Source organism: Panthera uncia, chromosome C2 (assembly GCF_023721935.1).
Source record: "Panthera uncia isolate 11264 chromosome C2, Puncia_PCG_1.0, whole genome shotgun sequence".
Classification (NCBI taxonomy): domain Eukaryota; kingdom Metazoa; phylum Chordata; class Mammalia; order Carnivora; family Felidae; genus Panthera; species Panthera uncia.
The window spans coordinates 154,992,822-155,064,910 of NC_064810.1; the positions used below are offsets into that span (position 1 = coordinate 154,992,822).

Below are 72,089 nucleotides of genomic sequence, written 5' to 3' on the forward strand. Positions count from 1 at the left end.
TCTACCCCGACTTGAGCTTTCTGATGACTGCAGTCCTGGCCAACCAGTTGCCTGCAATTTCATGATACTAAACCAGAACCATCCAGCTAAGTCACTCCAAGATTTCTGCTCCTTAGAAAGTCTGTGAGATGATAAGTATTTGGTGGAGTGTTGGAGTAATCTATGACACGGCAATAGATAAGTAATTCAGTTACAAACCATGTCCTTTCCCAGATTATACCTATCTGCCCTGTATTTTCTCTCAATATTTTAACTTTTTAAAAACTTATTTATTTATTTATTTATTTATTTATTTATGACAGACAGAATGAGATAGAGTGCAAATGGGAGAAGGGCAGGGAGAGGGGGAAACACAGAATCTGAAGCAGGCTCCAGGCTCTGAGCTGTCAGCACAGAGCCTGATGTGGAGCTTAAACCCATGAACTGTGAGATCATGACCTGAACCAAAGTTAGCCACTTAACTGACTGAGCCACCCAGGCACCCCAAGATTTCAACTTTTAAAAAATATATATTTTAGGTCTTGAATCTATTAGATTTGATTTTTCTGTGGCATTAAAAAAGTTCATATACTTTTTCTGGTATGAGTATCATGTATTATATAATCTATCATGAATCTCTTAATTCCTTAAAATTATATTTTTATAAAAACCAGGATTTCTTTCTAAATTCTCTTCTAGAACAGAGATGTAACTTATGTATTCACCAATCCCTAAGCCAGTAGAAATGATTGTATTACAGAGGCCACTGGATGAGTCTAGAGGCTCAGTGGGGGCAGCCTGGAGGGAACTGGACCATAGAGGAAAGGGGTATATTATATGGAGGGAGATGTGGACATGGAAGAAACACAGGTAGGTGTTGCTGGATGCTCCATAGGAAGCAGAAAGAGGAGGAAAGGACCCTGTTTTTTCCCTTCCTTCCTTCCATTCCCAATCTTCGGCCAATGACTCACTTTGGCCGAACCCCCCAGAACGACAGAAGGAGGAGAGGAGAGTAAGGTGGGAAAAGTCCAAGATTGCAGTATAGTTCCAAAAAAGTTTTAACCTAGCCAATGGGGAGTCTTCAAGCAAAAGCTATTAGTTATAGGGATTCAATATTTCACTAGGATGCCCACCGTACTTGGTCATTGGTTGGTAATAGCCCAGGTAAACCATAATTTCAATGCAAACATGGTGGGGAATCCAGAAGAGCAGCAGCCAGAGCTGTCAGTCACCTACATTGCCCTTGGCTGGAGATCTGATCAGGGCATTTCAACAGTCACCATCTTTGGCTTTAAAATTCAGTATATATTTGAATCACTGAAACAGAACCACCAGTGGTCTCTAACTGCAAGGCTAGAGTTATATACTCTCTGGTCTATAACTGCAAAGTTAGAGTTATATCCTCTCTGACTATATAAATACTTGGCATTTGTGCATTTTGTCAAAATACCATGTTAGGAGAAAATACTCCATTTTCATCATCACCAAATAACTACCTTTTATACCTGAGGTAAAATCAAAATATATTTGGTGTATTCAAATTGAATGGCTATCATGTTCCAAGCAATGTCCCGAGGTGGGGGTGGGGTGAGGTGTGGTACACTGGTTTAAAAAAAGACGGCAAAGAGACTGCCCATGTGGAGCTTACATTCTAGGGAACATGGCAGGATTTAAAAAAAAGAATAATACAATGAAAAACCCTGATTTAGGGTGTAAGGTACCAAGGGAAGAGCCAGGAGAAGACATTAGATAGAGTAGTTCAGGTGACAACTGAGCTAACAGAGCTGGTAGTTGACTGAAATCACTTTCGCTGTACCAAAATGTTTCATAAATTATGTTCAATGCTTTAAGTGCTTTTGGATAGTCTTGATTAGTGACAGATATATTATATATTAATAAATTAGATGTTTAAAATTCTTGTATTTTGAGATAAAATCAAATGGCTTCTTTTTATAATCTTTATGATTTTCTGTTAAATGACAAATTTAGAAACTTTTAGGCTATTTGCAAGCATTTCTCTACAAAGAACACATTACAGATGTGGATGGTATTTATTCACAATAAATAGAAAGCCAAATTGAGGTACTTTTCACTACATTTTCTCTTAGCACTGGTTGCTTAAGGAAGAGACATGTTGATCTGTATAAAGATCTCGATCAGATAAATGCAACTTACAGATCTAAGAAGAACATCTTGAGGCAAATTTGAAGAATTATCATTTATCTTCTGAAACATATATTACAAAATCAATGTTCCTCATGTTTCCTACCTTCCATCAAGTGTTCATATAGGGGTAACTGTGTGGCTCAATCAAGCGTCCAACTCTTAATTGCAGCTCAGGTCATGATCTCACAGTTTTTGAGATGAAGTCCCAGGTTGGGCTCTGTGCTAACAGCACAGAACCTGCTTGGGATTCTCTCTCTCCCCCTTTCTCTCTCTTATAGCTGTGATTTAAATCTATGACTGAGAGAATAAAACAATTTAAAATATATAGTGCTTAAGGTAATTGCAATGTCTACCCTGCTCTACTTTTCACAGTAAACTTGGTTCAGTTAGACAGTCAGACTCTTGAAACTCAATAGGCTCCTCCTAGCACCAAATTTATTTAGTTTTACTAATGGATAGAGGACACATAATATCCTGGCACGCATCACTCTTAGGCACAAACATTCTGAATGTGAGACATGTGTATTAACAAGAGACAAAACTGAGTGGAGATGACCCCAGATCAGGGAACCATCAGCTCTGAGCCCTCCTCAGCTTTATGCCAGCTGGTCATGGGCCCCCTTAGGCAGATGACTACCCCTTCATTCTTCAGGGCAGCCTCATCTCATCAGTGTCAATTACTCATTGCTAAAGAATGAATTTTGACAGTGTTCATGCACAGACTAAGCACCTGTACATAATCTTCAACCAGATTCTATTTAATCAGTAGCATATCATCCCAACAATTCCTTGAGTTTAATATTGCAAACAGAAAAGACCAGGATTCAAATCCTCAGATATCCCTAAGCCTAGAGGAAAAACTACAGAAACAGCTGTTAACCCTTTCCTTCAGTTCACTTCCTGATCCCCATTAAAACCTCTTTGATACACATTTTAGGCATCTTCTTTTTTAAATTTTTTTTAATGTTTATTTATTTTTGAGAGAGAGAAAGAGACAGAGTGCAAGCAGGGGAGGAGCAGAGAGAGGGAAACACAGAATCCAAAGCAGGCTCCAGGCTCCAAGCCATCAGCACAGAGCCTGATATGGGGCTCAAACCCAGGGACTGCGAGATCATGATCTGAGCTAAAGTCGGACACCCAACTGACTGAGCCACCCAGGCGTCTCAGGCATTTTCTTATTCTTAGTACAGCAACTTCTATAATATTTGTACAAAAAAATATACGACAATATAGGCAATCACCAAGACTCCTATCCTCCAACGAGGAGTTGCAATTTTTGGCATTCTCTTTGCAAAACAAGTTAACAAGACTCTGCTCCATTCACAAGTTTTCTGATGTATATTCCTTTACCTCCCTCTTCCATTTTCCTTCCTTCCCTGCATTGTTTGCCCCTTTTCTATCGGTGTTGATAAAAGCATTCAACTCCATTGTGTCCTCTGGCATGTTTCCATGGAAATTACATAAATTGGGGATGTTAAGTCAACTCCCCAAAGCATCTATCTATTCATCCTAGATATCATCTTCTACATTGCCTTGATTTTTATTTAGCTCTATATGTGAAGCTAAAAATATTTGATTATACTCTGTAATTATAATAGAGATTAAAATAATGCTTAATACATCATATATAAGTTAATATTATGGTGTCAATTTTCCAACTTTCCAAGCAAAAACACATTTTTCTCAGAGACCACTTATTTCCTTTAACCAAGGTGGTCACTATAGGCCATTGTTCAGTAAATTCTGGGTTCCATCTTGTCTGAGGCATGACCATATTCCAGCTACCAGAAAACAAGTTTTCACTAAGCCAGGCATCCAAGTTCCACTCTGCAGCACCAGCCTTTGCCTTTTCAAATTCCAAGGGAATCAATGGCACATGGCCACCACATCACACAGATAGTCACCCTCTTGAACACCACTCTGATTCCATGAATGCTTGCTTGTATAACTTTCAGTCACATTCACATCTGGCATAGTCAAAAGGCAAAGCATATTCTGAGATACTGTGTAAGCAGCAAGATGCAGCTCTTTTTATGCCCTTAAAGAGATGCCACCCTGACTCACAACAATACTACCAGCTTCCAGGCAAAATAAGATAATGTGTCCACCTCAGTTCAGAGATAGGATTTCTGGGAGTACTTGGGTGGTCCAAATCTTGACTTCAGCTCAGGTCATGATCTCACAGTTCTTGAGTTTGAGCCCCACCTAGGGCTCTGTACTGACAGTGTGGAGCCTGCTTGGGATTCTGTCTCCCTTTCTCTCTGCCTCTCTCCCTCCTGCTCTCTATCTCTCTCAAAAATAAAAATAAAAATAAACTTAAAAAAAAGTCAAAGATAGGATTTCTCTCAAGGCTAAAAAAGAACCAATATTATAAATATAACCAAAACAAACAAAATTAAATAAAAACCACCCAAATCAAGCCTGCTATTATTCAGGTTGATCATTAGGGGGTCCTGAGTGATGTCATCTTTCTAAACAAACCAAGTAGAATCCTAAAGCTTATATTCTGGCTTCAGTGCAAATCTCATTCTGAAGAGAAAGCAAATCCAGAAGTTTGTTCCACATCTACCATGGTTTGGCACAACAAACATTTAAGAGAAATTTTCTCTTGCTCCAAGATGCAGTCTTGGGAAAATATGACATTATCATTTACAGCATCATTATCCATTTGTGTGCTCCATTTCCATCTACCACAATTTCCCCCTAGTCCATTCATTATCTGTCTCAAGCCAGATAATGAACCTGAATCTCTGGATTCAGCCATATAGCTCACTCACAGGGTAGATAGCAGGATTAGCCTTGCCATAATTTCCCCTTTTGTCCATTTTTAGAAGGGAGAAGAAATCAAATTAGGAAAGCAAAGAATAAGGGAACTATACCAACAGGCAGCTGGGTAGTATTTAGAGGCAGTCCTGGTCTAGACATGAGGTGAAGCCATTAGCTTGGCCTTGTTGCCTTTGGAAAAATCACAGTTAAGTTCCAAGATAATGAAATAGTATCCTGGGCAACAAAGTCTTTTGTCTCTATGATCTTGGCCCAAGTTATTCACAAGAATTGAACTGATTGGACCATGCATTTTAGCCAGTGAATTAAATGGGCCATACATCTTTAGCCATGCTGTATGTGCTGCTGGAGTTCCCCAATTTTCCCTGGTTGCTTCTTCTGAAAAGGAGACCACATAATATCATCAGTGTGAAAAAACATAGTTTTGATGGTTGTGTGCATATACTGGAGTCTTCAGTTACTCTTGCAGAAAGAGTGAATGCATATTGCATTCCTTCCGTAAGAAAACAAATTTTGCCTGGCCTCCTTCCAAAATTCACATAGAAAGGTAAACATTAATTAAATCTGCAAAATGCTTAACGTGTTGGACTTCCTAAACACCTTTTACTATGTCTCTAGCTTGCTGAAAAGCCATGATAGCCAACATGTACTCTTCAGGAACCACCTGCTTTACTCATAGACCAAATAGGACTACTAAGATGAGAGTGGAGAGATTATCAGCCCTGCTTCTTCCATTTAGCCTTCCCATGATGCAGTACTGTTTAATATTCAGTTGAAAGTGTGTATGATGGGGAAAGGGGTGGACTATGTATATGGGAACTGAATTGCCATGTCTACCCAATAGCAGTATATTCATTAAACAGCCAAGCACATTTGCTCTCCCCTGAGGTGGGTTTTCTTCTCAAGCACACTGGAATAGTGTCAATAACTATAAGGATCTGAGATTTTGCCCTACTTGCAAGCTAAAAAATTTACCCTGCTGTGTTGTTATGGTAGGAGATATGAAATTCCTGGATCAAAAGGCTTTATTATTCATGAAACAAGAAGCATAAAGTGCATGTGTGCATGGTTCCCCTGGCACCAGGTAGATACTGCACTTCAAGTATCAAAGTCCTAAGATGGAAAAAGCATCAACCTGATTAATAATAGGAAAGGTGCAGTGTGGCTGAAGTCTAGTCATCAAAGGGAGAAGTAGAATGCAGAGATTAGCAAGGTAAGGAGGAACCTTAGTCCAAGTGAGAGGTAAGGATGGCTTGATCAGAAGGTGATAGGAATATGGAAAGACATAGATAGATTTAATACCATATGGAGCTCAGGGGCACCTGGGTGGCTCAGTCAGTTAAGCAGCCAACTTTGGCTCAGGTCATGATCCCACTGATCGTGAGTTTGGGCCATATGTTGGGCTCTGTGCTGACAGCTCAGAACCTGGAGCCTGCTTTGGATTCTGTCTGTCTGTCTCTCTCTCTCTGTCTCTCTCTCTCTTTCAAAAAATAAATAAACATTAAAAAAGTTTTTAAGAAGACCCTATGGAGTTCAACATGTCTTACCAATGGATTGGTGGGGAGAGGTTCTGTGGTGGAAGGAAAGGAAGAACTGAGGCTGAGGTCTAGGTTTTTTGGCTTGAAGAAAAACTAAACATACAAGAAGTAGGAAGCTAGGCAACAGGATTTGGGCAATCAGAGGGGCATTGTAAGAGCTCCTTTTGAGGGGCCCCTGGGTGGCTCAGTCAGTTAAGCATCCAACTTGGGCTCAGGTCATAATCTCTCAGTTCATGGGTTCGAGCCCAGTGTCAGGCTCTGTGCTGACAGCTTGGAGCCGGGAGTCTGCTTCAGATTCTGTCTCCCTCTCTCTCTGCTCCCCACCCCCCACTCATGCTCTGTCTCTCTCTCTCTCTCTCTCTCTCTCTCTCCCTCCCAAAAATACACATTAAAAAAATAATAAAAAAATAAAAAGAGCTCTTTTTGAGCAAGAGTGCCTTGAAATACATATGAACTTTGGAGCATTAGTACTTTTGTGTGTAAGTAGAGGCATGGAACTAGACAATATGACCCAGTGAATGAGCATAGAGAAAAGTCCAGACCAATACTACAGCGGTGGGCAAAGATTTAGCTATAAGAGTGGACAATCGTGTTCATCATAACAGAAAAAACAGTAGCCCCAAATCAACAGGAAAGTAGTGAAACAATGCTATGTCTTCAATTAAAATTGTTTTCTATAGTATATTTGCCCACATGGGAGAGGTTTGTGATATTAAGAGAGCTATGCAGCCACATATCCCATTTTTATTCAAGAACTCTCTGTATATGTGCATAAAAATAAGGGTAAAAGAAATAAATGTACACTAAAATATACATAAAAATATCAATGGTGGTCTGTGTGGCTAGATTATAGTTTTTTTTTTTCATTTCTGAATTTTCTACATCTTCCTCAATGAACATGTATCATTTGTATAATAAGAAAAGCACTATGAAAAAATAAATTGACTCCTCACAGATCACCTTTCTAGACACTTGTGTATAGGCATTAAGCTAACCTCAGCAAATCAGAACAGTCAAATCTGTCTTATTTCTTAGCATCATTGGTCTAGCCAGTGGTTCTGAACTTTGGCACACATTAGAATCAGCCGGGAAACCTGCATTCCAAGCCAAGGCCCTCCCCCTAGAGATTCTGACAAGTGCTCTGGACAGTGGCCCAGCCATAACTACTTGGGAGCCCAGGTGATTCTGATGGGCAGGTAGGGCTGGGAACCACCAGTAAGCCTTTGGTCCCCAAAGCACAGGCTGTGAAAACTGGGAGAGGCGAGTAGGGTAGAAAAGAAGCTAGAGAAGGAAGAATTGTGTAAGGGTTGGAAGTGAAGCAATAAAGAGAAATTAATCAGGACACAAAATGCAAAGACAAAAAGGTTGAGAACTCCTCCCACCTCAAAATAGCTTTTATTTCACACCAGGAACTATTTAGTTGCAAAAATCTGATCCCTGCACAGAAGTTGATAATAAGAGGCCGTTCCCAAAGCTGCTGGAGCAGGTGTTTCCTCCTGAAAGAGGGCGGGCCAGAACTGTAAATCTCATTTTGGAAGTTTCGAGCCCTGGGGATACTATTCTGTGTTGCTGCTACTCTTTCTGCCATCTGTACTGAATCTCGGCTCCCGTTTCTGGGGCAGCCCTCCATCCAACTGGCAGCCCCATGGTTTGCATTCTTGCACAGTGTGTGAATGGAGGGGGAGAGCCTTTGGCAAAGCAGCCCTGGGGTCTCCTTCCCTCAAAAGATTCTCCAGTGATCCCTGCCCTGCTGGCGTCCTCTTTAATTGCTCCGCTGTGGGGAGCAATTGAGATTAAATGGCTGCTTGCTGGGTGGCTGTGCAATGCTAGGCATGCGTGGCCCTATTTGGAGCATTTGTTGTCTCCCAGGATTGAATGAAGCAACTGCTGCTGCTGAAGCTCCTGGGGTGTTCCTTGAAGCCATGTCAAAGCAGGCTCTTAATTTTGCAAAACAGCCTCCAAAGTCAAACTGGCTCTGTACTGGAGCCCTTCTAGATATGTTAATGTCACAAGCAGAAGCCAGAAGGCATGGAAAGAACTGGGCAGAAGGAAATTTAAGGGCTTGAGTCAAGACAATGGGTTGTCATAGAAGTGCCAGGTTGCTATGAATAGCCAGCAAGAGAGGGAAAGGCCTCCCAACTCCCAGAGGTCCCAGACTTCTATGGCAAAGCTGCGCAGCCTCTGGGGCAAAGGTCATCTCAAAAGAGTCCTCAAGTTCTGAGTTTTGGATGCTAAGGCCCAGACCAAGGCATTGCTGACTCTGACCTAGGGCTAGTTGCCTAGCTTCTTGAGGCCTCAGGTCACTAAACCTGCAAGAGGGTGACAGGAAGTATAGAAAATGAAAGGTGTATTTACACTTGCTCCTGGGAGTATTCTCAAAGGTGGGCTTTGAGCCCTGTTCAGCCCCGTTGTACAGAATGGATTGGGGACCTCATTTAGATTGAACCAATGCAAATGCCAGATCCCATGGCAACCCCAGAATCTGACCACTTCCTATCACCTGCGGTCATACTCAGCCTCCTATGCTCTCTGACCTCATTGATTCCTACTTTCCCCTTCACTTACTTTACCCCAGCCACTCCCCCTTACACATACTTCTGCCTCAGTGTCTTAGCACTCAATTCTCCAAGCCAGACTCAGAGAGTAAATTAAACTTCTATTAGAAAGATCAAGCATTTCCATTATTACACTCTTCTTCAGCCCCTACTGCAAATAAATTACTAAATGTATATATCAAGACAGACTAACCAGGGAAATTGATGCTTGGAATTATTAGCTATAAACTAATAATAAATTGGGAGTTTCTGTCTACCACACAGAAAGCTTTGCTTACTTGGGCCTTGGATTCTAGGCAAAATCAGTTGCCAGGACCTGTTGTTTACTAAGGACCTTCATAACTTCTAATATGTAGATAGCGTGGTTCTAACTTGCACCTAGTTCAGCCCAATGTGCTGGGCAATTAAATGGAAAAGAAAAACATCTCAAACACTCAGCGTATATGAGATGTTAGGTAACTACACAAGAGACCAGAGCATGAGTCAGACGCAGGCCTAGCAGGTGATAAGAGGGGGTAAAGGGGGCAGGTGTAGACTGGAGAAAGCAGATCTCATCTAAAGGGGGCAGCTGCTGCTCAGCATCAGCCAATTATCATTCCATGGGAATGTGAGTTTGGTGCTACCAGATAGGATTTTTCAGTGCAAGCCAGAAACCCAAATTTAAGAGAAATGCCTGTTTTTAAATATTGACAACCAATTCAAATTGAAAACAAAAAGTGGCATGAGTCAAACCACATGTTTTGGACAGATGCAGCAAACAGACTATTTGTCAGATCTGAATGGACACAGAGAAGGTTGCAGCGAATTAGGAATGAGACCAACAGAGCCCTATAAAATGCAGAATAAAGAGCGGTGACCCCTGGACTTGAGGTCAGGAAAGGTATCAGACAGGAGACAAGTCTTAAGACAGTGCCTGAAGAACTGACTTAGAGTTGCAGACAGGGGTGTGTGTATGCCTACAAAACTTCAGGACCACCAGCAACCAGCAAAAGAATGGAGATGAGACGGACAATGCAGAGCCTAGTGAACTGAAGTATAGTGAACATGCCTAGTGCAGCAGAATATTTAGCCTTTCCTTTTACTTCCCATGTTTTTATCTTTCAAAAGCATAGGCAGTCCTGGGCTCACTGCCTCAGGGCAGAAGTCACAAGTAGCCTGTACTGCAGAGCTTGTTTCCAGAACCCCCTGAGTCTACAGTATGATTCTCAAGAAAGGTAGTCATGAAAGGAAGTGAATAGCCTAGAAAGAGCGTTCCCTTGGCTGTGGAAGTGAAAGCAAGCAGAGAGGCTGAGGAATCCAAATGGCAGAAGCAACCTGGTCCCCAATCACGAAGAAGAACCATCTGGGAAGCAGCCAGACCGAAGAAAGATAAGGGATGTGGTACAACCAGGCAGATAAGTTTATACATGGCTGCCCAGATCAATTCCCAGCTACAGTCTGGAAGTTGTAGAGAGTCCCCAGGAAAATGGGTACCCACTTTACCACATATGACCATCTGTTTACAAACACTTCAAAACCAGGGAGGTCCCTCCCCATACATTGGCTCCCCTGAAAAAGTGTGAAGTTAAAGTTTCTGAGGATTCAGTGAAATGGAAGCTCAAAATAAAAGTTGCTTTATTTTTCATACATCTGAGTTTGTAGACTGAGATTCAAACTGGCTCCCTTACAGAGGGGTTGAGGTGAAGGTGGATAGGTCAGGAGCAGGGTCTGAACTTGAGTCTTAGCTCTTCTGCCAATGGTCAGAGGCAATCTTCAAGATGGCCACTAATGATCTCCACACCCTGGTATTCACACTCTTGTGTAGTCCCCTTCCACGTTGTACCAAGTTTGGTCTATATCTAGCCAACAGCAGACAGTAGAAGTGATGGCATGCCACTTCCAGGGCTAGGTTATAAAAAGACTGCAACTTCTAGTTCACTCTTGTATAATCTCTCTCTCTCTCTCTCTCTCTCTCTCTCTCTCTCTCTTTCTCACATCACTCTCTGGGAGAAGCAAGTTGCCATATTGTAAACAGCTTAGGAGAAGCTCACATGGTAAAGAACTGAAGCCTCTGGAGAAGAGCCAGTGAGGTGCTGAGACCAACCACTACTTATATGAGTGAACTTGGAAGCAGAATCTCCATCCTTAATCAAGCCTTGAGATGACTGCAACCCCACGAGAGACCCTGAACCAGAACCCCCTAGCTAAGTTGCTCCCGAATTCCTGACCCTTAAAAACGCTGAGATAATAAATGTTTGGTGTTTTTCCCTGTTAATTTTGGGGGTAATTTGTTACACAGCAATAGCCAACTAATACATTCTCACCTCAAAAGATATATTAGATGTTGAACTAAGAAATGGGAATTAGATGATTAGCCAGCAGCAAAATGCAGAAGTGTTGTCCTTTCTCTGCTAATATGGTGCCACCAAACTTCTGCTCGAGGAATGGATCCAGGAGAAAGAAATGCACGAGCTGGATGGTCATGGATGGATCATGACCTTGAGCTTATTCAAGAGAGAGGATTCAGGTAGACAGTCAGGTATGGATGCTAAGCCATGCTAAGCAGTAGGCACTTCTGGATGTTACAGGACAAATCTTTTACAGAAGTTACATGTCAGCAGAAGGAAGTTTGCCATCATGTTTTTACAGCGGTTGAGAAACTAAAGAGTTAGTTGCTATGTGTCCTGAAAGCTTCAAGCCAAAGCCCCACAGGCTGGGCAGTATAGTCACTTGCATTGGGTGATTTAAGGTAAAGACTAATTTTCAAGAGCAGAAAATCTTTGCAAGTCACTTCTTTCCTCCCACTCATTTTTTTTTACACAGAAGGGGAACATTTGCTGTTTTTTTAGTGCCTAGAGCCTTAGCATCTGCCCCCTTGTCATTTGGGAATTGAGTATTTCAGCACTTGCTGATTTTCAAAGTAGCCATTAATCACCCATGACAAGCCAGAAGTGGTTATAAACTGGAACATGGAAGGGTTAACCAGGTGCTTCATCTCTGATGTGCCTGACATTTTTTCTCCATGGTCTATGAAGCTGATTGGTGTAAACTGGATACCCCAGAACCCAGGAGACAGCCTGGGCTGGAAAGGCCTGGAATCTAGCCCTCTCTAGGGAGGTTCCTGAAGTCTTTCTTCCAGTACCAAGTCTTTGCCCATGGACACCCACAGGAGGTTGCTTTCAGAATGATGCCAGTGACTTCCCTGCAGAATTGGTTATAGGAAGCTCCACTGCTAACTATTCCCACCAAAACATTTACAATCCTAAATTAACTCACTTCAGATCCTCTAAATTATTACAGGGCTCTTTCTCAAGAAGGGTCATTCATATCCCCTCACCCTTGTGATTCTTCCTTTAACCTGTGACAAGGTATCCATTCACAAAGGACTGAGTTTGATTTTAAACTCTTTTACCTAGAATCTAGAAAGCAGAGAAGAACTGAATGTGAGCTTGTAGTATCAGGGGAAGGTCAACTCATGATGAGCAGCCTCCATCAAATGTTAAGAAAATGTTGAAGTGAATGACCAGTGGTCTTTATCACTGGGTATCCGGGTGGGTGAGCTGGACTGGTGGCCAGAGGCTAAGCATCTCTTACCTTCAATCTCTCTTAGCATGTAGGACTCTTTCTTCCTAACTGTAGGAAGGGGGAGATTTGGACAGGCAAAGGAGGAGTGGAAAGAAAGCTGAGCAGGGCAGGAACTAGGGGTAGTATGAAGACAGCTCTTCTCTTGGCCCCTTGGATGGACGTGAACACCTGTAGGTAGGGGCATAAGGAACAATGAGAGTAGCTCATGAGAAGCTTGAGGACACTCTGGGAACAGGCAAAGCTGCTTCAGGGCCCAGGGATGGAGCTGGACACAGCTTTTGGAGAAGGTCAATCCCAGCAGAGCTAAACATGACTCTGATCTCTCAAGGAAGGGGAATTCCCGAAACCATTTGCATTCCTAACTCCATCTGCTTCCCATGGAATCCAATCTGTGATTTGTACACGTTGGCCATGCCAGAACCTTGTTCCACCCAGGATTAGAATCATTGTAAAAGATTTGAGAAAAATTAATGTCGGTCTTGTGCTTGAAGACAGAAAGTTTTCATATCACTAGTGTAAGCATAGGGTCTTGAGGCTTTGGAAGTTTGATTCTCTAAAACAGCTAGTACATTTCCTTCAGCCTCCAGTGTGGTGTCTGCACATGTTTCTTTAAAGTTGCCACAGGCACTTTAAAGGGTGGAAGATGGAATTTGGTTAGCAGGCAGCTTAGCCACACTGTCAACAAAGACCATGGGCCATCTCACATCCTACTTTCAGTTATAACCGAAAGGGGGTTTCCAGAAGTGCCTCCATGGCCAGACAACACATCTGGAACGTGTTTTCAGAAGCCTCCTCTAGCCTCCTAATCCCAGGCCTCTTGCCACTTAAAGATGTTTATGTCTACAGGATAGTAGGCTTATTCTAAAGACAAGAACCCCAATGTAGAGGTTAAAATGGAACTATTGATTAAATGAGGGAACATGGCATCTGCAGGCTCACGAAACCTAGTTAGAAACCATGTGGTAACATTAAATAGCATGTTTAGATGTGGCTACGTGGATCCCTTTCATTTCGCTGCCCTCACTGATGTCTCTTTTGTTTTTGTAAAACAATAGCCAATTATCTGGGACTCCATAGCTCTGCCAGGGCAAGCAGTGCCTATGGGCCCAGCTAAAGCACCATGGGGAAATGCCAGCCGGGAAGCAGCAGGAAATATTCTGGTGCTGGTGATGGCAGCATGGCAGTAGTTTAAGTAGCTGCAAAATGTACGGTCTGGTGCAGTGGCTGTAAATTTTATCACTTGTATGTCCTTCATGGTTATAGAGGCTCCAAATCTGGGTTTTCATCTTTCCTGCAAATCGCTTTCTCTTCTGACTAAGTCGCAACCAAATCCTGACTTTCAACAGCCTCCAAGAAGTAGACAAAGGAAGAAAAGTTACTTCTATGGAGAAAGACTCAAATGTCTCCCAAAAGAGAACCACGCACCTGTCTGATGCACTCTTTCCCCCTGTCGGATATACTCCATTTCTGGTGGCTTAGGGTGCACATTTAGTGTGTTGTTCTTTCAGTCTCAGCCATGAAAACTGTCCCCAGGATAGAGCACAGGCCTGAATCTGGTGCTCTGGCAGAGACGGAAGAGCCATGGTTCTAAGGGACTAGCTGAAAGGTGAGCCCCTACTGCTGATTAATGAAACTTAGAGAATGGTACAAAATCACTATTTTCCCTCCACATAAACTTTTGCATAAAGTGACTCAGATGGTCCCCTGCCTCAGTGCTGCTCCTTGAGTAACAGAGCCAAGACAAAACTTGCTTGCAGGTGGTTCATTTGTCAAAGCCTCCCAGGTATCAGCAGCGAGGAGAAAGGGAGCATGAGACGAAGAGGAGTGAAAGCCATCATCAGTCAGTCACTGCTGTAGACCAATGGGGATTAGCCTTCTGAGTAGACCAGGAAAATATACCCCAGAATTGTCTACCTTGGGGACAAAAAGGAAAAGCATTAACAATGGGCTATTGTCCACTGGGCAAGGGTTGCCCCATAGGGCCCTAACCCCACACATCCAGATTGCACATGCAACTGTGTGGGATAGTCTCTTACAACTCCCACCTCCCCCACTACTCCAGAATATGAGAGCAGCTCCAGGGCAAGTGTGGCCCTGCCAGGAGAAGGTGCTGACACCTGGGAACTGTGCATTCTAGCTGTGTCTGGAATCAAATGCTGGGCCACAGGGGTGGGAGGTGCAAAGCATCCCATCCCCCTCCAGTGGTACTCTCTCATGGCCTGTCATGCTTTTCAGACGGTTAGTACCATGGTGCATGTCTGCTAAGAAAGATCGTTGCCCAAGTTCTGTCATTTTCAATGCTGTTTCTGGAACAAGCCCCGCATCACTCATGGAAGCAAAACAGATTCTGCCAGGGCTTGGCCACTTTTCCTCATATACACTCTTTAGCCTATGTATCATTGCTTTGGGTTTGTTACCATCATCTGAGCACAGGGAATAGGGTCCCAAGATTTGGGTTTTGGGCTTAGGATAAGAAATCCTATTTAGGCCTCAAGTACGAGCCTCAGTCTCCAGCCCAGCTTTTTCAGAATCTGTATGGAGGCCTGGGAAGGATAAGTCACAGACTCCACTAAGGTGCCCACTGCTCTCCCATGACCTATTGTTCCTTGTGTGTGGAACTTCCTTGAGGAAAGGTGTCACCGAACTAAGACATGACACAGGGTCTCTCGCCAGTTTGAAGGGAACAGAGCACCTGTGTTTATCAATGACATTTACCTGGGCAGAGATGTGAATGGTGCATTCCACTGATAACCTAAAGCTCATCTTTATAGGTTTCAGTTTTAGTTACCAGAGCTGCTTACCTTATTATTTCCAAATAGATTGGAAAACATTTCCTCATTGTCCTCTGGGGAATACCCTTTATCAAAATTGTCAGTGTGTGAAACAGTAGCAAATGAAGGTTGGGTTGGAATGCTGGCTGTGATTATGTAACAATATCTCTAAATACATTATCATTGAGAAAGTATCAAAGTAAGTTATAAATCAAGTAAGGAGTTGAGAGTTCATTAGTTTCTTCTAAGCCTAAGTTCATATTCATTTTATTCTTCATTCCTAGTGACACTATCACACTGACATTTGAAGTCACTAAACACCTTTTTCAGCAAAGAATTTCTCTGTAAGTCTAAAACAAACTTTTCTCAGTTAAACAATTTTTTTCAAGTCCACTAAGTGATAGCGAGCTGTTGCAAATACTTTTATGTACAAGGACAAGAATAGTGATCTTAGCAGCATTAACGGATGTGAAGACATTAAAGATGGTAGCTATTAAACTGTAACATCTGGGGCACCTGCATGGCTCAGTTGCTTGGGCATCTGACTTCAGCTGAGGTCATGATCTCACAGTTCATGAGTTCAAGCTCAGAGCCTGGAGCCTGCTTCAGACTCTGGGTGTGTGTGTGTGTCTCCCTCTCACTGCCCCTCCCCTGCTCACACTCTGTCTCTCTCTCAAAAATTAATAAAACATTAAACAAAGTGTAACATCTGTGTCATATCCCAGTATATATGCAAAAGCTAGAAGGTGGTCTCAACATAGGCTGAACTGTCATTGACAAAAGGTGTTAACTCCAGGAAAAAGCTGCCTAGTCCAGTATTAGAGTGAGAAAGTGCCAATCATGCTTGCCCTGACCTTTAGTCCAAACACTCTCTTCCCTTCTGATCGCTCTTTTGCCCAGAGGGAGCTCTTCAGGCAGCCAGACCACAACACATTAAAACATCTTGCATCTGACTTTAGCTTTGATATAAGTGCTAGCAAACCTCCATATTCATATCTGTGCCAGGATTTGTGGTGTTTAACACTTATAACCTTGTTTGCTCAGAGATTAAAGTTTAGAGAAAATAAGATGATCTCATACCATACTTTAAAAAACAGCCCAACATATGATGTGTAACAGCCCAACATATGATGTAAAAGAGTACTATGGGAAGCATAGATAGGACAGTGGTCATCGCAGTTGCCAAGGAAGAAACAGTGTATGTATGTTGATATTCTGTCAAAGGTAGGCACCTCTCTCCTCTCCTTCTGAGGAATTGCTCTCCACCCCCCACCCCCCACCCTTATCCCCATTGTCCTTCCAGGCATATAGGTGTGATCAGTTTGCCAATCACAGGCTGAGCTGATTGGTGATTTGCTACATGTCCTTGCCCCAGCTAAATTCAGGCCAATCTGAATCCTCCTTGGAATTCTTCTTACTGAACTTGACGTGGGAATGCTTTTTTCTCTCTGATAATGCGGCTATAAATAAAATTGGTCTGAAGATTTTATTTCTTCTGCATAGGGAGCCTGGGAAAACAAAATTAGCATGCAAAAAGAGGTAGGTACAAATGCTGGGAAGTACCAATGACATCCAACTCCCTCAGTCTAGTTATCCCTGAGATCAGCTCCACCTGTACCCCTTCTTAGACAAAGCCTGGAACCTGTAACTGCCAGAGTTCTAGTACAGAATTCTTCATAAACACAGAGCCAGTTGGGTCTTGAAGGCAGGTTAAGGCCTTGGATGAATGTTAAGGAAAAGGAGCACAGGTTAGGCAGGGGGCAGTACAATGATTGGACCAAAGGAGCATATGTGCCATCCAGGAATGGGAGAGACAATAGATCAGAAATGGCAACAGGATTGTATACTTTTGGATACTGTCATTGTTGGAATAAGTAACTTCCAAACTGGTTCAAATTTCTAAAGTAAATGTTGAAATGTTTCCCTCCCATGCTTGTTTACCACTCAGTTCGTATCCCTAGAGAAAATGAATGTTTGCAGTTTCTTTTATATTCATGCAGCAGTTTTTTGCATATACAAACAATGCATATAACTATTTTAGAAATCTTTGAGGGCAAAGATAAGTCACTTGGCCTGAATTTTGTAGGCAGTGGGGAGCCACTGTAGTATTTCTTTCCTGAGGTATAATTTATAACTAATAAAATGTATACTGTAGATTCTTAAAAGATCTACACAGAGAGAATAGTGTTTTAGGAGGATTTGGCTATCAAAAGAGTTCTGAATTTCACTAGGTGGGCTTAATAGCATATGTGATTTGACAGAGAAAAATAAAATTAACTGTGGTAAAATATTGAAAGTTTTAACACAGGTATAATTGGAGTCCCAGAACGAAAGAAGACAGAGAAAGGGCAAAAACATTTGAAGAATTAGTCCAAATTTCCAAATTTGGTGAGAAACGTGAATTTAGAAAATGAAGAATCTTAGTGAGTCTAAGCAGATTCACTGCATACAAATAAATCACATGTAGGCACATTATAGTTAATTGTTGAAAACTAAAGATAGAAGAAATCTTGAAAGAAGCCTGACAAAAAGGATACTTTACACACAAGGGAGCAAAATTAAGAACTATGATTGTTTTTTCATCAAAATCAATGAAGGCAAAAAGTCAGTGTAATGACATCTTTAACCTCATACCTGTTAGAATGGATATTATCAACAATGTAAGAAATCACAAGTGTTGGTGAGGATGTGAAGGAAAGGGAACCCTTGTGCACTGTTAGTGAGAATGTAAATTGGTGCAACCATTATGGAAAAGAGTATGGAGTTTTCTCAAAAAATTAAAAATAAAACTACTATATGATCCAGCAATTACACTTTTCGGTATTTATCCAAAGAAAATGAAAGCACTAATTCCAAAATACATGTACTGAATGTTTGTTGTAGCATTATTCAATACCACAATATGGAAACAACTTAAGTGGCCATCAATAAATGAATGGATAAAGAAATTGTGAGATATATATATATATATATATATATATATATATACACACACATATCCACACTGTAGAATATTATTCAGCTTTTGAAAAACTGAAATCTTGCTGTTTGTGCAACATGGGTGAACTTTGAGGGCATTATGCTAAGTGTAATAAGTCAGGGAAAGACGAGTACCATATAATCTCACTTATATGTGGAATCTAAAAAAAAAAAAAACAAAACAAAAAACAAAAAACAAAAAAACCCAGCTTACAGATAAAGAGAACAGACTGGTGGTTACCAGAGCCTGGGGGTGAAGAGGGTGAAATGGATGAAGGAGGTCAAAAGGTACAAAATTCCACTTATTTCACTTATGAAATAACAGCATGGTGACTTTGGTTAATACTGTATTACAACGGCACCTGGGTGGCTCAGTCAGTTGAGCATCCGACTCTTGATCTTGGCTCAGGTCATGATCTCGCAGTTCATGGGATTAAGCCTGTGCTGCAGCAGCAGAGCCTGTGATTCTCTCTCCTTCTCTCTCTCTGTCCCTCCCCTACTTGCACTGTCTCTCTTTCTCTCTCTCTCTCTCTCTCTCAAAATAAATAAACATTAAAAAAAATACTGTATTACAGCATAAGAGATTCTTAAATATGGAGAACAAACAGAGGGTTACTGGAGGGGTTGTGGGAGGGGGGATGGGCTAAATGGGTAAGAGGCATTAAGGAATCTACTCCTGAAATCATTGTTACACTATAAGCTAACTAATTTGGATGTAAATTAAAAAAAATAAAATTTAAAAAAATTTAAAAATAAAATAAAATAATACTGTATTACTTATCTGAACGTTGTTAAGAGAGTAAATCTTGGAAGTTATCATCACAAGAAAAAATTAAAATGTTCTAAGTTAACTAGACTTACTGTAGTGATTATTTTGCAATATATACAAAAGTCAAATCACCATGTTATACTCTTAAAACTTATATAATGTCAATTATACCTCAATTCAAAATTAAAATTAAATAAAAGTGCTGAAAGAAAATTGTCAACTCAGAATTCTACATCCAGCCAAAATATCCTTCAAGAATAAAAGATGAAATAAAGACCTTTTCAGGTAAATAGTACCTAAGAAAATTCATCACCAGCATGCCTGCCCCACAAAAAAAAGTTAAAGGATGCTGTATACACTAAAGGAATATAACACATGAAAACTTGGATCTGCAATAAGGATTAAAGAACACCAGAAATAGAAAATATATAGGCAAACATGAAATGGCATGTTTTTCCTAATTTTTGAAAAATATGTATATGGCGATATGTATAAAACAATAACTATTACACTAAATTGGGGGGCTTATAATATATGTGGATGTAATATATATATAATATATATATATTATATATATATAATATGACTTAAATGACTGTAAGGTATTGTTTAGGTAAGATGTTATGATATTAATTCAAAATAGACTGCGAAAAGTTAAGGATATATATTCTAATTCCTAGAGCAACCACTAAAATAAATATCAGCAGATAAAAATCGAATTCTAAAAAAAAATTAATACAAAATAAGATAGGAAAGAAAGAACAGAGGAACAAAACACAATTAAGACAAACAGAACACAAATAGTAAAATGGCAAACCTAAATCTAACCATTATTACACTAAATGAAAGTGGACTAAACAGTCCAAATAAAAGGCAGAGATTGTCAATCTGTTTGAGGGGGAAAAATACATACCTAACATGCTACCTACAAGAGATTTTTTTTTAAGTTTTTATTTAAATCCAATTAGTGAACGTACAGTGTAATATTATTTTCAGGTGTACAGTATATGAATTCAACACTTGCATACATCGCCCAGTGCTCATTACAAGGGCACTCCTCAATCCCCATCACCAATCTCCCTTCTGGTAAATATCAGTTCATTCTCTATAATTAAACATATATTGCTTGGTTTGCCTCTCTCGCTCATGTTCTCTCTCTCTGTCTCCCCTTTGCTTATTTGTTTTGTTTCTTTAATTCCAGATATGAGTAAAATCATATGGTATTTGTTCTCTGACTGACTTATTTTGCTTAGCATAATACTCTCTAGCTCCATCTATGTTGCTGCAAATGGCAAGATTTCATTCCTGTTTATGGCTGAGCAATATTCCATTTTGTATTTATATCCATCTTCTTTATCCATTCATCAATTAATGGACACTTGGGCTCTTTGCATACATTGGCTATTATAGAGAGTGCTGCTAGAAACGTCAGGGTGCATGTATCCCTTTGAATTAGTGTTTTTGTGTACAAGAAATATTTAAAAATTTTTGTAATGTTTATTTTTGAGAGAGAGACAGAGCATGAACAGGGGAGGAGCAGAGAGACAGGGAGACACAGAATCAGAAGCAGGCTCCAGGCTCCAAGCTGTTAGCACAGAGCCTGATGCAGGGCTCAAACTCAAACTGCAAGATCATGACCTGGGCCAAAGTTGGACGCTCAACCGAGTGAGCCACCCAGGCACCCCACAAGAGATATTTTAAATACAAAGATATAGACAAGTTAAAGTAAACCTATAAAAAAGAATATACCATGCAAAAAGGAAGCATAAGAAATTTAAATTGGCCACATTGAGATTGTGTATGGTACTCTTTCAGACAAAGAATTGCCATCAATAAAGAGACATTTCAAATTATAGAAGGATAAATTCTTCAGGAAGACAAAACAATCAAATTTTAAGTATGTCAACTAATAGACTTGCAAGTACATAAAGCAAAAATGGATAGAACTAAAGAAGAAAAAAACAAATCCATAATTATAGTTGTAGATTTAACATTCCTCTCACAGTTATAGATTTAAAAAAACAGACAAAAAATAAAAATCAGCAAGGACAGAGATTTGAAAAATACTGTTGACCTCCTTGACCTAAGTGACAGCTGTAGAACACTTTACCAATGACTGCAGAATATACATGGTACAATCAAGTTAGATCATGTACTGAACACAAATGGCTATAGAGACCAAAAATGCAAAGTTATCAAGAAAAAAATAAACTACAAATATTTGGAAATTAAACATACTTCTAACAAGTCAAAGTAGAAATATAATATAATCAAATTATAAAATATTTTGAACTGATTAATAATTAAAATAAAGCAGGGGCACCTGGGTGGATCAGTCACTTCAGCATCAGACTTTTGATTTCGGCTCAGGTTTGTGAGTTTGAACCCCACATCAGTCTCCATGCAGTGACACTGCAGAGCTTGCTTAGGATACTCTCTCTCTCCACCCCCACCCCCGACTCGTGCCCTCTCTCTTAAAATAAATAAACTTAAAAAATAGTTTTTAAAAAAATAATAATTAAAATAAAGCATATTAAAAATGTATGGGATGCAGCTAAAACATGCTTAGAGTCTCAGAGGAAAATTATACCTACAAATTTTTATTTTAGAAGAGAAGAAAGTTCTTAAATCAATAATCTAAAGTTTCATGTTAAATAGCTATAAAAAAGGAGCAAAGTAAATCCAAAGCAAGCACCATATAAATAAGAGAATTGATGAAATAGAGAAAATTAGTAGACAATGAAACAGACAAGTAGAGAAAGTACAAAAATGGAGCACATTATGAAGATGAGAGCTTGGTTCTAAGATTAATAAAATTGATAAGTCTCTAGCTATGCTAATCAAGAAAATAAAAAGAACACAAATTACCATTATTGGGAATGAAAAGACATTAAAAAGGTAAGCAAACATTATGAACAATTTTATGACATTAAATAATTTAGACAAAATGAACAAATTCCATGAAAAATACAAACTTATTAAAGCTGAAACAAGAGGAAATAAGTAATCTAAATACCTATACCTATTAAAGATATTGACTATTATAAAGTCCTTCTCATAAACAAAACTCTAGGCCTAGATGGTTTCATTAGCACATTCTATCAATCATTTAAGAAGAAAACACCAGTCTTATACAAACTCTTCCAGAAAAAGGAGTAGGAGACACTTCCCAATTTATTTTATGAAAGCAGCATTTTCTTAATACCAATACCAGACCAAGGTAATACAAGAATACTGTAGAACAATACCTCTCAGGTACATACATGTAAGAGTACTTAGCAAAAATATTAATAAATCAATACATTGTGGACAAATGAGTTTTATCCACAGAAGGCAAAATTGGTTTAAAGTTTGAAAAACAATCAGTAAATTTCTCCATACTAACACAATAAATGGGGGGAAATCACATGATTTTAAGACATGCAGGAAAAACATTTAACAAAATTCCACACCAATTCAGGATAAAAACCACTTAAAATACTAGGAGAAAAGGAAATTTCCTCAATCTGATATAAGTCATCAACAAAAGACCTACAGCTAACATCATACCAAATGATGAAATGCTGAATGCTTTCCTCCTATAGTCAGTGACAAAGCAAAGGTATCTATGCTCACCATTTCTATTCAACATTGTACTAGAAATTGTAGCCACTGCAACAAGGTAAGAAAAAGGAAAGCCATAAAAATCAGAGGAAGAAGCCTGGGTGACTCACTTGGTTAAGTGTCCAACTTCAGCTCAGATCATGATCTCATGGTTCATGGGTTCGAGTCCCACATTTGGGCTCTGTACTGACAGCTCAGAGCCTGGAGCCTGCTTTGGATTCTGTGTCTTCCCCTCTCTCTGCCCCTCCCCTGCTTGTGATTTTTTTTTTCTCTCTCTCTCACTCTCAAAAATAAATAAATAAACTTTTTAAAAAGATCAGAGGAAGAGGCAAAATTTTCTCTAGTCCCAGATGACATGATTGTTTACATAGAAAATTTTAAAGAGTATATATACCAATTACTAGAACTAACAAGTCAATGTGTAAGGTCACAAGATACAAGGTCACCATTGGAAAAAAGTTAGTTTTATGTCTACATACCAATTTAAAAACTGCAATTTAAAAAGCAATTCCTTCTACAATAGCTTTCCAGCTTTCCTGGCATTGGGTATGGCCTGTCACCAAACTCCAGTTGATGGAACATGATTAGATGTGTTCTGTACCACTATAGACACAGCCCAGGAAAATCCTCCCACGTGCAATCTTCAGTCCTCTCTCCCCTTCTTTATCATTATCAGAAACTGTGACAGTCTTGAAAACCTTGGTTTTAAGATGGCAGAGCTATAAGATAGGTGTCTGGGTCCCTGAAGTCCTGCTTTAGAAGAGAGATGCCTGCTGTCAGGAATAAGTGTTTTGATATGTCTCATAACAAATTTATTATGTTTGATTCATTTTCTGCTATTACTTTAACTGATATAGTGACCATCACTAGGGGATCAGATAAGAAATGTGTGGTGGATGAATATTCTCGAACACCATGCTGCAGTTAAATGACATGAAAAGATATATATAGTTGTACATACATCCAGATGTCCAACAGACACATGAAAAGATATTCAACATCACTAATCATCAGGGAAATGTAAAAAATGCAAATCAATACTACAATGTACTATCACCCCACACCTGTCAGAGTGGTAAAAGTAAAGAAACACAAGAAATAGCAAGTGTTGGCAAGGATACAGAGAAAAAGCACTGTTGATGGAAATGCAAACTGGTGCAGCCCTTGTGGAAAACAGTATGGAGTTTCCTCAAAAAATTAAAAATAGAACTACCCCACGATCCAGTAATTTCACTACTGGATATTTACCCCCCCCCCAAAAAAAAACTACCAAAAAAATACTAATTCAAAGGGATACACGCACTACGATGTTTATAGCAGCATTATCTACAATAGGCAACATATGGAAGCAGCCCAGTGTCCATCAATAGATGAATGGATAAAGAAGATGTGATTATATAGATATACATATAGATATAGATAGATATAGATATAGATATTCCCCAACCATTCTAAAGAATGAAATCTTGCCTTTTGCAACAATACAGATGGAGCTAGAGAGTATAATGCTAAGTGAAATAGTCAGAGAAAGACAAATACCATATGATTTCACTCATATGTGGAATTTAAGAAACAAAACAAACAAGCAAAGGAAAAGAGAGAGAGAGACAAACCAAGAAACATACTCTTAATTATAGAGAACAAAATGATGATTTCCAGGGAGGACGTGGGTAAGGGGATTGGTAAAACAGTGATGGGGATTAAGGGGTGCACTTGCCATGATGAGCAGCGGGTGGTGTACAGAATTGTTGAATCAGTATACTGTACACCTGAAACTAATACAACATTTGTGTTAACTATACCGGAATTAAGATTTTTAAAGAACTAGAAGAAAAATTAGAACCAGAAAGAAAGAGAGAAAGAAAGAAAGAAAGAAAGAAAGAAAGAAAGAAAGAATTGTGTAGACAGAAAGACTGAGATCCATAATGTGGAACCACTTATTTATGTAAATTGGAATACTTCCCATTGTACACTGAAGGAATAATATAAGGACATATTATTGAGTGCATTAGAAAGGCTGGAGTGGAATGTGAGTGGATTTTAGGGACAAGGAGAAAAAAACATGTGACTATAAGATGATATTCAACTCAGCCACTGCAAGGAGACAACACAAAGAGACACCAGGTCGGAAGATGGGGAGTCTGAAAGCAGATGCTATTAGGAGTCCATGTGAGATCAGCACCCAAAGACAATATTAAGGATGGTTTGGGAGGAAGTCCAGTGGTACAGTTTGCTTTGCAGAAATAGCAAATAAATATACATTTCATTTTTAAAAAGCAGTTTGATATTCATGGTCACATTTGCAAGACAGAATGGTATAGATTTTCTGGTAGATGCAAAAATATAAGTTGTAATAGTGCTTGCCTATGTGTTTCAGAGGATGAAAGAGCAGACCTAGGCCGGCCAACTCCATCTTGTTCTGTATCCTCCATCTTGAGTGACTATGTCCCCAACATGGCCGCAGAAAGAAGTTCCGCTCAAACCTCAGACCACGCCTCCTCCCCTTGAGTAACTTCCCGCTCACCCGTTCAAACTTCCCGATCAAACCACGCCTGGCAACCTGCGTGACGGGACTCTGACCTTTCCCCAGCCAATCAGCTGGCAAGCCAATTGGCTGAGGCCATGACCCTTCCCCAGCCAATTGGCTAAGGCCATGATCCCTATAAAACCTTTTGCTTTTGAAACCCGCTCTCTCTCTCCCGTATCTCACTGCTGCGTTGGTGCAGGTAGGGGATTGAGCTCGAGCTAGCTCGAATAAAGGCTCTTTGCTTTTGCATCGGACTCGGCTCCCTGGTGGTCTTTGGGGATCATGAATTCTGGGCATAACATTTGGGGACTCGCCCGGGATCCCCAAGACCCCAGAGGGACCCCTGACCCGGAGAGCCTGATTGGCCACAGTTAGTGTCTGTTCGTTCCCTGTCTCTTCTGTGTGAACTCATTTCTGAAATTCTGGTGGTGCCTGGCACAGTCTAAGTGGATGCACTGGAGGACCACGGGCTGGGAGTTTTGGAAGACGTTCTGATCCTCCCTTCTGGAGGGACGTGGAATCCCCTCAAAGGTCTGAGACGAGGTGAGTCACTCCGGCCGGTCGGTGTGAAGCCGTCGTCTAGCTTTCGGTTTTGCTTCCACGGAGTTGGAAGACTGTTTCTAAGGGCCCTCTGTTTGTCTGTTTCTGTGTTTCTCTGTTTTGTTCTGCGGACTTACTGGACGGACATTATGGGACAAGACTCAGACTACCCCTCTAACCATTATGATTGATCACTTTAAGGATGTCAGCCAAAGAGCTAACAACCTCAGTGTGGAAGTCCGAAAGGGTCAGTGGCAGGTTTTTTGTTCTAGCGAGTGGCCGGCTTTCAATGTCGGATGGCCACCAGAGGGAACCTTTGAACTCCCTACCATCCACCGAGTCAGGGGTATCATCTCTCGGCCTAAGATGGGCCATCCTGATCGGCTCCCTTACATTATCACTTGTCAGGACCTTGTAGAAGGCCCACCCTCTTGGTTTAAGCCCTTCCTAGCCCCACGCCCTCTGGAGCCAAAACCCATTCTTGCTTTACAGGGGACAGAGAAGAAGGAGAACAAGAAAAGTCTTACCCAGCCTCAGCACCCCTCTACCCTGTCCTACAAGGGGGAACTGAAGAAGAATTAATTTTTCCTCCCCCGTATAACCCCCCTAGGATGCCAGAAGAACTCCATCCTCCCCCTTCCGGGGGGAGGCAGATGCTGTTCCGAGAGCGGGAGGCGGAAACGCTCCAGTGGGAAGCCCGCCCTTTACCAGACAAAGGGCTCAGAGGGAGCAATCCGCCTCCGCCGCTGACTCCACTATTCTGCCCCTGCAAGCCACCGGACCCCCAGACGTGGAGGGGAATCAGCCCCATCACTATTGGCCTTTTGCCACTAGTGACCTCTATAATTGGAAAGCTCAGAAGCCTAAGTTTTCTGAGAAACCAGCAGGGCTTATTGATTTATTAGACTCTATTCTTTTTACCCATCAGCCCATGTGGGACAATTGCCAGCAGCTTTTGCAGGTCCTGTTCACGACTGAAGAAAGAGAAAGAATCCTCAATGAGGCCTGAAAACTAGTTCCGGGTGCAGACAGGAATCCCACCACCAACCAGGCTCAGATAGATGCCTCCTTCCCCTTAACTTGGCCCCAGTGGGATTTCAACACGGCAGAAGGTAAGGAGAGGCTCCGTGTCTACTGCCAGACTCTAATGGGGGGTCTCCGAATGGCTGCTAGAAAGCCAACCAATTTGGCCAAGGTAGGAAATGTACAACAGGGAAAAGATGAATCTCCGGCTGCCTTTTTAGAACGGATCATGGAGGCATTCCATACCTATACCCCCATGGATCCAGAGGCTCCGGAAAGCAAGGCAGCTGTTATTATGGCCTTTGTAAACCAATCGGCCATAGACATTAGGAGAAAATTACAGAAAATAGATAGACTAGGAGAAAAAAGTCTGCAGGACTTACTGGTGGTAGCCGAAAAGGTATATAGTAACCGGGAGCCTCCTGAGGACAAGCAGGCTCGCGCCATGGCGGCTGCCAGCAGTAAGCAGACTCGAGACCTGGCCAGAATACTACTAGCTACCACTGCTGATTGCCCCGAGGAATGAGACCGCTGTCTCTGGCAGCTGGTGGGCGACTCAAGAGGAGGTAAAGGAACCACCAAGGGGTGGAAGCGGAGGCTGCAGAAAGATCAGTGTGCATACTGCAAGGAGATAGGGCATTGGGCCCGAGATTGTCCAAAAAGGGCCGGTGGGAAGGGAAGCAAGACTGATCGAGTAAAAGTCCTAGAGCTAGATGAACTAAGTGATTAGGGGAGTCGGGGTTCGGACCCTCTCCCCGAACCCAGGGTAACTCTTAAAGTGGAGGGGACCCCTGTTGACTTCCTCATCGACACTGGAGCACAACATTCGGTCCTCTGCACCCACAAGGAAAACTAGCCAGCAAGAAGTCCTGGGTACAAGGGGCAACTGGTATGAGCCAGTATTCATGGACTACCCGAAGAACGGTAGATTTGGGGACGGGCCGGGCATCCCACTCCTTTATGGTAATACCAGAATGCCCCTACCCGCTGTTAGGACGGGACTTACTGACCAAGATTGGAGCTCAGATAACTTTCAGACAAGGGGAGCCTCAGGTCACCGATGGCAAGGGCCACCCCATCCAGGTCCTGACCATAAAACTAGAGGATGAATACCGCCTCCACCAGGAGGTGCTCCCGAGAGAAGATAATATAGACAGATGGCTACAAGAATTCCCCTCGGTTTGGGCAGAGACGGGGTGGGGGGGGGGGATGGGACTAGCCGCTCATAGGACCCCAGTCCTGGTAGAGCTCAAGCCAGGAGAGAGTCCGGTAAGGATCAAACAATACCCCATGTCTCAGGAGGCCCGGAAGGGGATCCAGCCACACATCCGGAGACTACGAAGCCTAGGGGTACTAGTGCCTTGCCAGTCTGCCTGGAACACCCCCTTACTGCCAGTCAAAAAGCCTCACACAAATGACTACCGACCGGTACAAGACCTCCGGGAAGTAAATAAGAGGTCACGGACATACACCCAACTGTTCCCAACCCATATACCCTCTTGAGCTCCTTGGCACCCTCCAGGGTCTGGTATACTGTACTAGATTTAAAGGACGCCTTCTTCAGTCTGCCGCTGGCACCCCAGAGCCAACCCTTGTTCGCCTTCGAGTGGCATGATCCGGAGGAGGGCTACAGCGGGCAACTCACCTGGACACGGCTGCCTCAGGGATTCAAAAATTCACCCACCATCTTCGACGAGGCACTACACGAGGACCTGGGTGAGTACAGAAGGGAGCACCCTGGCCTCGCCCTCCTACAGTACATAGATGACATCCTGATTGCTGCCGACACGGCCAAGGACTGCGAGCGAGGGACCCAGGACCTGCCGGCTACCCTGGGGGCCTTGGGGTACCGGGCATCCCCGAAGAAGTCTCAGATATGCAGGGAGAGGGTAAGTTACCTGGGATACATCCTGGAGGGTGGACAGCGGCGGTTATCAGATGCCAGAAAAGAAACTGTCCTAAAGATCCCTACTCCCACTACCTGAAGGGAAGTAAGGGAATTCCTAGGATCGGCTGGCTACTGCCACCTCTGGGTTCCGGGTTTTGCTGAGATCGCCAGGCCTCTATATGAAGCTACCAAAGAGGGGGAAACATTTAAATGGACTGAAAAAGAAGAAACTGCCTTTAATCAGTTAAAAAAGGCCCTCCTAAGTGTCCCAGCCCTGGGCCTACCAGACATTACGAGGCCCTTCCACCTCTTTGTAGACGAACACAAGGGAATAGCAAAAGGGGTTCTAACTCAAGCCTTAGGCCCCTGGAACCGCCTGGTGGCTTACCTGTCCAAGAAGCTAGACCCAGTGGCTGCCGGCTGGCCGCGATGCCTAAGAATTATTGCGGCGACAGCACTCCTAGTCAAGGAGGCAGACAAACTGACCCTAGGACAGGAGATCTGGATCACGACCCCACACGCCATTGAAGGGGTCCTGAAACAGCCTCCTGACAGATGGATGAGCAACACACGTATGACTCATTACCAGAGCCTCGTACTCAACCCTCCACGGGTGCGGTTCCATCCCAGTGCGGCCCTCAATCCTGCAACCCTGCTGCCTGACCCCGAACTAGATGCTCCACTACATGACTGTGCGGGGATCCTTGAACGAGTACATGGATTCCAGATGGACCTGACCGACCGGCCCCTCCCCGATGCCGAGGCTACTTGGTTCACTGATGGCAGCAGCTTTGTGCAGGATGGACACAGGTATGCGGGTGCAGCGGTGGTCACCAAAATGGACACTGTATGGGCAGAGGCTCTACCCTCCAGAACGTCAGCCCAGCAAGCAGAGCTCATCGCCCTTACCAAGGCACTGACGCTGGGAGCTGGAAAACGGCTTAACATCTACACAGACAGCCGTTATGCATTTGCCACAGCTCATATTCATGGGGCAATGTATCAGGAGAAGGGGTTACTGATGGCAGAAGGACGGACTATAAAAAATAAGCAGGAGATACTTGACCTGCTTACAGCCTTATGGCTTCCTGCCAAGCTGGCCATTATCCACTGCCAAGGGCACCAGAAAACTGATAACCCGGTAGCTAGAGGTAATCGAAAGGCTGACCAGGCAGCCAAGGCAGTAGCCCTTACTTCAGTCCCCACCATGACCATACAACTACCGGACCCAGGAGACCCAGTTTTACCAGACCAGCCCAAATACTCCCAGGAGGAGTTATAGCAGATCAAGAAACTCCCCATGGCCCAGGAGATAAAGGGATGGTGGTATACACCTAACAAGGAGCTCGTGCTGCCAGACCGGCTTGGAGTCTCAATATTAGAGCACATGCATCGGTCTACTCACATGGGGGCCCGAAAATTAAAAGACTTAATCCGACATGCCGGAATCAAGATTCACCAACAGGACACCAAAATAGAGCAAGTTGTATCTGCCTGCAAGACCTGCCAACTCACCAACGCGAGGGCCACATCAAATAAAAGAACCAGGCTCAGAGGCACCAGACCGGGAGCCCAATGGGAAGTCGACTTCACTGAAGTCAAACCAGGAAAGTATGGTTATAAATATCTTTTAGCATTTACAGACACCTTCTCTGGCTGGGTGGAGGCATACCCAACCAAGCATGAAACGGCTCAGACGGTGGCTAAGAAGCTACTAGAAGACATCTTACCCAGGTGTGGTTTTCCTGCCATGGTAGGATCAGACAATGGACCAGCTTTTATCTTGCAGGCAATTCAGGCAGTAGCCAAGGCTATGGGGGCAAACTGGCAATTACATTGTACTTATAGGCCCCAGAGCTCAGGACAGGTAGAAAGAATGAATAGAACCCTAAAAGAGACCCTTACCAAATTAACCATGGAGACTGGCGGGGACCGGGTGACTCTCCTACCGTACGCCCTTTACCGTGTTAGAAACACTCCTTACACTCTGGGTTTTACTCCCTACAAGATTATGTTTGGCAGGCCACCCCCTGTTATTCCCAACCTTCGAGCTGAACTTATTGCTGAGTTTAAAGATCAAGAACTTTTTCTTTCCTTGAGAGGGCTCCAGAGGGCGCACGAGGACTTTTGGCCGCGCCTCCATGCCATCTATGAGGCTGGCCTGACTCCCACACCTCATCAGTACAGGCCAGGAGACTGGGTCTACGTCAAGAGGCACCACTGAGAGACCCTCGAGCCACGCTGGAAGGGACCCTACATCGTGATGCTGACAACCCCCACCGCTCTCAAAGTAGACGGCATTGCGACCTGGGTCCATCACACCCACGTTCGGCCAGCGGACCCCTCCTCGATCCGGAAGGACTTCGTCACACAATGGGCCATCTATCGGGACCAACACAACCCGCTCAAGGTCAAGTTACGGTGCATTCGACCCACCTGATATTGGTAACTCTGTTAACTCTGCTTGTCATTGCTCATGCTGCCGGGAGTCCCCACATCCCCCAAAACATTACCTGGCAGATCATAGACACCAGCTCAGGGACCGCGTGGGGGCCGTCCAACTAATGGTCCTCCGTGCTCAGCACAAGCCCCTAATAACAGGAGAGGACAAAATAGAAATGCAGCTGGTCCCATGATTGGGTCCTCAAGCTACATGACAAGGGGGGAATGAAAGAGCAGACCTAGGCCTGCTGACTCCATCTTGTTCTGTATCCTCCCCTTGAGTAACTTCCCACTCACCTGTTCAAACTTCCCGATCAAACCACGGCAACCTGCGTGACGGGACTCTGACCTTTCCCCAGCCAATCAGCTAGCAAGCCAATCGGCTGAGGCCACGACCCTTCCCCAGCCAATCGGCTAAGGCCATGATCCCTATAAAACCTTTGTGCTTTTGAAACCCGCTCTCTCTCTCCGGTATCTCAGCGCTGCGGCGGTGCAGGCGGGGGATTGAGCTCGAGCTAGCTCGAATAAAGTTTCTTTGCTTTTGCATCGGACTCGGCTCCCTGGTGGTCTTTGGGGGTCATGAATTCTGGGCATAACAAAGAAAGGTTGTTGCAAATAGTAATCTGATAGCCCAGGGGCTATTCATGGGAGCCTAAAAATGGGAATGTTAGAATTGAGACTGCCATTTCACCAAAAACTCTACAATGGATCTGTAAAGGAACCGCAAAAACCCCTGAACAGTACATCACACACAATGATACATACTTAGCCTAGTGCTCTTCTAGAAAAAACAGCTCAAGACTGTCAGACATTTCATCAGGCACATATGAGAAGGAAGAAGATCCAACCACTTAGTAATCCTATTGTTTTAAAATTCCTATGTAAAGGAGAAGAGGTATAGTACCAGTTTGGCCATTTAGTACGTGAATTATATACGATTTTAGATAGGGCTCTTTAGACTAGAGACTCATCTCAGTGTCTAACTGCTGAAAAGGGTGCAATAAAAATGTATTTAAGGCCCTGTGGAATTAGCAATGACCATTAAAGCTGTACTACTTAAAGAAAAATTCATAATTGAATGAGATTGCTTTGGTCTCACTGTAGTACTCACATATAACTTGGGAACAGGCAACTCCTAGTGAGACAAAATGCATTTTGATTATTTGCCTACATTTGGGGAAGTTTTTGAAAGCTACCAATAACAACAGGGAATACCAAAGTAGGATTTTATTTAAGAGGACAAAGTATATGGTAGAGGAAAAGGTAAAGAGTCAAAATGTTCTTGTCTCATTACTGATTTCGGCAATAAAATGTTTCAACACAGGGTTTTGGTCTCCACTCTACTGTGGTGCTCAAAACTTCAATGCATTAGAATCTGTGCACCATAAGAACTTCGTAAAGATGTCAAGATAAAATGCCTTTCCTTCACTGTAAAACAGTTATGACTTGCTGAGGACACAGTCATCACACCGGTTGCAAATGCTCTACAGATGGAAACCCAGAATTATATTAAGGGACAGATGCAAGCAGGATGCATTATTAACAGATGCATTACGTAGCCAAAATGAGAAACATTCACTTTGAATTATGTTGGAGCAAGGTGGGGTGGGGAGTGGGTAGGCAGGAGGTAAAGGGAGATTCCCAGCTCACTCATAGGATTCTTCTTTCAGGCTATTTGGCAAATCTTTATACGCCAGAACAAAACTTAAGATGTATCCCTTGGCTATACATCCTGGTAGGAAATAGCCTTTGGCACACCACCATCTAGTGGCATCCAAGAAGAACTCGAAAAGCTCTTTTTGGTTTTTTCTTTAAATTCATTGGAGCAGAGGAAGTGGAGCTTAGGCAGCCTGAGAACCTCCTTTCATCGCACTCTAAGCCCTCTGTAAATAGGAGGCACTCCCACTGGACTTTAATAATGGCCATCAGACTGCCCTCATCTGAATGAATCCTGCTGCCTTTCATCATCTTGAGTGAGGATAATAGTATCCATCCCTAAGTCTGTTGTGAGAATAAAAAGGACTGACATGTGTAGTGCTCATGACTGTGCCTGGTGCGGAGTGGGCACTCAAATATCCTTAGCAGCAATGACATTCCATGCTTAAAAATTCAACTCACCACTCATTAGAGTTAAGCCAAGCCATCTAGGCCTATCCGGCTGCCCTACCGCCACCATCCACGAACAGGCAGCAGCACGTCACCGAGCAAGAGCAGAAAAAAGAGATGAAGGAAAAGTTCCTTCTTTTCCCTATTTTTAGAACATTATTCTTTCCATGACCCTCAAACAATTGGTGTTAACCATTTTGGGTTTCAGAAACACGTCTGGGAAAACATGGATTCGCTGGAAAAATGCATACAAATCTTACATTTGGTTTGGGGAGGTTCACTGAGCCCCCAAGCTTATTCCCATGAACTCCAAGGTAAACACTGCCTCGCTGAGAGACTGCAGGGCCATCAGAATGATGGGGAGGGGCACTTTCCTTCCAGGCCCTCTTTAAACTCCTTACTTGTAGTGATGTGGGGAAGAGTTCTTGGTAAATACAGGGCCTGCTTTATGTGTGTTCTCATCTCTGCCCTGGGGTAAATGGTCTTGCCATTCATTAATTCACAGAGAAAAAGCTAACAGAAATCCTTTAAGGCTGCAGTAGTATTTTAGGTGTGTTCTCAAGCTTTACCCTCTCCTTTCTCCAAACCAGAAATAGGGTCTTGGGGACTTCTCTAAATGCAGTATGACAGCTGTAAGCAGAGGATGAAAGGTCTGTAAAGTAAACTGACATTAAGATCCCAGACCTCTGTCAGGTAATTTAGGGTTTTAAACAATAAACAGAACAGGTGTCCAAGATTGCCAGCAGGCCTGGATACTCATATCTTCATGAAAGCCACATCTTCTATGAAAGAAGTGCCCAAGCATGGGTGACCTAAGCTGTTGCTCACTGAAAACCACAGGACCTTCCCCTGCCCTATCACCAATCAATCCTGAACCATGGCAGCTATTTGTTGAATCACAGTGGACCTCCTCAAATTCAAAAGCTGTACATGGTTCATTGTGATTTGGGGTGTCACTTAATGTAGTTTCAGATAGTTGAATAATTTTAGGGACATTATCTGGTCCAGATGAGCAAATATGCATGGTCAAACATTCTGTCCTTGCCAGGTCAAATATATCACAAACCCAAGCAGACTGCAGGATAAAGCAGGAAGAAGAAAGTTGGTGTCGGTGGAGATCTTTTGATTTTCTCCCCTCACGCTCCCAAGAAAAGCTAACATTCCATTTTCTAATTTTGGTCTCAATTTTATTAAGTTGTATTCAAGCTAAATAATGCCTCTGTGGACAATCATGCCATACTACACCTAGTCATCTTTCTGATCAACCATGATCCCTATCTTTCCCTTTGTCTCCCAAACACTGGAGCCATCCTTCATATCTTACATTTTCTTTCATCCTTTCTTATACTTTTCTGTTCCTTTCATCTCATCTTTCATCTTAGGAATTCATTCTTTGGCTATATCTACTATTATATATCCTATATATGTGCTCTTTATACGTACTTTCCTCATATTTCTACTTGGTTCTTTGATTTCTAGCTCTTGCATCATGCTGCTCACACTGTTCCTTATATCAAGTTTATTGATCATCCCTATTTTAGGTCCTTGACCTATCTGTTCCAAAGTTTGGTTTCAGACGGTTTGTGTTTGTTCAGTTTGTGGTCTTTTATTTTAGTCTAATTATAGAGACTGCAGGCTATTTCCTTGGGTATATCTGCCACCCTACCTGGTAATAGGTCATGAGGAAGGCTAAGAGCCAGGTTCTCTTCTGTTTCAGCTCTGGGGAGCCTGAAGGATAAGCAGGAGAAGAACCCCGGGCACCACAAAGCTACCTTTGAAACCTTTACCAGGCAATTCCCACCTTCCCACCTTTAAACTTCCCACTTGAAACACCTTGAAACACACACACACACACACACACACACACACACATATATATATAACTTAGAAAAATGCTGTTCCCAGAAGGATGCAGTGAAAAGAATGTGACTCTGGAGGATTTAAACCTCCATGAACCTTAATTGAAAAGACACTTCAGACAGGATTTTAAGGATTAAAGAAAATGTGTCTAGCCTAGCACAATCCCAGCAGAGTAGGTACTATTAAAGTGTTCCCTTCCACAAACTACCTCATAATCTTCCTACTCTTCACATTCAGAATGGCTTAGGAATCAATCCAATAGTAAAAGAAATAGTGGGGACTCTGTTGTTAGCAGTTCTATATTACAGAAAGTTAGATATATCTCACACGTATTGCCATCATTTTCATAGATGCATAATTCATAAATTTACAATTAAAAAGTTACAGAGGTAGATTGATGCTCTCTATGGAGGTGCTACTCAAAGCTCTAGATTTAAGTATGCTAATTGGCTCTTAGGGGCCAAGGCAAAAAATGTGGTCAAATGCTTTCTGCCAAAAGCAATGATAATTTAATCTAGGGTAGACCAACTGGGATTCTCCGCTAACATAGCCTTTAGGACTGTGAAGGAGTCCTTTAGGGTTTTTGGAACCTGTGCCAGGTGAAGACAAGAGAGATAGATGAAGCCACAGCTGGAAAGTGGCCAGAAGGAAATGACTACCTCTGAAAGAAGACTATGTGGAGAAATAAACCAGCCAGTTGGGCCCCTACCTGCTGTATCGGTAAAGGAGCCATCGTTTGTTAAAGAGTATAAGAGTACACACACTCAAAATTGGAAAGAAAATCTAAAGAGTAGTGTTCCCACAATCCAGACTGGTGAACTTTTGAAGGAAGGTGTGAAGTTGTAAGCTAAACAGTCCTGTGCACTCACCACAGCTATCTGCCATAGGAAAGTGGATGAGACAGGATGGGCAATGTAATCAGTATCAGGCCAGACTCCCAATACTCAGTGGCACCCTACCATAACCAGTAATGGAAAAATCTAACATCTGGGTTTTAATTGTAAAGTTTGTAAGGAAGTCTCATCATTTTATGAAAGAGTAAGAGTGGTAGGGTAGACTACATTATAACTAAGCCCCCTTTAGCTCAATTTCTCAGTGTCTCGAGAACTTGGCGCCTTAGTTTCCTTTCAATCAAGATCATGAATGATCTACATATTTGCTGTAGAACTCATCTCAGATTACGGTCCTCTCACAAGCATACTTGGGATTTTCTGAAGATGTTCACATGCCCAGAGAACATGCATTTAATTTTTAAATCAACACTTTGAGTAGCTACTTCATACTAGGCCCTGAGTTAACTCAATTGTGAGTAATAGGAATGCAGGCACTATTCCCTCCTGTCAGTGCATTTGGACATCTGAAAGGGGAGGAGTTGCGGTGAAGGAATTACTGCAGCTTAAAAACTAGTAAAAACAATAACTCCCATTGTCAAAAACCAAACTCAGCATTAGAAACTTTTGATCCATATCCCAAGCAAACAAGGGAAGAGCCAATTCTTTGGCCGCTTCATTCCACCCACCTTTACGAGTACAGCTTATAAGCCAACCCAACACTGGAGAAGAAGGACAAGTACATCACCAAGCTCAAAATTGACAGGTTTCTCTCATTAACCATCTTCTTCAGAGAAGCAGCGACCTACCATGGAAGGGAACAAGAAATACCTAGTGAGGTTTTGATGTGTAGATGGGGCTATAAAGTAGGTCTTAGACTAGACACAGTGCCATTTTGTTTTGGGTCATTTGGCAGGCTGACCTGGTAACCCAGATTGGGTGATCAAGGACAGAGGTGTTCCAGGCCAATAAAGGGAACTTAAAGGAAAGGCTAATAAACCAGAGCATGTGCCCAAGAAAGTGCTATTAACCCAATATGAGAAATAGGAGTAAATTTTACTCAAATACTTTTACTTTTTTTTTTTACTATTATTTTTCCAATTACTTTACTATTAACTCAATGTGAGTAAATTTTATTGAGTAATGCTAATATTTGGCAGGATTCAATCCTGACATCCCCAGATTCATTAAAGCCATGATACAAAGTCAAGACCCAACACCTGAACTGAGTTGAAAACAGAAACCTAGGAGTTTACTATCAAATAAAATAGCATCTATCTGGCCTTTTCAAGGCCATGATCAAACTTAAAATGCCTGGGTGGTGTTGCCATTGTAATTCAGTTGTCACCATTGCAGTCTGGCCTCTCCTTTGGGTAGAGCAACAAGGTCTCTGTAAGCTCACATGGTCCTGCACTTTGCTCCTTTTTTCTGATCATTACAAATTAATTTCAGACTTTGTTTCTAACCAAAGCCTCAAGGTCCCATGAAATATACCAATAGCACAACCTCCTTTCAAGGGCCATCGTCCTAGGCAGCTGCATGGCTTAAGTAACCCCAGGCCCTACACCCTTCTAGGAATGAAAGCAAGTTAGATATGGGATTTCTCTATAGTTAGACCTTAAAAACAAAGCTAAAATTCAACCTCTTAGTAATTTTAGGAAAACCATAAAGCCAAAATAAAAATGAATATCTTAGAACCAAAGGTTACTCCACTGAGGCAATTGCAAATTACTAGTCCCTAAGGTGGGGCTCCTCAGACACCTCACAAAACAACAACAGTTGACTTAGGACCCTGCTATTCCCCCTCACAACTGCATAGAAAACTGTGGCTCTTCAGAGTGAAGTTTGGATGGATGGGGTGGTGCCTGGAGGCTATATTCTCTAGAAGAGCAGATTAAATGCAGAGAGTAGTTTATCTCTATGAAGATAAAGAGACACATAGCTGACCTTGGCTCTCCTCCACTCCTGGGCACTCAGATTTTTCTATAAATCCATTTATTTAATCTGGGCTTGCCTTCTAGAGATCATAAAGCTCTCATCACAATGACCCAAGCAGTCGGTTTCAAAAAGGACTCTGAGCCTAGGCTGGATTCCCCACCACCCATGAAGATAGAGGCTGTTGGGCTGCATGTGACTGGATTTTCTGCTCAGGGAAACCTGAGAGGGAGGGGCCCACAATTCCACTGAGTTGCCTCATATAAAGGAGGTTTCATTTGAGCAACTGTTTCTAACCAGCAATCAACCCTTCTTCTACACAATATTCTAGGTGGGTTCCTAAGAAAACTTGGAGTGGCTATATTTTTGAGGGAAGTACAAAGTCATTCTACAGAGTCTAATGTGCCATTGGGAGAAACTACTGCTCACACAGCACTTGGAAGCATGAATTAAGTAGTAGGTGGTTCTCAGACCTCATTGCATATGGGTAATACTTGGGGAACTTACTAAGGTGCAAGTTCCTGAGTCCCACTCCAAGAGATTCTGACTCAGTGGTCTGTGACTCTTCATTTATATCAAATACCGAGATCATAACAATGTAATTCTGTGGTCTACACACCTGAAGGAACAAACTTTCAGTCGGGGCCAAGGTTCTACACAGCCCAGCTGGAGCTTACACTTCCAAGAGTACTTCCCATGACTCTATAATACAGGTGGTCTGCTCCAAGATTTGTCTGAGATACCAACATACACTCAAACTAACTCCACAGCTGTATCAGTACTTTGAATAGAAGTGGCTCCAGAACCTCTCCATAGGTCAGGGATTAAGGGGCAGCTTGGGAAGGGGCTGACACAGATTGTTGGGCAAGGGACCATGACTTTTTGTTGGAACGGCAGTAGGCCACAAAGACGGCTGATTCAGACAGTGGTTACAGGTGCCGAATTGTCCATCTTACACTGGATTCTAAGCTCACTGAAGATGAGGACTGTGTGGCATTTTAGTGCCACAGAGGAGCATTCCATGTAATAGGTGCTCAATAACTAGTTGTTGAAATTTGTTTGTATATGTATTTATTTTGAGAAAGAAAGACAGAGAGCACATGAGCAGGGGGAGGAGCAGAGAAAGAAAGAGAATCCCAAGTAGACTCTGCACTGCCAGCACAGAGCCTTACATGGGGCTCAAACCCACGAACCATGAGATCATGACCTGAGCCAAAGTCAAGAGCCATACTCTTAACCGACTGAGCCACCCAGGTGCCCCAGTAGTTGTTAAAATTAATTGCCACAGATGCACATCCCTAAACCTTGCCCTAATGCTATAGACAAGTGATGGTGACTTGCACATTAAAAGGCATACATACCACAAGTATTTATAGATCTGACTTAATACTAGGTTCTCCTGAGTCAGAGCTGCCACACAAGATTACACAGGATGTGCACTGCAAAAATCTATCAAATGGAAGAATTTGTCATTTATACTGCAGCCATCAAAGACCTAAGTGTAAGAGCTACAATGAAAAAAAACTCAGAAGAAAACACAGGTGTGAATCTTCATGACTTAGGATTAGATATGCCATGAAAAGCACAAGAAACAAAAAAAAAAAAATAGAATTAGTAGACTTCATAAAAATTAAAACTTTTATGCTTCAATGTACACCATCAGAAAGTGAAAACCAGTCCACAGAATGGGAGAAAATTTGTTCAAATCATATATAAGATGAGAGACTTGTATCTAGAATATGTAAAGAACTCCTACAACTCAGCAGTAAGATGATAAATAACTCAATTTTTTAAATTAGCAAAGTATCTAAATAGACATTTCTCCAAAGAAGATATGCAAATGGTCAATATGCACATGAAAAGATGCTCAACATATGTAGTCCATTAGGGAATTGAAGTAAAAATCACAATGAGATATGACTTCATACACCTACTAGTATGACTAGAATCAGAAAGACAGATAAATGTTGGTGATGATGTGGAAAAACTGGAACCCTCATAAGCTCCTAATGGAAATGCAAAATAGCAGTCTGGAAGGTCCTCAAATGGTTTAATAAAAAGCTATCATATGTCCCATCAATCCCAATCCTAGCTTTACATCCAAGAAAAATGAAAATATACATCCACACAAAAACTTGTACACAAATGTTCAGAGCAGTACTGTTTATAACAGCCAAAAAGTGGACACAACCCAAATGTCCACCAACTAATGAATGGGTAAATAAGATGTGGTATATCCATGCAATGCAATGTTATTTGGCAATAAAAAGGAATAAAATATCAATACACACTATAACATGGTTAAATCTTGAAAACATGCAAAGTGAAAGAAGTCAGACACAAAAGGTCACATACTTTATGGTTCCATTAATATGAAATTTCCAAAAGAGGCAAATCCATACAGATAAAAACTATATTTATGGTCGCCAAGGGTGGACAGGGTGGCTGGAAGGTGATGGGGAGTGACTGCTGCTGAGGATGGGGTTTCTTTTGGGTATGATGAAATGTTCTGAAATTTATTGTGGGTATAGTTGCGCAATCCTGAATATACCAAAAACCATTGAATTGTTTGCTTTAAATGGATTAAATGTATGGTGTGTGAATTATATTTTAATAAGGTTGTTAATTTATTTTTTTAAATTAAATACCCATTGCAATAAAACTGATGAGAAAAGGTCTAGAGGAACAAAGACGTTCTATATTTTGAAAATCTTTTTTGGTGAATTTGTTTAATATTCGATCTATATAATTAGGATAAGAATTCTATAAATAGAATAAGAATTTCTATTCTTCCAAGTGCATTTTATACCAGTTGGGCCACTGTTGTATGGTTGGGCAAATTGTACACTCAACAATGGACTCAGCAGTATGTAGGAACCTTGCCCAAGGGAAACTCCACCTCAGACTGTGTGCTTTCTGGCCTGGAAGGGTAGAGCTGACCTGTGCCCTGACCTTTCATTGTGTCAACAATCAAATAGTGGTTATTCTTCATTTCCACTCATTCCTTCCCATTCCAAATTGCCCAATTCACCTAAATTCCCTAAACAATTTCCTTGAAATGCATAAGAAGGCCAGGGTTGAGCAGAATGGATGTGAAACCCCAGCCTTCCTCCTTGTTGAGTTTCAAGCATTTCTATTTACTTCCTGAGTCTGTACTGACCATCTGGGGACTCCATCTGTCTCCTTCCAGGCCCTGAAACCCTGGATTGTGATTCTTGCTAACAATTTATTCCCATGATTTCATTTCAACAAAATGATTTGGAGTTTCACCTGGAGTGCTGAAGAATTCTCAAATATTTCCTAATGACCTAAAATGGAAAACACATTTTAACTGCTAAAGGAAATTGAACACTGACTGAACAGTTTGGTACACTAATATTTTGAGAATAAAATGAGATGATACATATGAAAATAATTTGAATGCTTATAGAAAACAAATAGTTTGCAGCTAGAAATAGAGAGACACTAGTAAGGACTTCAAGCCATGTATCCTTAGATTATTTTGCACCTTTTGGCCTCAGTTTATCTATTAGTAAAGTGGGCATAATACCAGTACCCTTTTCATAAGGTTGTTGTGAAGATTAAATGAATTAATATATATTAAGAACTTTAGAGAAAGATCCATTTCACACTTTGTTATTAATATAGTGTTTGCTAGTATATTTCAAAGCACATTCCAGATTTTTACTTTGAACGTATTTTGGAGGGATCTGCTCCAATGTATTGGCCACCGGCTTATGAGTTTCCTCTTATCCTGACTCCAGTTTTTCTAAATAAATAATAATTTAATAGCATGATTTAGTGGTTAAGAACCTGTTTCTAGAGCTGGTCATCTGGTAATATCCAGGTTCTGTTATTTCCCTGTAATTCCCTATAATTTCTTAGAGCCTCAGTTTCACCATCTGTTAAATATATGGTTGTTGTGTAATAAATGAGTTATTTCATATAGACTTAGAACATAGTAGGTACTGTTGCTATTATCAAGTTAGATGCAAAATATTAACATGTTATTGTTCATTTTATGATCAGGATTACTTATGGTTGCTGCTTAAAAAAAAACCTCAGGTACACAATCAGGTACACACTACATCTACTCTCTCATGTCAGTGTAGACCTCACTAGGGCAACCATTCTGAGTGCAAAGCCTAGAATTTATATCAGGTTAAACATTTAAACAAGTACAAAGGAACCATTCAGGGTAGTTATGTCTTCATGCAAATTCAGATTTCAGGAGAGAGATAAAAAAGTACACTTGAAAGCAAGATTGTTTTCTTAAACTCTTCATGGTTTTATGCTGACAGGTCCTGGGAATAATTTCTGACTGTAAAAAATGAATGACAGGGTCGCCTGGGTGACTCAGTCGGTTAGGCTTCCGACTTTGGGTCAGGTCATGATCTCGCAGTTCGTGGGTTTGAGCCCTACTGCGGACTCTGTGCTGAAAGCTCAGAGCCTGGAGTGTGCTTCAGAGTCTGTCTCCCTCTCTCAGCCCTTCCCCCACTCACACACTGTCTCTGTCCCTAAAAAATGAATAAACGTTAAAAAACATTTTTTTAAATGAATGACAACAGTCCATATTAAAACTTAAGCCACTGTAAGACCCCAATCCTACATGAGTATGGTCATAAATCCTGGACTTCAGTTCTTAAAAATAGGTAATATTCTCTTGTAAATATCTAGTTTGGCTAGATTAGAAGTTGAAGGCTCAGAGGGAATTTGACAGAATATGCACACTAAAAGGGTTACCTCTGAAGGGTTTCTCACTGATCCACATAGAAATAATTAACCATCTAAAAAATTCAGTGAATCACAAAACCAAATGATGAATACTAATGTCAGCCAATGATGAAGAAAATGTACATAAATATAAGAATTAATCTTGATATGCTATTATGTATCTAAAGCATATGTATGAGAATTTGGACACCCAAATTAAAATGCATGGGAAGATTCATCACTATTTTACTTAAGGATCGCTCATTAGTTATAAAATAACTATCTCTCAGAAAGAAGACCTCCTTCCTCAAGAGCTCTCTTCTCAAAGAACAGGGATTTTTATTAAAACCAAGTGTGGAGAGGAAATCACTGACAGATTGAATGCATGCAAATTCAAATCTTTTATTTAACAAAAGATATCATGGACAGAATTAAAAGACAAGCTACCAATGGGAGAAAATACCAGTAATATACATAGTCAGGAAGGTAGTAATATCTGTAATATAGGCAGAATATATGCAAACCCACAGAAAAAAAATAACTCCAAAATTGGCAATGGGTATGAATACAAAGTCACAGATGAAACAATTAACTAAAATATGAAAATATGTTGAATCTCAGTAACATTCAATGAAGTACAAGTTAGAAATAGAATATGCCATTTTGGTCCCTCACGTGGTAAAAAATTAAAATATTAACAATAACCATAAGAATATCTTAGATTATAATTTCCATCTTAATTAAAGAGAATTTGAAAATCTCTTCATGACTAACTTCATTTATTCAACCAGTATTTATTAAGTGCTACTAAAGCCCATCACAGTGCTAGACCATGTAGTAGTTACTAATATGAATAAAAAGATACCTGCAAGTGAACTATAATTTAGAGAGGAAGAGACCAATATCCAAGCAGTCGATTGTATACAAGACAGACTGAAGTAGGTACATGACAGATCTGGAAGATCAGATGATTCCCAGGGGAGGCGACATCTTCAAGAACGGCTGGCATTTGAGCAGATCCGGTAATACTGAGCTGAAATAATACAGGCAGAAGAAAGAGGAAAAACATCTAACTACAGTTTAAAAAAAAAGGAAAAATAACAGAATTAGGAAAGGTCATGAAGAATTCAAACACTGAAGCTAGTGTGAGCATGGTAGGCAGGTTGCTAGCGGTGACACTCACAAATAAAGATGGCTTGGTGGTTTCCAGCCTAGAATCTATAAGCTCCCAGCCAATTACCTTCATGTCTGTGCAGGCATTTGCTTCCAAATTTTTTACTAAACCATGATATAAGTGGGCTATATCCTCAGGGCAAGAATGAATCAGCCATCACATGGGTATACAGCCCAGGTTCATATCATTTGGATTAAATGGATAAATTTTTAGAAAAAAATTTATTACCTACCTGAGAATAAATAGAAAACCTAACTAGTTCTATGGCCACTAAAGAAACGGACTCAGTGGAAAAAAAAAAAAATCTGCCTCTTCCTCCGCAAAAAAACTCCAGGCTGAGATAATTTCCCCAGCAATGCATTTATAGAGGATATAATTATAATCTAGCCCTAACTATTCCAGAGAAAAGAAGAAAGTTCCCAAATCATTTTATGAAGCAAGCATAACCATGACACCAAAACTGGGCAAGAGCTATATAAGAAAGAAAAAGTATAAGGCAACCTCATTCATGAGCATAAATCCAAAAATCTCAAAAAAAGAATACAGGTAACAAAAATTAATGAATATATGAAAATGATACTATACCATGACCAAGTTGAGTTTATCCCAGGAATGCAAGTATGTTTTAATATTTGAAAATTAATTAACTCATCTCATTAACAAATTAAAGGAGAAAAATGATGTGATTATTTCAATATAGAGAAAGCATTTGATAAATGATCCTGTGAAATATATGAAAATGTAAAAGCCAAGAAGATCCAAAACAGGCTTGATGCAGAAGCATAAGATCAGAGGACTTGCTCCACCAATACCAATTCTTTTTATAAACCTATAGTAATGAAGAAAGTGACATTGACACAGAACTAGACAAATGAGCCAACAGAAAAACATAGAGAGCCTAGACATAGATTCTCAAATATGAGGACACCATTTATAATAAAGGTGCATTGCATAATACTGAGGAAAGAATGATTTTTGCAATAAATGATGCTAAAACAACTGAGTATTTATATGGGAAAATGACACTGAAACCTGTATCTCATGAACCTAAATGTGAAAGGCAAACCTAAGCTTTCAGAAGATAATGTAGAATATTGTCCTGACCTGTGGGTGGGAAAATTTTTTTTAAATAAAGGACAGTGACTTTTAAGGAAAAGTTTAATAAATTCACTATATTAAATTTGACAACTTCTGTTTATCAAAAGATACCATAAAGAAAGTGAAAAGGCAAGCCAGCCATAAAAATCAAATTCAGAACATATAAAGAACTTGGGGCTCCTGGGTGGCTCAGTTGGTTAAGTGCATGACTCTTGATTTCAGCTCAAGTCATGATCTCATGGTTCATGAGTTTGAGCCATGCATCAGACTCTGTGCTGAGTGTGGAGCTTGCTTCAGACTCTCTCTCTCTCCTTTTCTCTCTGCCCCTACCCTGCTCTCTAAATAAATAAATAAATAAATAAATAAATAATTTTTTTAAAAAAAAGAACTCCAACAATAAAGTTAAAATGGCTACATGTCATTATAAATTTGTCCAAACGCATAGAATGTATAAAAGTAAACCCTAATGTAAACTATAAATTTGATGTCAATGTAGGTTTATCAGTTATAACAAATGTATCACTCTAGAGGGAGTGTTGACAATGGAAGAGGCCTTGCCTGTGTGGGGCAGGGGGTGTATGGGAAAGAGCTGTATCTTCTGTTCAGTATTGCTATGAACTTAAAACTGCTCTAAAAAATAAAAATTTGTTTTTAAAAAGTAGTTATGAGCCAAGAAACTTTTTTTAAAAACCAAGAGATTTGAATGAGCACAGCACAAAAGAGGATATCCAAACAGTCAATAATTAGGGGGAAAAGGTGCCTAAACTTATTAGTAACCAGGGAGACTGAAACCTCATTAAGATACCATTGTAGACCCCCTAGATTGGCAAAAAGTAGAAAGTCTTAAAAAATAAAAATAAATAATATTTTAAAATGTGGAAAGTCTTACAGTTCTAAATGTTGTTGAACATGTGTTATGATGGAAATTCACATATTCTCCAGGTGTAAGTGAAAACTGGAAAAACCACTTTGTATTTTCATAGCTATTGGAATCCAGCTTTATCTAATAACATAGAAGACAGATATACCCTATGAGCCAGCAATTTCACTCTTGGATCCTGAAGAGATTTGTTGACATATGCATCAGGATACACGTAAAAGAATATTCATGGCAATGTTTTATGATAGTGAAAACATGAGTGCAAAACAAATGCACATCAACCATAAAAGTGGGTAAGTGCAGATACATTAATACAGTGAAATATTACGCAGCCATGCGCATGACCAAAGCAGAGCAACGGACGACCATTGACAACACAAAATGGGGGAGAAAGGAGGAAGACAAAAAAATTCATACAATATGGCCCATTTAAATAAAGTTTAAAAAGAGCCAAAACTCTACTAGGTCATTTAAGAATAGGTGCATGGGGGGGCGCCTGGGTGGCTCGGTCGGTTAAGCCTCCGACTTCGGCTCGGGTCACGATCTCGCGGTCCGTGAGTTCGAGCCCCACGTCGGGCTCTGTGCGGACGGCTCAGGGCCTGGAGCCTGTTTCAGATGCTGTGTCTCCCTCTCTCTGCCCCTCCCCGTTCATGCTCTGTCTCTCTCTGTCTCAAAAATAAATAAACGTTAAAAAAAAATTAAAAAAAAAAAAAAAAGAATAGGTGCACGGGGGTAAAACTATCATGGAAACAACAAATGGTTATCACAAGAAGCGAGAAAGGATAGAAGTGGGGGAAGCGTCTCATAATCAGGCAGTGTTCTCTTTATTGCCCCTGGTGGTAGTCACACAGTCACACATTGCACCCGCACGTTATACGTGACTGAATCCAGGTAAGGCCTCTTTATAAACTTTTACGATTTGGCGGACAGGCGCAAGTATCCATTTGTCTTGCTGCCGCTGGAAACAAGCCTGGTACGTAAGCTCCCTTTGCTTATTGAAAATTGCCACCTACCAACCTGGCGTGGCCCGCCTCTTTCTTTGGGCTCCACCTGCCCTCTGAGTACAAGGTCGAATTTCAGATTACACCAGCAAAGCTCCAGGGAGGGTTATGAACCAACAGCACTGCTTGGGGGAAACTGCTGCTTTGCTTTTCTGTGGGTAGAGTTTACATTTGATGACCACATTATACAACTTATACCAGTCATATCCTGTCAGTTTCCACTTATGGGATGTACTACTATATTTATCAAGACATCTGAGTTGCATTTTCATGATTCTAAGTATAGCTTGTTTGTTTCTTTTCTTTTTCAGAAATGACTTTGAGAATGTTGGAAGTTTGGGTGGCAGTTATGATATGTAATATAACCAGAACAGAAGCTTTAATTGAAAGTATGGAATTACAACTTTAGGACTCCCTCTGGGTGATGTGAGTTTGAATTATATTTTCAAAAATATATTTCTGTATTGATGCAATGTTTAACAAATGGCATTTTTTTTCCAGAAAAGGCACAGATAAAACTTTGAAAGTAGTTTTGAAAATAAAACTTTGTGTACCTCCTCCAAGGATTGCCTTTCCTTTTGTAACCCTCCAAACTCTAGAATGTTTCGGTATATCTGTTATTTCTATGCTTAAGAACCTGGAAACAGCCATAACTTTTACCTTACTTTCTCATTACTTATGTTAACAGATCATCTAATGAGATTGTTAGAATTAGTTGCACAACCCAAAATGTCAGTTATAGAGTGTCAAAGGGAGGTAAGACTGTACATATTCACAAAGGTGAAAATACGTGTGTGTAACAGGTGAGCTTAGTAGAGTACACTTCACTTTTCTTTAATTTGAAATATGTTCTTTTAAATATGTGAAGATTCACAAAGAGGTACAAAGTTTTTACACACAGGAGGTACCGAAGTGCCCGTTTTAGTCTAAGTATCCCTGGCGAAGCTTCTGCTTATGGGAAATCAGGATTATAAGGGAGAGAATATAAGATGTAATACCTATTCACTCTGGTAATATAGTTTCAACAAACTATTAAAAGCAGAGAGATCAGGAGAGCACGTGGAAAAGTTAGCTGTCTTCAGTAACCATTTTGGTAGTGGTGGCAGCATTCGATTTTAGCTCTGTGAGTATAGTGTGTTATGTAGGAGAGCAACTGTGTAATTATGGGATATTCCAGTCTATCATCTCCTGTGACCTTGAGAGCCAGTGTTCTCTATATGGAAGAAGAAGAGATAAATTAAGTAAAAATCCTGCAGTCATGACTTTGAAATCCAAGTATTAGTGTGGGCATTTTCTTTTAGCCTTCTAACTCTGTCTGCTGAAGAGGCCTAGAAGAATGACCAACCTGTTAGCAATGTGCACTGCTAGCACCTTGACTATGGTCTTGAAACACTACTTCCTGTTAAAAAAAAACCAGGGCTGCTTGGAGAAATGGATGATTCAGGGGTTGGATAGGAAATGTACAAGATGAGCCTGGGCTATCTTGTCATGTCAGAAAGCAGGAAAGCTATCAAAGCTACCAAAAACTAATAAGGTTATGTTTCTAAGTACTTGATGAAACTCCCATAGGTCAGAGATGAGAGAATTTTCACAATAATAAAAAAGGTAGCACTAATAGAAATATGCAAATATGTAAGTGATCAGTAAACCCAAGAAAAATGTCACCTCTCAGAGGAAAACTATTTTTAAAAGGCAGTAGACTGAACCAAATAATTTGCCTGCTTTTTGTATATAGGCAGAACCACTAGGTAACCACTAGCAAATGAGGGGAAGTTTCTCTGTAGAGAAGTAGCTACCCAGCTGATATATGACACAATAATAAATTTAGAATGTCATCATTTTGCACTCCCTAATGAACTGATGCATGTGGGCTTTGAGCATCAGGGGCTAATAATATCACAGAAAGAGCAGTGACCAGAGTTCATGAGCCTCCTAATGCAAAAACACATTGCCACCTATGAAATTATCTTGGGGTGGGCGGGGGGGGAAGGAACCTGGATAGGATCGAGTCTCAGAAAATTCAGAGGACAGAAGAAAATGACAAATCACATTTTGGGAATGCAATCATCAACATCTAGCCTATGGGAAACCTTAACAAAACTCAATTTCTTCAAATTGTAAAAGGAAAAAGGGAGAAGGGGAAAATGTGAAGATTAAAAGGTGTCAAAGACATTTGTTTTTAAGAAGCAAAGCTTAGCAATTGCATATAAGGATAAACATTAGGGGGGTAAACCTATGAAGAAAAGCAAAGGAGTGGTGACAGCTACCAAAGTTGTTGGCCAGGGTCTATTTTTTGATCTGGGTAGTGACTGCAAGGGCATTTGTTTTACCATATATTTTACATGAGTTTTCTGTTTCTGTTTTACGACAAAAAAGTAATGGAAAAAAGAGATATTTGTAAACAACAAAGGGTTGGTATCCTTTGCCAGAGGAAAGATCTAGAAAATACTTTTTAAAAAGACAGTCAACAACAAAAACAAAAAAAGACAGTCAACATAATAAACAAATGAGCAGAAGACTTGAAGAAGCACTTCACAGAGAGAGAAAATCCAAATACTCAACTGTGGGACAAATGCTGAAGGGAAATACAAATTAAAACCTCAATTAAATACTGCTATATGCCCACCAGAATATAATTTAAGTGTTGGCAAGGGTGTGCAAGAACTCTAAAGCTGCTGGTGGGAATGTAATTTGGTACAGCTACTTTGGAAAACATTTTGGAATTATCAGAGAAACCTAAAGACTCATATCCAACGAGGGCTGCTGCTGAATGTTTAACAACTATCTCTCTTGGAGGAAAGTCTTGATTTGCAGTATTTGCAAATGACTCAATTTCTTCAAATTGTAAAAGGAAAAAGGGAGAAGGGGAAAAAGTGAAGATTAAAAGGTGTCAAAGACATTTGTTTTTAAGAAGCAATATATGTATTATATATTAAATAACTATATATTAAATATTTATTTACATATATAATATATATTAAATAAATATATAAATATTTTATATACATATATATATATATATATATATGCCACATCTTCTTTATCCATTCATTGGTCAATGAACATTTGGGCTCTATCCATAATTTGGCTCTTGTTGATAGTGTTGCTATAAGCATTGGGGTGCATATGCCCCTTTGAATCTGTATTTTTGTATCCTTTGCATAAATACCTAGTAGTGTAATTGCTGGGTCAGAGGGTAGTTCTATTTTTAATTTTTTGAGGAACCTCCATACTGTTTTCCAGAGTGGCTGCACCAGTTTTAATTTGCACCAACAGTGCATCAGGGTTCCCCTTTCTCTACATCCTTGCAAACATCTGTTTTTTCCTGAGTTGTTAATGTTAGCCATTGTGACAGGTGTAAGGTGGTATCTCATTGTGGTTCTGATTTGTATTTACCTGATGATGAGTGATGTTGAGCATCTTCTCATGTGTCTGTTAGCCATTTGCATGTCTTCTTTGGAGTAGTGTCTGTCCATGTCTTCTGCCCATTTCTTAGCTGGATTTCTTGGGTTTTCCACGTAGAGTATCATGTAATCTGCAAAGAGTGAAAGTTTGACTTCTTCCTTGCTGATTTGGATGCCTTTTATTTCTTTTTGTTGTCTGTTTGCTGAGGCTAGGACTTCCGGTGCTATGTTGAACAAAGTGGTGAGAGTTGACATCCCTGTCATGTTCTTGACCTTGGGGGGAAAGCTCTCAGTATTATGTGAGGATTATGTGAGCTGTGGGTCTTTATATATATCCTTTATAATGTTGAGGTATGTTCCTTCTATCCCTACTTTCTTGAGGATTTTTATCAAGAAATGATATTGTATCTTGTCAAACGCTTTTTCTGCATCTACTGAGAGGGTCATATGGTTCTTATCCTTTCTTTTATTAATGTGGTGTATCATGTTGATTGATTTGCAAATATTGAAGCAGCCCTGCAGCCCAGAAATAAATCCCATGTGATCATGGTGAATAATTACTTTAATATACTGTTGAGTTCTATTTACAAGTATCTTGTTGAGAATTTTTGCATCCATGTTCATCAGGGATATTGGCCTATAATTATCCTTTTTAGTGGGGTCTCTGTCTGGTTTGGGAATCAAGATAATTCTGGCTTCATAGAATGAATTTGGAAGTTTTCCTTCTATTTCTATTTTTTGGAACATTTTGGGAAGAATAAGTATTAACTCTTCTTTAAATGTCTGGTAGAATTCCCCTGGGAAGCCATCTGGCCCAGGACTCTTGTTTGTTGGGAGATTTTTGATTACTGATTCAATTTATTTGTTGGTTATGGGTCTTTTCAAATTTTCTATCCTCCTGTTTCAGTTTGGGAGTTTGTATATTTCTAGGAATTTTTCCATTTCTTCCATATTGCCTACTTTATTGGCATATAATTTTTTCATATAATTTTTCATGTTGGTTCTGATCTCTCCTCTTTCATTCATGATTTTATTTATTTTAGGTCCTCTCTCTTTTCTTTTAGGTAAGGGATTTACTGCCTAAACTGTCTAGGGGTTTACTAATTTTGTTAATTCTTTCGAAGAACCAGCTCCTAGTTTCATTCATCTGTTCTGTGTTTTTTTTCCAGTATTTTTGAGCTCTGCTCTAATCTTTATTATTTCTCTTCTTCCGCTTGTTTTGGGCATTATTTTCTGTTCTTTTTCCAGATCCTTTAGGTGTAAGGTTAGGTTGTAAGCATAACTTTCAGATGAGCAAAGTTAGTATCTGAAAGGTACCCTAGAGAAATAGAGAAGTCCTACCAGGAAGCAAAAATTCAAAAGCTGGTCATAGGGCCAGGAGCCATGAACAAGAGAGATCTTCTACAAATCATTTCTCTTTGTGAAAATGGGACTATCACTGGCCTACTTCGTGGTCTGGCTATAAAGATAAAATGTGCTGACACTTTAAGCCCCAGGAAGCATTACAGAAATATATCTATGGGAGGCACTGTGGTGCAGTGATGAACTTCATGGGCTAAGAATCTGGGTGAATGTGAATGTGGACGTGAATATCCACTTGCTCAAACTCACTGAGGAAGGTCACACTCTCTGAGCCTCCATGTCTTGATCTAAGTGTCCTGCAATAGCAACAAGCTCTTTTTTTGTAGGGCTAATAGGGGGATATTAAACATCATGTCCCTCATAGATCACAATCAAACTGCGGTTATTTTTTTCACAGTTTTCATAAAGGTCTATTTTATTATTGGTGGGTAGCACATTTAACAGTTAAGTACAGTAAAACCTTGGTTTGTGAACATAATTCATTCCAGAAAGATGCTTATAATCCAAAGCACTTGTATATCAGAGCAAATTTCCCCATAAGAAATAATGGAGGACAGAAGCATTTCCAGGGGACCACAGAGACAGTTTGGTGGGACAGAAGTGTGTGCTTGCCAATTGGGAGAGATAAAATGGGTGGCGTAGTCATGGAGGGGAGAACCCTTTTGGTGGAGAGACAAAAGGAAGAGAAAGAGGCTGTAGAAGTGTGAGATTATATTTGGACAAGAGAAAAACCTCTCTGGTCCATGGACCAGGGAAGGGGAAAAAGCAGGGACAGTCAGTCTTTAATTTGCAAACAGCCTTAGGAGTGACATACAGGGTTGCATGACTTTCTCCAGACCAGGATGGGAGCTGGCTGCCAGTGTGGTGTGTGCCTGGCTCAGGTGGGGAGGGGGAGCCCCAGGCTCAGAGGAGTTTTGGGAGAGCATCTGCCTTCCTCAAGTGCTGTGGGAAGAAGGTATACTGCCGTTCCAAGGACAAAAGACCCTGCAGGTACCAGCCAGAGGCCCTTTGTCAGCTGGGCAGAGTGGTGCTACCCCAGATCTGGACACATGGAGAGAGATCCCTTAGGACATCAGGGTTTGAATACCAGACAAGTGCCTGGGAGGCACGGGAGACTGTGGAGAGAGATGAACTGGCCCTCTGGTGACCATGTGCACTGTGACGACTGCCTGAACAGTGTGGTTTGGGACACCAGTCAGAGGAGGAGAGACTGGGGGATCACCATTTTTCTCCCCATCACCAACACAGTGGGGCTTTAGGGAACAAGAGACGTGACCATTTACACCAAACCCTGCCCCTCTGTGCCTGGCAACTGCCTATCTACAGAGTGAGACTGACACTGACCGAACCAGAGGGCCCCTCCTCCAGACCAGCACAGCCACCAGTTCCAAGTCACCATCATACAATGGCATTTTTAATCTATTCTTTTTATACCTCTTCTGTATCTCCTTCTTCTTTATTTTCTTCTCTCTCTCTGGATAAAGCTGTATAGTTTCTCTGAAACTACCTGGTAATTCCCTGCCCGCCCCCCATCACTTCTCTTTCCTATGGGATAAGGCTCCTTCCACCACCACTCCCCTTTCTTAAAATTTTCCGGTGTTATTTCAATGAACAAATCAAAGCACATCAGCTGGAAGGTCCAAACCACCACTATGAGTAGGGAGATAAAGGAACCAGAGTCACAACAGAGACCATGAAACTCACTCCAAAAATACCTTCTTAAGGGCCAGGCTCTGGACAGTGTATGAACACTTTTTAATATAGTAGTACTTACAGGTTCAGGACACATAACAAACTATTAAAACATGTAAAAGACAGAAAACTAACCAAAATGACAAAACAGAAGGATTATTTTCAAAAGAAATTCCAGGAAGAAATGACAGCCAGAGAATTGCTCAAAACAGGTATAAATAATATATCTGAACAAGAATTTAGGATAATATCATAAGACTAATAGCTGGGCTTGAAAAAAGCATAGAAGACAGCAGAGAATCTATAGTTACAGAGGTCAAGGACCTAAGAAATAGTCATGATGCATTAAGAGATGTTGTAAATGAGATGCAAAATAAACTAGATGCAATGACAGCAAGATTGGAGGAAGCAGAGAGGAGAATAAGTGAAACAGAAGATAAAATTATGGGAAATGATGAAGCTGAAAAAAAGACAGAGAGGAAAATACTAGACTATGAGGGGAGAATTAGAGTCCTAAGTGATTCAATTAAACATAATAATATCTGTATTGTAGGAGTTCCAGAAGAAGAAGAGAGAGAAAGGGGCAGAAGGTTTATTTGAACAAATTACAGCTGAGAACTTCCTTAATTGGGGAAGGAAGCAGACATCTAAGTCCAGGAGGCACAGAGAACTCCCTTCAGAATCAACAAGAACAGATCTTCACTATGGCATATCATAGTGAAACTGGAAAAATACAAAGATAAGGAGAGAATTCTGAAAGCAACTAGGGACAAATGGGCCTTAATCTACAAGGGCAGACACACAAGGGTAGTAGCAGACCTCTCCACAGAAACTGGGCAGGCCAGAAGGGAGTGGCAGGAAATATTCAATGTGCTGAATAGGAAAAATATGCAGCCAAGAATCCTTTGTCCAGCAAGACTGTCATTCAGAATAGAAGGAGAGATAAAGGCTTTCCCAGACAAACAAAAACTGAAGGAGTTCATGACCACTAAACCACCCCTGCAGGAGATCCTAAGGGGGACTCTGTGAGTGGAATGCTACAAAGACTACATCACTACAAGTACAAAACCTACAGATAGCACAATGACACTAAATCCATATCTTTCAATCACTCTGAATATAAATGGATTAAATGCCCCAATCAAAAGACATAGGGTATCAGAATGGATAAAAAACCAAGATCTATCCATATGCTGTCTACAAGAGACTCATCTTAGACCTGAGAACACCTTCAGACGGAAAGTGAGGAGATGGAGAACCATCTATCATGCTTCTGGAAGTCAAAAGAAAGCTGGAGTAGCCATACTTATATCAGACAAACTAGATTTTAAACTAAAGACTGTAACAAGAGATGAAGAAAGGCATTATATCATAATTATGGGGTCTATGCATCAAGAAGAGCTAACAATTATAAATGTTTATGCCCCCAACTTGAAAATACCTAAACATATAAATCAATTAATTACAAACATAAGCAATCTTATTGATAAAAATATGGTAATTGTTGGTGACTTTAATACTCCACTTACAACAATGGACAGATCATCTATATATGATGGCCTTGTATGATACAAGGACCAGATGGACTTGACAGATATATTCAAAACTTTTCAACCAAAAGCAGCAGAATACACATTCTTCTCGAGTGCACAGGGAACATTCGGCAAAATAGATCACATACTGTGTCACAAAACAGCCCTGAATAAATATAAAAGAATTGAGATCATACCATGCATATTTTCAGATAGCAATGCTATGAAACTTGAAATCAACCAGAAGAAAAAGTTTGGAAAACCTCTAAATGCATGGAGGTTAAAGAATATCCTACTAAAGAATGACTGGGTCAACCAGGCAATTAAGGAAGAAATTTTAAAACATATGGAAGCAAATGAAAATGAAGACACGACAGTCCAAACCCTTTGGGATGCACCAAGGCAGTCTTAAGAGGAAAATACAGTGCAATCCAGGCCTATCTCAAGAAACAAGAAAAATCCTGAATACAAAACCTAACCTCACACTTAAAGGAACTAGAAGCAGAACAGAAGAAGAGCTATCTAACAGAAGAAGAGAAATAATAAAGATTAAAGCAGAAATAAACAATATAAAATAAAAAAACAGTAGAACAAATCAATGAATCTAAGAGCTGGTTTTTTGAAAGAACGAAATAAAATTGATAACCCCCTAGCCAGATTTCCCAAAAAGAAAAGAGAGAGAACCCAAATAGATAAAATCACAAATGAAAGAGGGGGATTGCAACCAACACCATAGAAATACAGACAATTATTACAGAATACTATGAAAAATTATATGCCAAAAAATTGGACAACCTGGAAGAAATGGGGAAATTCCTAGACACCCACACAATACCAAAACTCAAACAGGAAGAAATAGAAAATTTGAACAGACCCTTAACTGGCAAAGAAATTGAATCAGTTATCAAAAATCTCCCAAAAAAGAAGAGTCCTGGGCCAGATGGCTTCCCAGGGGAATTCTACCAGACATTTAAAGAAGAGTTAATACCTATCTTCTCAAGCTGTTCCAAAAAATAAAAATGGAAGGAAGGCTTCCCCACTCACTCTATGAATCCAGCATTACCTTGATTCCTAAACCAGACAGAGACACCACTAAAAAGGAGAATTACAGGCCAATATCCCTGAAGAACATGGATACAAAAATTCTCAACAAGATACTAGCCAACCGGATCCAACAATACACTAAAGAAATTATTCACCATGACCGAGTGGGATTTATTCCTGAGTTGCAGGGCTGGTTCAATATTTGCAAATCAATCAATGTGATAGATACATCACATTAATAGAAGAAAAGATAAGAACCATATGATCCTCTCAATAGACACAGAAAAACTTTCAACAAAATACAGCATCTTTCTTAATAAAAACCTTCAAGAAAGCTGGGATAGAAGAAACATACCTTAACTTTATAAAAGCCATATATGAAAGGGCCACAGCTAATATCATCCTCAGTGGGGAAAAACTAAGAGATTTCTCCTAAGTTCAGGAACATGAAAGGGATGTTCACTCTCACCACTTTGTTCAACATAGTACTGGAAGTCCTAGCCTCAGTAATCAGAAAACAAAATGAAAGAAAAGGCATCTAAATTGGTGAAGAAAAAGTCAAACTTTCACTTTTTGCAGATGACATGATACTCTACTTAGAAAACCCAAAAGACTCCACCCAAAAACTGCTAGAACTGATATGTGAATTCAGCAAAGTTGCAGGATATAAAACCGATTTTATATAGAAATTGGTTACATTTCTATACACTGATAATGAAACTGCAGAAAGAGAAATCAAAGAATCAATTCCATTTTCAAGTGCACCAAGAACCATAAAATACCTAGGAATAAACCTAACCTAAGAGGTAAAAGATCTGTATGCTGAAAACTATAGAAAACTTATGAAAAAAAAATGGAGAAGACACAAAGAAATGGAAAAACATTCCAGGCTCATGGACTGGAAGAACAAATATTGTTTAAAATGTCGATACTACCCAAAGCAATGTACACATTCAATGTAATGCCAATCCAAATTGCACTGGCATTCTTCTCAGAGCTAGACAAACAATCCTAAAATTTATATGGAACCACAAAAGACCCTGAATAGCCAAAGTAATGTTGAAAAAGAAAACCAGAGAAAAAGAAAAACCAAAGAAAATCACAATCTTAGACTTTAGCCTCTACTACAAAGGTGTAATCATCAAGACAGTATGGTAGTGGCACAAAAAAATCCACTAAGATCAATGGAACAGAATAAAGAACCCAGAAATAGACCCAGAAATGTATGGCCAACTAATCTTTGACAAAGCAGGAAAGAATATCCAATGGAAAAAAGACAGTCTCTTTAGCATAGGATGTTGGGAGAACTGGACAGCAACATGCAGAAGAATGAAACTGGACCACTTTCTTACACCATACACAAAAATAAACTCAAAATGGATGAAAGACCTAAATGTGAGACAGGAAACCATCCAAATCCTAGAGGAGAAAACAGGCAGCAATCTGTTTGACTTCAGCCACAGCAACTTCTTACTTGACACGACTCTGAAGGCAAGGGAAATAAAAGCAAAAATGAACTATTGGGATTTCATCAAGATAAAAAGCTTCTGCACAGCAAAGGAAACAATAAATAAAACTAAAAGGCAGCCAATGGAATGGGAGAAGACTAACGACATATCTGATCAAGGGTTAGTATCCAAAGTCTATAAAGAACTTACCAAACTCAACACCCAAAAAACAAATAATCCAGTAAAGAAATGGGCAGAAGACATGAATAGATACTTTTCCAAAGAAGACACCCAGATGGCCAACAGACACATGAAAAGATGTTCAACATCGCTCATCATCAGGGAAATACAAATCAAAGCCACACTGCGATACCACCTCACACTGGTCAGAGTGGCTAAAATGAACAACTCAGGAAACAACAGATGTTAGCGAGGAAGTGGAGAAATGGAATCCTCCTGGGCTCTTGGTGGGAATGGAAACTGGTGCAGCCACTCTGGAAAACAGTGTGGAGGTTCCTCAGAAAATTAAAAATAGAACGACCCTACTCAGCAATAGCATGTCTAGGAATTTATTCAAAGGACACAGGAGTCTTGATTTATAGGGCCACATATACCCCAATATTTATAGCAGTGCTATCAACGATAGCCAAATTATGGAAAAAGCCCAAATGTCCATCAATTGATGAATGGATAAAGAAACAGTGGTGTGTGTGTGTGTGTGTGTGTGTGTGTGTGTGTGTGTAATGGAATACTACTTGGCAATGAGAAAGAATGAAATCTTGACATTTGCAACGACATGGATGGAACGGGAGGGTATTATGCTAAGGAAATAATTCATTCAGAGAAAGACAGATATCATATGTTCTCACTCATATGTGGAATTTGAGAAACTTAACAGAAGACCATGGTGGAAAGGAAGGGAAAAATAAATAGTTTCAAACAGAGAGGGAGGCAAACCATAAGAGACTCTTAAAAACAGGGGCGCCTGGGTGGCGCAGAAGGTTAAGCGTCCGACTTCAGCCAGGTCACGATCTCGCGGTCTGTGAGTTCGAGCCCCGCGTCGGGCTCTGGGCTGATGGCTCGGAGCCTGGAGCCTGTTTCCGATTCTGTGTCTCCCTCTCTCTCTGACCCTCCCCCGTTCATGCTCTGTCTCTCTCTGTCCCAAAATAAATAAAAAATGTTGAAAAAAAAAATTAAAAAACAGAACAAACTGAGCTTTGAAAGGGGACGGGGGAATGGGAAAATGGGTGGTGGTCATTGAAGAGAACACTTGTTGGGTTGAGCGCTGGGTGTTGTATGTAAGTAATGAACCATGGGAATCTATTCCTGAAGCCAAGAGAACACTGCATACCCTGTATGTTAGCCAACTTGACAATAAATTATATTAAAAAAAAAAGAAACAATGGAAACTCAGATGATTTGTTCAAAACTCGAAATTAATCATATGAAAATGATCACAATACTATAATATAATACAAAATAAGTAAGAAAATATAAAATATAAAGAAAAATAAATTAACCTGCAATTACCTTTGAAAACCTTCGTGACTGGTGTGAGGGATACAAGAGAGAGGAGCGTTATTGTATAGGATGACTTGCACTGTCACTAACAGGACCACTGCTATCTATTGGCTCAATGGAATATTTTTGTGCAACTTTAACAAGGAACCTATCCAATGATCTAGAATGAATCAAAGCATTCCTAAGCTTATTCTTGTACGGAAAAGAAAAGGACTGTCCATAGGTGCCTTGAAGTGACAAAAAATACACTAGTGCCAGTTGTGGACACCTTCCGATGTTCTGAAAATTCACTGATTTCTGCCGAACACCATGGCCTGAGACCAAGCATACAGGCACGGGAGCCAATCACCCACAATCCCAGAGAGCGCGGGGGGACCATCGACTAATTGTGATCATGTGACATTTAGCATCACGTACCACTCGCATTGCAAGATATCGCTCATTTATCAAGTTAAAATTTATTAGAAATGTTTGCTCATCTTGCAGAACACTCATAGGACAAGTTACTCGCAATCCAAGGTTTTGCTGTACATTTAAATAATGTGTAGGTGACTGCATGACTACAGCATTGGTAACTAGATGATAACCAATTCAATTAGAAACCAACTAACAACTGTCTAAATATTTAAAATACAGCTTTTGTTTAGATCATCCGTTGTTTTGATCACCTTCAAAATTGCTGGTCAATTTGGAAATATATTAAGGCCAAATCTTCTGATATCCATTCCCAGTGGTTTCTTTCAGCTGTATAAAGCCTCCAATTCCGGGGCAAGGCCAGGTTTGTGGCCTCCAGCATGAATGCTCTTCTCATCTACCAGAGCAGACAGGCCTGAGTCTGGGTGTAGTCCATTGCAATTAAACTAGAGTTGTTGACTTTTGCAGAGATAGAAACAGTGAGATCCAACTGATATTTGGCTGCAATGTCGAAGTGAGTGCAGTCAGTACCTCACGTCCAAGCAAGGTTTACTGAAGTGTCAAGATCTTCACATACTTTCTGATTAATTGATATTCCAAATTCTGTCCTATCATTGACATTAATGTGTAGATGGAAATCCCCAGTCCTGCAGCCCACTGCAAAGTTAATTTTTATCAGCTTTGATCTGACACTGTCAAAGGTCATCTGGTACCCAGCAAGCCAGCTCTCATAACCAAAGACAGCTGAACCATGACTCGCACATCCAGCAAGATCAAATTCAACATCACAACCAAGGTTTACACACTCCCTCTTATAAGAAGACTTGATTTTACCACTATTCTTACCCATGTTTGATGAAAATGTAATATCAAATGTTAGTTTCAAACATTCAAATATCAAATGCTAGTCTTCAATTGTGATTTCTATTCCCACACTGTTGCCAGTGTTCCATTTTTCTGTGAAAAATTTCACAGCATTTATATTTGGTCTCCACAGTTCCAGTAACTTTCCCAGTGTCTGTATTAGATGTTGAGAACTCCACACCACTGCATGACTTTGTTTTCACATCCAGTTTCATCAACCCAAAACCAAATCCTCTGTTGAAAATATTTCTAGCAGCTTTGCCAAGGTCAGCTGATGGTGGAGGAATACACGTTGGCTGCATCCGTAGGTCACCATGGCAAGGCCACAGATCTGGTGGTCTCCTGAGGGGGGCTGCTGCTGCTGCTCCACTCACAGCTAAGGCCACTGGGCTCACTCAGAGTCAGGCTGCAGCTATCGAAGCTGGAGGCAGATATGTAGGACTCAAATTGTGGTTATTTTATAACAAATGCATAATTTGTACATTGAGCAAGCATTACAGAGGTGTGGAACCAAAATGAAACTTCATGTTTGTCTTTCTCTGATCCTCTAAACTTTCTGCAGTGAGGAATAGTATTCTCCAGAGCCTGGATGAAGACTTGGGCAGACTGAAAATTCTCACAGATAGTCCTATGTTGCTTTTAGCCATAGATAGTCTCAAATAGAGAAATTAAAATGTCTAGTGTCATGTGATGGTCAAACTCTAACTTTGCTTGTCAGTTGGAATGGCATTAGGTTATCTCCCCTCTAAGTTCATTCCTGCTTCCAGATGGAAGTTTCCAGTAGGGAAAAGGGATCATCCTTCTCCTTGCCCCTCTTTCTAAGCTCAATGCTTTTCCTGGCCTCCTTTGTCTCCCCCTTACTGGTAGTTTCAGAGAGAAGCTAGGCTTGAGATGGGATGGGTTGCGGCCAAAACCATCTCTCATGACTTCCTCAGAGACTCCTCTTATCCCTCAATCTGAGAAGGTGCATCTATATTCCAGATGGTCCTTGAAATTCTGTCTTTAGCCCCTGATCACCTAGCATTCTCCTCTTAAGGTCACCTCATACTACCAGCCGGTCCCACTGGCCAGGACCTTGTGTCAGCTTCTCCTGCATGGTCCACATCTGGTGTATGGTGGATGCTGTCAGGTCTCTTGCCTTGACTAGTTCTAGGAGTGCAGATTCTCTCAACCTGGCCAGGCTGCTGGCTTCACTACCAAGATGGAAAGCCAGTTCTTCCCCACTCCGGATTACCTTTGGTAGAAGGGAGTCAGACCCCATCCATGGTTCATTTTAGCTTTGTGAAGAATAGGTGTAGCCATGCACTGAAGAAAAAGTTCTCAGACACTGAGACTGAGTGGACATGCAGGGCTGTCTCTGCCAGGGAAATAGTAGCCACAGAAAACTGCACATAGTCTTTATTTCATGTTCACCAGGTGTAAACATCAAAGAATGTTAAAGCATGGGAGGAAAACACAAAGAGCCTCCAGACATAGACCAAACACACATCTGGTGTTTATGTGAAAGCATGCAGGGAAGATGGGCAGTTTCAAGAACTACTAGGTAATTACAGTGGGTCTGCTCCCTGACTGGCTCCTGGGAGATCATGGGGCTCTGGATCTCATAGTGCTATCGCGTTTGACAGCCTTGAGACCAGAACATTGCTGATGTTTCAGCAATTACCCCATTTACTTTCCTGGGGCTTACAATACATTCTCTAGAAATAACTCCACAAATGGGTCAGGTTCCAGATCTGGGTCTCCCAACTGGATGGAATCCTGGTCAAATTTCCAACGGGTTTCTTGGAAGCCACCCTTGCTGGGCTTATGTCAAAAAATGTCTCCTTCTAATGGAGGGAAAGGGACAGGATTCAGCAAAGCACCAGCTCTCACCAAACACATCCTTTCACCAAGATCCACACTAATGTAATTGCAAGGGTCCCTAAATGTGGAAGATGGAGTGCCAGAATGATTGATGTGAAAAGACTTGACCAGGCATTTCTGACCTTGAAGGTGGGAGAGGCCACAAGCAAGGAATGCAGGCAGCCTCTGGACAAGGCAATAAAATAGATTCTCTCCTAGAGCCTTCAGATAGGAACTCAGGCTTGCCTGACACCCTGATTTTAGCCAGTAAGACCCATTTCTGGCTTTTGACCTCCAGAACTGCAAGACAAATTTGTGTTGTCTTAAGCCACTAAATTTGTGGTAATTTGTGACAGCAGCAATAGAAACTAGTACAAAGAAAGAATGGAGACAAAACCAGGAGATTCCAACAGAACATCAGTGCCAAGGGCAAATAAACATGTAGACTTTGGAGGTGTCAAGCCTATAGGACTTGAGAATGTCACTTAAGTGCTATGTGCTTGAGTTTCCTCATCTGTAAAATAGGCTAGCAACAATGTTATTTAGAAGAGTGCCTTGTAGATTCATCTATTAACATTATTAGTACAGGATGATATAGAAGCAACTATAATGATCCCTTACCTGGACTGTATCCTGTTATGAAAATCACTGAAGAAAGGTGAAGACTCCCTAGTTATCCCTCAGACTCTGCATGTCCCAACTCTGACCCCATTCTCAATCTGCTACGCCCTCTAAAATAAATGGTCCATCAAGAAGACCCTCCATATCAGTCTGAACATTCCCATCACTTTCCTGCTCTAACAGAAATCTGCCTGTACCACAGGACATTTTCGCTGTACCCTCCTTAATTGTGGCTAAGGAGAATTTGAGTCGGGGATATAGTTAGTTTGGGATTTGTGGGACATAATGATGAAGATCCCTGCACTCCAATGTATAGTTAAGTTACTGCTTCTCTGCTGAACTAGGAATGATTTCTTCTGCTGTGCACTGAACCCAGTGTGGGGGCCTATGGACCAGACTTTGTATCAGGATATGAAAGTGGTCTGCAACTCCCACCACAGAAGTAAATGAGCGGTGGAGGAAAAACAAGATTTAGAATAAACAGGGTCCAAAGTTTATTACAAACAGAGGACTGAGTTCTCATCAGTGATCAGTTAAAATGGAAGATCTTTCTTGTTTAATACACAAGGTAATGCAGCATATGTAATTATAAATTCTTTAGACATTCATTTCTCTTTTTTGATGTGTAGAAATAAATTAAGACCAACCAAATGAGAATAAGCAAAGTATATTTATTCAGAGCTTGCTATAACAATGAAGTCAACCACCATCACTCTGCCTTTGGCAGAGGCCCAAAGGCAAGCAGAGGACTGGAAAGGTTTTCTAGTGGAAAAAAAGGAAAGCTTCACGTGTGTCCTGACTGGAGGCTGTTGGCATAAAAAAGCTGACGGGGGGCTAACTAGGAGTACCGTGTCCTATATGATTGGTTAAGGGTCAAATTTGGCTTTCTCTGATTGATCCTATGTTGGAAGCAAAAATTAAGAAAGCTGTCAGATTTTATTCAAATTCTGGTCATTTGGGATCAATTGGTACAGAGGTTGTTGTTTGGCTTCCTGGATCAGTTGTTAGAGATAATGCTCTGAATTCCTACAAGTCTGAGTTACAGATAGTAAGCTAGCTTCCTGAGCTACTTACTGTAGATAATGTTTTGGTTTCCTGGGCTGGTTGCTGGAGATTGTGGGTCAGAGTTCTATTTTTATATATCACCATTTTTATATATCATTGTGAATGTGTATATTCATCTTCTCAAATGCTAATCACATGAAGTAAAATTTATCAGGATTCCTGTGTGTTCTGGGCACAAACCTGTAGCAAAGTGTTGCTTTGTAACAGAAAGTATGGCAGTATAAAGACACATGTTTATATTTCCAAACTACCACTTATGAACAAATTTCAGTTGACTATCCTGGAAGAAAGACCAGATTGTTTATTCTCTCCATAGAAAATATTACAAAACTATTATCAAGTGAAGATGTAATCAAAGAGTGTAGCCAAAAAAGTTAAGAGAAAATTATAATAATATAGACATATACAACATATAACAGTACAGAAATTATACACATGATAATGATGTTATGTAACTTTTATGGATTTTGTGATGCTTGTGTTGTCAGTTTGTTTTAAACCTATAATCTCATTTGAAATTAAAACTTCATTTGAGTATCTGAGAAGGAAACCAATTTTCAAAGAACTAAGGAGAAAGGGTGTGAATAATTGGACCCAGACACATCTGGCAGGTAAAAAGAAGAAAGGTATGGGAGAGCTTCGTTAGCACGGCCACAAAATGTTGAGATCATCAGTCAAAGAGTTAGCCTTGACAAATAGAGGAAGGCTCTTTCTGTGCAGCAGTAGAAAAAAAATGAGAGAATAAATATACAAACAGACAATGGCCAGATGATCTATAGAAATAAAAGTCTGACTCCCCAATCTACAGCAACCTGCCCAAGAAATTAATCACCTTATGTACAATAAATGGCCCAGGAAGCCAGTCTGCTATCAGTTAGACTTGTAAGAAGTCAGATTGCTATCTCTAGTAACAATCCAGGAAGTTAATTACTTCTGTAACAATCAGACCGAAGTGGCTAATACTTGATTAATAACTGACAGCTTCCCTAATTTTTGTCCCTGTTTCCAGCTTAGGACAAATCAGAGAAAGCCAAATATGCATCCCTAACCTATCATATTGATAGCCCACGTGTAATTTCCCCAGGCCAATAGCCTCTAACTAGGGCATGCTTGAAGCTTTTCACTTGTTTTAACTAACAAGCTTTCCCCCTGCTCTGCTTGCCTTTGAGTGTCTGCAATGGTAACTGACACCCAAGAAGACTTTGCTTTTCTCATTTGGTTTTGTCTTTGTTTATTTCCTTCAAGAGAGGGAACAGATAAATACAGAGATTTACTGATGCAGAGGGAACAGGAATCTCAGAATGACTAAGAACACCCCAGAAAAGGAGACAGTTTCACCTGTGGAGCCGAGAGTGTAAAACTGAAGGCTTGAGAAGATGGAGGAGGTTTGCAGAGGGTGATGTGGAGAACAGAGTAGGGTATTAATAATAAGAAAGGGATATGGTGTGATGATTTTTGAGCAGCCAGATGGTGGGGTTGCAAATATCCTGTAAACTGAAATGTATAACTTTAGAGTAAAACTGCAACGTTGACAGGGGCCAGACAGGAAGCATAAACAAACAAAATTGGCTGAGGACAGTAGGGAATAGTGGAGACTGTGGCAAACTGCAGAGCACTGTCCTACCTGAAGGGGGAGCAGCTATTCAACTCCCCTTGTGAAGTCCAGATTTGTTTTTTATCTGACAGTGGTCAGGGGAAGGTCTCTCTTTGTAGCAACATTTGAGCAGAAGCCTGAAGGAAATTAGAGAATGGAACATATAGATTCTGGTGGGAAGGAAGATTCCAGGCAGGGGGACAGCAAATGCAAAAGACATAAGGAGAGATCATACTTAGCTTGTTCAAGTGGCAAGTGAGAAGGCCAGTGGCCTGGAGCACCATAAGGAGGAAAGTGATAGATAGAATACTAGCACAAAAGGATACTAGGGACATGATTATACTTTGCCAAGACCTTGGATTTTATTTTAAATCGAATGGGTAGCCTTTGGAGGGTTTCTGGGCAGAGACAACTTGATTTTAACGAAGTAACTTGACTATTAGGTGGGCAAAGTTAGAAATAGGGAAATCAGTTACAAGGCTTTTACAATAGTCCAGGCAAGAAAGGATGGTGGTGGCCTGACTAGGGGACAGAAGTGGTGGACATGATAAGAAATGGTGAGATTTTGGATTTAATTTTCAGGTAGAGCAGTTTGCTGATGGATTAGATGGGAGTGGAAGAGCAGACCAGTGAGAAAGAGGATTCCAGAATGAGTCTAAGGTTTTTGACCTGGAATTACAGAGTTATTGCTAACTAAGCTGAGAAAACTATGGGAGAAGAAACTATGGAAAGATCAAGCGTTATCTTGGGGATATGTAAATTTAAAATGTCAACTAGAGGGGCACCTGGGTGGCTTAGTCAGTTAAACCTCTGACTTCAGCTCAGGTCATGATCTCACGGTCCATGAGTTCAATTCTCTGTGCTGACAGCTCAGGGCCTGGAGCCTGCTTCTGATTGTGTGTCTCCCTCTCTCTCTCTGCCCCTTCCCCACTCATTCTCTCTCTCTCTCTCTCTCTCTCTCTCTCTCTCTCTCTCTCTTTTTGTCTCTCTCAAAAACGAGCGAATGTTAAAAAAAAATTTTTTTTAATGTCAACTAGATATGGTCTTAGCTTGAGCAGAGTCCAAGGCCTATGTGTAAGTAGTTTATTTAGGAGGTACAAGGGCCGGCAATAAGAAAAGGGAGAGTGTGACCAGGAAGGAAGAAAGGCCAATAGAAAGTTGTGTTATCGGGGCGCCTGGGTGGCGCAGTCGGTTAAGCGTCCGACTTCAGCCAGGTCACGATCTCGCGGTCCGTGAGTTCGAGCCCCGCATCGGGCTCTGGGCTGATGGCTCGGAGCCTGGAGCCTGTTTCCGATTCTGTGTCTCCCTCTCTCTCTGCCCCTCCCCCGTTCATGCTCTGTCTCTCTCTGTCCCAAAAATAAATAAAAAACGTTGAAAAAAAAAAATTAAAAAAAAAAAAAAAAAAGAAAGTTGTGTTATCAAGGTTGCTGCCATGTACAGTGAAAACTCAAATCTTCAAAAGTACCAAAAAGAGTATGCAAAATGCCTCCAGGACTGTCTGAAGGGTAAGGGGCAGGAGCACTTATTTACCAGCTCCCCACCCGTAGTTTCTCCAGGCCTGCTAACACCACTGCACCTTCTAATTGCCCATGCCCTTAAAAAGGCCAGCTGTCTGCCCTGGGGCATTGAGGGAAATCCCTGGTGCAGAAAAGGAAAATTCTTGCTGAATGCTTTCTGCTAAGTGAGTCAAAGCCTGAAAGAACTGTTTATTGCAGCCATTTGAATCAGAAGCATGGGCAAGGGACTACAAAGCAGGACATGGTGCTAGAGATAAAAATTTGGAAGTCATCAATGTATATGTAAACATACATAATGTCCTCTTGAGCTGGAAAGTGACTAAATAGAAGGAAATTTCCCCTGTCACACTTCAAATAAAACCATTTAAGCAACCATCCATTCTACCCATTCTTACCCTGGTAAGTTTGACTTTGACATAGTAGCCACTGGCATAGCTCCCTTCTGTCTGAGGTTATCTCATATTGGATACTGAAATAGGGATTCCCTCCTCCACAAACAAGATAATAGACTGCAGTGATGGCCCTAATTCAAATGGAAATTTTTACAGGCATAAATATAGGATCCCTTGCAGAGATGCTAGAGTGTGGACACCTGCACCATAGTCATTCCTGCAACTGGTGTGCAGCCATGTACAGCCATACACACAGAATAAATTTGTGCTTGCTTCAGTCTCTCACTCAGACCAGAAGTGCTTGTCTCCTGAAGAAACCTTACTTGGAAGTACAGGCAACTAAGCAGCAATCAGAAGAAACACTTAGGAAGTGATTGATTCACAGCACTTTTAAATTACTTAAAGCACTGAAGAGCTTAGACTAGACCGTTTCTAAGGTCCTATTCCCCTCACAGATTTCCATTGTGTTCTATTTTGGACTTGTTACATTGAGTAATTGAGTTCTGCCTCAATGGCACAATCAAAGACTTTTATGATCAAAGAGCATGAGTTCCTGGAGCCAGAGGAAAGAGTCGTGGCTCATCCTTGGCTGCTCTGGATCTGAAGCCCTCTAGTGGGGAGAGTTAATTGAGGTTCCCAAATCTGGACTTTAATATCTGAAGTAAAATATTTGGACTTTGATTTTTTTTCTAGAGGTAAAATAGGATCATCAATTAAAAGAAACACATTTAAAGGTTCCAATATGTTGTTATTTGCTGAACATCAGATTATATAATATTCCTGGACAGAAGATTTACAATCTAAACTTGAATAAGAAGCTAACCCTGGAGAAAGTATTGAAAATACTTAGGAGAAAGAAAGGTGATTATGTCTTGGGGGATCACCACATTTATTCTTTTGTTATTCATTTTTAGATGGTGAAAGAATGTCTCCTGACACTGTGTCAGGACAGAAGTTTTTCCTTTCATCCCCTTTGCTCCTTTCATCCTCATCCTTAGTTACTGGGGAGTGTGTGGTGGGGAGGGGTGTCTCTTACCAGAAAAAAAAGAAATTAAGTATTTTAAAGAGAGGAATATAATGCAGAAGATAGGCTAAATTCACAGAGAAAACAAATAGGGTTTCATGTTCCCAGAGATTCATAACAGAAAGCCACTACCACCCCTTGAAGCAAAGGGACATCAAGGTACCTGGTGGAAGCTGCACCACAGTAAGCCTGACCAGCAAGAGATGGAGTCTCAAAGAAGATGCAGCTGGTGTCTGACAGGCAGCCTAAGGTAGAGAAAATATCCCTTCTCCATTTTCCTACCAGTGTCCTCCATTGGCCAAATCTCACCCAAAGCCAACTGACCCAGGAGTGTGGAAAACACCCCTATGATTCAGAACAGGGCAGAGGAAGGGTGTGGAATTACTCTGAGTACAAACTGGCCAGTGACTGGTATGTTACAGAGTAAAAGTAATACTGTCAAAGCTGATAAATATTAGTAATAGAGAGGTCTTGTAGTCTTCTGGATGTTTGTAGAAGTAGACCATGGATCTGTAGGGCTGGCTTCATGGGCACATGGGCTGTGTAGTTCCACAAGGCCAACAAATTATGTAGCCAGTTCTGTGCATTAATAACCTACAGCTGTAGTTGTGGAATGTAGAGAATGTGGCTCTGCTGTCATCCTTCAAGGATAGAGCTAGGACCTACCACACACAAAGGACACTGGAGAAGCAGTGACTCTGAAGTTGACTTTGAGGGCTGAACAGTAGTGTCAGTCAGGATCCAGGGGCAAGGGGAAGGGGTTAATAGAAAAGGGTAGGGGACTAGAAGAGAAAGGACCCCAGACTCTCACAGAGGGCTGATTCTGTGTGGACTGAGATATAAGCCAATAGGTATGGGTAAATATTCTCGTCTATCTTCTGAACTCCCAAGTGTGTGAGATCTGCCACTAGGAATATTGAATCCTTTTTTGGTAAACAACTGTGCCTGTCCTTTCCAGAAATTACCAAGCACAATGAAAGGATTATGATAATCATTTCACAGAAGAGAACAAGAGATCCATGAAAACTTGTATAAACACACCTAATCTCCTATGGTTTTCTGTGAAAGCAGTTTGGTATGGGGAATTTAAAATCTGTAGTAAAGATTAGAAATTTCTTATTCAGAACACTCAATTGCTTGAATTTGCAATTTCCTATGCTACTAAACTCTTCCCATTGTTTTTTTATGCATTGCTTAACAGTTATGGGTCATAAAAGTTTTTAAATTCTTGGGTCTATAGCTGTATTTAAGATCATCTGTTTTTATTCAGACCAAAGAAGCTGGATTCTTGAATTTTTATCTTTTATTTTATTGAGATCTTAGTAGCAAAAAAATATTTTGTAGGCAATAAATGTCAGAATTATATAGAATCTATCTTTTGACATATTGAGGTTTTTGTTTAACAAATCAACCTAATGTTTACAACCTGCTAGGCATTTGTTCTAAGTGCTTTACAAATATTTGCACACAAAACTCTACACATCTTTAGTCCTCCACTGGGGCTCTTTAACAAAAATATTAATAAGAGAAAAACAGTTTAATGAATACAGTGTACATCATGCAGGAGAAACCTCAACAAAGGGTAACTCAAAGTGATGGCTTAGAACTCTGGCCTATAAGATGCTATCATCTTCAACAAAGAACAATAACTTTGTTTAGAAGTGGCAGGACAAAGGAAAATGGTTTTAGTCTTCCTAGGGTGGCAAACTGCAGGAAGATCAATATATGGGAAGAAACTAATGGAGTAAGGTTTATTTGAAAATTCCTCTAGTACCAGCTCTATGATGGTAAAGTCTAGAGTCATCTCCAGTAAAGCAGAATTTACATCCTGCCTTTAGGCAGAGGGCAAGGGGAGGGAGGTAGAGAAAGCTTTTTCTGTATTTGCTACTTCCTAATTGTCTTTAGCTCCAAATAATTTTTATGTCAAAGAGTCATATTTTGGGTAACATATTTGGTTTCTTTCAGGAGACACTATTATTTCATTCTACAGGTGAGAAAACTGAGGCACAAAGTGAACAAGCATGTAGCCTGAATTCCCTAAAATAGCTTTTCCTATTCTGTTATTCTTAAACTGGTTTCCCTTTTACTGGGGGTTTTTCACAAGAAGAAAGAAACAAGGGAAGTTTCTAGATCATTTACACCTCCTTTACCCAAGTTCTATTTTATAGAAGCTCCTAAGGATACTCCTCTTAAACTGCTCATCCAAACTGCCAAGTAGTCTGTGCATCATACCTACCAGCCTTTAACGTCCACACACATTGTGTTAAAAATCACCAAGTTTATCTTAAAACATACAAAATGAAAAGATTAACAGAAGGTATCTGCCCTGAAAGAGATAGAAAGAGCTGAAAGCAATGTGTTAGCAGGCAGGCAGGAATACCTGATGCTCCTTGCCTCCAACACACACACACACACACACACACACACACACACACACGTAAGGAGAAGGGTAGCAGGGAAGCTTCCTTGAGGGGTGACCCTCATACTAAATCTTGAAGGAGAATATGTAGTTCACCAAGCAGAAAAGCAAAAAAAGAATTTCCAGGACTAGCATGTAAAGACGCATAAACATGACACAGCATATAAAGAGCAGGATATGTGTGGTGTTAGAAGATAGTTTTCCAAAAAAAAAGATAAAGTCATGACTCTCATAGAGATGTAAAAATGAACTTGTGCTAACTTTCTCTCATTAGGCAGATTTTATAAATACCAGTTCAAAGGATAAGTCTAAAACGCAGACACACAGATCAGGAATATTGAAATGAATGTGCCAATTGAGGCAAAACTGGCTTCTTCCACAGTGAGAGTGGGAAGTCAACTGAGGCTAAGACAGGATTTGCATGTCCAGAGACCATTATTTTGTATTGCTACCACTTATTTTAAAATTAGTAAGATATGTCCCATAGAATCAGAATCAGATAATGCAGAAGGGTGACTCCTACATATAGTTTTCCACTGAAGCACAACTTTTCCCCTACAGGGACAAGAGACAAAATTTGTTAAATATTCAGTGGCCACAGGAGAGAACCATAAAAGGTTTGGACTTCTTTCTGCTAGTTTTAGTCTCTAAGTAAAGGAGGTTCATGAAGGACCAATCTGGGAATGCCAGGATCTCTGACATGGGAGGGGCAGGGCAAGGCCTGGCAGCAGGTGGAAACCTCACTGAAATACCACAAGTGGCACCTGCCGGACACCAAGACCTGACCTTTACCTCACACCTGCTTGTATTCACTGACCTTTGTTCCACATTTTTCCTTAATCTCTTTTTTCCAGCTCATCTCTTAACTTGGGTAAATGGGAAGTGAAACTTCTCTTCAGCCATAGCGACTGCCCTAAGACCTCCAGCCAGCCCAGGCCACCCAGACCAGTTTGAATTTAACTTCTGACTCATGCTTGTGCAGATGGACCATGTTATGACCTCTAGAATAACTGATGATTACCTTAACTCATCATAATACTAAAATCCCCACCCAAGAGGGGCGTCTGGCTGTCTCAGTTGGTTAAGCAAGTGTCCGACTTCAGCTCAGGTCATGATCTTGTGGTTCATGAGTTCGAGCCCCGTGTCCTACTCTGTGCTTACAGTTCAGAGCCTGGAGCCTGCTTCAGATTCTGTGTGTTATGTGTCTGTTTCTGCCCCTCCCCTGGTCACACTCTGTCTCTCTCAAAAATAATAAACATTAAAAAATAAATAAATAAATAAATAAATAAATAAAATCTCAACCCCAGAAGGATCCTCAGCCTCATTTATATAACAAACAACGTATGTATAGGCATGTTTCCTTAAGGCACATGGACAACTTCTACCTACCCCACATATGATGACAAGGCTTCCCTATCTAAATATGCAACTTAACCCTAAATGAAAGGAACCCATTCACCCGTGTTCTTGGAGTCATGGCTTTGGAAGCCACTCCCCATTATCTCATTTGCTGCAAATGAACTTTTCTTTGCGTGACAACTCAACCTGGTGCAGTTTCTGGCTCACTAAGTAGCAAACTCAAGGTTGGTTTGGTTACATAAGGACAGAG

At 40.8% G+C, this 72,089-nt stretch overlaps 1 protein-coding gene and 1 pseudogene across 1 annotated transcript; one reads left to right on the forward strand and one right to left on the reverse strand.

Annotated features, from left to right (window-relative positions):
• Positions 1-25,958: 25,958 nt before the first annotated feature.
• On the forward strand, positions 25,959-31,128 carry LOC125921683 (uncharacterized). The gene is given in 5 exon segments (XM_049629235.1): positions 25,959-26,209; positions 26,493-27,628; positions 27,631-28,254; positions 28,257-29,926; positions 29,999-31,128. Coding segments are annotated over 5 exon segments (4,809 nt in total). The 3' UTR covers positions 31,127-31,128.
• Positions 31,129-59,427: 28,299 nt separating this feature from the next.
• LOC125921684 (voltage-dependent anion-selective channel protein 2-like) lies at positions 59,428-60,308 on the reverse strand (annotated as a pseudogene).
• Between the last annotated feature and the right edge of the window lie 11,781 nt (positions 60,309-72,089).